The sequence below is a fragment of the Daucus carota genome, chromosome 5 (genome assembly GCF_001625215.2).
Source record: "Daucus carota subsp. sativus chromosome 5, DH1 v3.0, whole genome shotgun sequence".
Classification (NCBI taxonomy): Eukaryota; Viridiplantae; Streptophyta; class Magnoliopsida; order Apiales; family Apiaceae; genus Daucus; species Daucus carota.
This window is the reverse complement of record NC_030385.2, coordinates 31,018,459-31,089,111: the sequence shown is the minus strand read 5'-3', so window position 1 is coordinate 31,089,111 and position 70,653 is coordinate 31,018,459. Positions and strand designations below refer to the sequence as shown.

At 33.9% G+C, this 70,653-nt stretch overlaps 10 protein-coding genes and 1 long non-coding RNA gene across 11 annotated transcripts; 9 read left to right on the top strand and 2 right to left on the bottom strand.

The window, feature by feature from the left end:
• The first annotated feature begins 1,035 nt into the window (after nt 1-1,035).
• LOC108221567 (putative germin-like protein 2-1) lies at nt 1,036-2,008 on the top strand. Its single transcript, XM_017395435.2, has 2 exons — nt 1,036-1,252; nt 1,346-2,008. The coding sequence occupies exons 1-2, from the start codon at nt 1,141-1,143 to the stop codon at nt 1,879-1,881; spliced, it is 648 nt and encodes a 215-aa protein (XP_017250924.2). The 5' UTR covers nt 1,036-1,140; the 3' UTR covers nt 1,882-2,008.
• Nucleotides 2,009-4,577: 2,569 nt separating this feature from the next.
• LOC108222611 (putative F-box protein At1g12855) lies at nt 4,578-5,711 on the top strand. The gene has a single exon (XM_017396507.2). It carries the CDS (start codon nt 4,578-4,580, stop codon nt 5,709-5,711), a length of 1,134 nt encoding a protein of 377 aa, XP_017251996.1.
• Nucleotides 5,712-20,842: 15,131 nt separating this feature from the next.
• On the top strand, nt 20,843-30,171 carry LOC108223705 (RNA polymerase II transcriptional coactivator KELP). The gene is made up of 3 exons (XM_017398089.2): nt 20,843-21,293; nt 28,285-28,390; nt 29,824-30,171. The coding sequence occupies exons 1-3, from the start codon at nt 20,952-20,954 to the stop codon at nt 29,910-29,912; spliced, it is 537 nt and encodes a 178-aa protein (XP_017253578.1). The 5' UTR covers nt 20,843-20,951; the 3' UTR covers nt 29,913-30,171.
• Nucleotides 30,172-31,231: 1,060 nt separating this feature from the next.
• On the bottom strand, nt 31,232-33,763 carry LOC108222240 (uncharacterized). Its single transcript, XR_010292218.1, has 3 exons — nt 33,648-33,763; nt 32,997-33,360; nt 31,232-32,919 (listed from the first exon to the last, which is right to left on the bottom strand). It is a non-coding gene; the product is annotated as an uncharacterized LOC108222240 (long non-coding RNA).
• Nucleotides 33,764-36,795: 3,032 nt separating this feature from the next.
• Nucleotides 36,796-40,094, top strand: LOC108219723 (plant intracellular Ras-group-related LRR protein 6). The gene is made up of 3 exons (XM_017393225.2): nt 36,796-37,106; nt 37,524-37,693; nt 39,135-40,094. The coding sequence occupies exons 1-3, from the start codon at nt 36,894-36,896 to the stop codon at nt 39,838-39,840; spliced, it is 1,089 nt and encodes a 362-aa protein (XP_017248714.1). The 5' UTR covers nt 36,796-36,893; the 3' UTR covers nt 39,841-40,094.
• A 1,528-nt stretch (nt 40,095-41,622) lies between these two features.
• Nucleotides 41,623-42,363, bottom strand: LOC108219724 (uncharacterized). The gene has a single exon (XM_017393226.2). It carries the CDS (start codon nt 42,240-42,242, stop codon nt 41,784-41,786), a length of 459 nt encoding a protein of 152 aa, XP_017248715.1. The 5' UTR covers nt 42,243-42,363; the 3' UTR covers nt 41,623-41,783.
• A 3,527-nt stretch (nt 42,364-45,890) lies between these two features.
• Nucleotides 45,891-48,560, top strand: LOC135152859 (probable ubiquitin-like-specific protease 2A). The gene is made up of 8 exons (XM_064093989.1): nt 45,891-46,025; nt 46,098-46,298; nt 46,385-46,516; nt 46,603-46,792; nt 46,875-46,995; nt 47,077-47,271; nt 47,365-47,600; nt 48,150-48,560. Exons 1-8 carry the CDS (start codon nt 46,021-46,023, stop codon nt 48,558-48,560), a joined length of 1,491 nt encoding a protein of 496 aa, XP_063950059.1. The 5' UTR covers nt 45,891-46,020.
• Nucleotides 48,561-49,149: 589 nt separating this feature from the next.
• Nucleotides 49,150-51,148, top strand: LOC135152858 (uncharacterized). Its single transcript, XM_064093988.1, has 7 exons — nt 49,150-49,239; nt 49,390-49,545; nt 49,627-49,778; nt 49,875-50,228; nt 50,539-50,716; nt 50,843-50,974; nt 51,134-51,148. Exons 1-7 carry the CDS (start codon nt 49,150-49,152, stop codon nt 51,146-51,148), a joined length of 1,077 nt encoding a protein of 358 aa, XP_063950058.1.
• Nucleotides 51,058-51,799, top strand: LOC135152673 (uncharacterized). Its single transcript, XM_064093220.1, has 3 exons — nt 51,058-51,212; nt 51,307-51,504; nt 51,607-51,799. The coding sequence occupies exons 1-3, from the start codon at nt 51,186-51,188 to the stop codon at nt 51,730-51,732; spliced, it is 351 nt and encodes a 116-aa protein (XP_063949290.1). The 5' UTR covers nt 51,058-51,185; the 3' UTR covers nt 51,733-51,799.
• Nucleotides 51,800-63,805: 12,006 nt separating this feature from the next.
• LOC135152857 (uncharacterized) lies at nt 63,806-65,303 on the top strand. Its single transcript, XM_064093987.1, has 5 exons — nt 63,806-63,937; nt 64,207-64,383; nt 64,694-64,871; nt 64,998-65,129; nt 65,289-65,303. The coding sequence occupies exons 1-5, from the start codon at nt 63,822-63,824 to the stop codon at nt 65,301-65,303; spliced, it is 618 nt and encodes a 205-aa protein (XP_063950057.1). The 5' UTR covers nt 63,806-63,821.
• LOC135152666 (uncharacterized) lies at nt 65,213-65,954 on the top strand. The gene is made up of 3 exons (XM_064093210.1): nt 65,213-65,367; nt 65,462-65,659; nt 65,762-65,954. Exons 1-3 carry the CDS (start codon nt 65,341-65,343, stop codon nt 65,885-65,887), a joined length of 351 nt encoding a protein of 116 aa, XP_063949280.1. The 5' UTR covers nt 65,213-65,340; the 3' UTR covers nt 65,888-65,954.
• The last annotated feature ends 4,699 nt before the right edge of the window (nt 65,955-70,653 follow it).

The window sequence follows — 70,653 nt, the reverse complement described above, 5'->3', positions numbered from 1 at the left end:
TCAATAATTATATTCCTACAACCTTTATTTCCCACATTTTATCACGCTTTAAGATAAACCATATGGGGTAATCTAGTACTTCTTAATTAGATTCAGATAAACCCTATCTTATTTGTGATGTTTACATTGTGTGTGTCAGTATTGCAACTATTGAGCATCTATCATTACTTTTTTACTTTTTTTTATATTTGTATGCTACTATTTAACTTCTGTCAATAATATTGGCTATGTAATCAACTGAATTAATTAATATCTGATAAAGAAGCTATTCTTATTTCTTGTTTGTTTTTAAGCCTTACATGTATTCCAAATTAATTAATTTGGAAGAAGACCGTCGCAGTTAGCTGTAGATAATGACATTGTATTCCAATTTATATCCATTAATCTATGATCCTCCTCTTTTCTTACAGGCAGAGCATCGGAGGAGTTAATAGCTGCTTTATTTAGCATATATATCACCGTGTCAGCGGCAGTTCTTTGGTTGGACCTGCTGTTGTTCTTACATTTTTGTGGTTGATCTGTATAATTGACTGTGATCGGTTTCTCTTTACATTTTAACTTTTTGCCCTTACTAATTTTATCAGGTTCCGTTGCTTCTCAGAATATATTTCACTTGCTTGTAAAGCCTGGATTCAATTTTTTGATATTTCTCACATTTATTAACGATGTCTGTAGCTAGCTGGCTTCTCATCGCCATCCATATAGCCCTGTGTCCAACACAAGTATTTATGGTAGTTTATAATGTAAAGACTCAACGAGTAAATTAACTTAAAATTAAAGTAAACTAAATATATGCGTTCATCCGCCCTCCCATCATGCATGATTACCAAATGGGAAGATTAGTTTGATCAGAAATAAGCTATCTAATATTTAATTTGGATCGGCAGTATACTATATATGTGTAAAAAAACCGGATGACCCTTTCGTGACATAATCAAAGGACGGCAGTCGGCGTCCATGCAAGCATTAGCTGGAAGGAAATCTCCCTGCACTGCAGGCTGCAAAGCTGCGTGTATATATACTACATCACAACTCATTACTGGATATAGCTTCAAGCATTGCACATTCATTTTCTTAAACATTCATACTCATTTAAAAACTACTCAGGATTTCATTTGAAGGGAAATATATAATTAATTAATGGCAAGTTTACTCATCTTTGTAGGGCTTATAGCTCTTTCCTCCTCATTGGCCATGGCTGCTGACCATAGTCCTCTTCAAGATTTCTGCGTTGCTGAATCCAATAGCCAAGGTATCACAATACTAAATCACTAATATTTATGTCCACTATTCCGATTATATACTTCTGTCGACTTAACTTTAACACTATATTTGGAAACTGTAGTTCTTCTGAATGGTCTGGCGTGTAAGAAAGCAAGCACGGTTGAAGCCAGTGATTTCTCCTTCAGTGGACTTCACTTAGCAGGCAACACAAGCAATGCAGTTGGATCAAGGGTCACTCTGGTTTCCGCTACTCAAATTCCTGGACTCAACACACTTGGAATCTCTCTCGCCCGAATTGACTATGCACCATGGGGCATCAACCCACCTCACGCCCATCCTCGTGCCACTGAAATCCTGACCGTCATGGAAGGCAGCCTTGAAGTTGGATTCATCACCTCCAATCCCGACAATCGTTTGATCTCAAAGATTCTGAACAAGGGTGACGTTTTTGTGTTCCCCATCGGTCTCGTACATTACCAGAAAAATGTAGGAATTGGTAAAGCAATGGCTATTGCCGGACTTAGCAGCCAAAATCCAGGAGTGATTACTATCGCAAATGCAGTGTTCGGTTCTAAGCCGGACATATCAACAGATATACTCGTCAGGGCTTTGCAGGTGGACAAGAGCATCATCACCAGGACCCAGGCTATGTTTTAATGAATTTCATTTATTATTTCATGCACTGAAGAGACTGGTCGTAAAACTGATATTACACCTGCGCTGTTAATTTTATGTACTCCTGATGAATTCTTTGATAATGCATTACTATTGTTCTGTTCCTAAATTTAATTCTTAATGGAAGAAATCTTACCTGCAGTTCTTTTCTTCATCTTGTCCAAAAATACCAGAGATAACATTATGTCCTCCAGGAGCTTGGCTTCCTGATAATACTACACTGATCTTCAGCTTCTAGTCATCAGACGCTAGTTTACTTCCATCTTCCGGTATCAGAAATCGGTGTTGCTTATGATTACTTTTTTGTTCCATTTTTGTGTAACAGGACCGAATTATCAACTAATTAAGTACCTCCTCCAAAGCACCATATTCAGAGAAAAGGGGAATAGTCACCAGAGGAAAATTAGCAGCTATTTTTCCGGCCAAAAACAGATTTCAACTAGATTTGGTCGAAATATATTTTCAACTAGACTCTGTCGAAACAATATATTCGACTGGAAACGGTCGAAATTGTATTTTCGACCAGAAATCGTGAAAAATTCTATGATCCAAAGTGCGGGAAATTTCCCGCCACATGGATATTTTCGACGGGAAAAAACTGGAGGATTATATTCGACCGGTTCACTTGAAAAAAAGCGGAAATTTGCAGTACTTTCGAATTTGAAACCTTTAAAATGATTACAGTATTTGTCGACCGTTTTTGGTCGAATTTATATTTTTGACCATATTTGGTCGAATGTATTGATTCGACCGTTTTTTGTCAAATTATAAACAAAACTTATAATTTTAATAATAATATTCCATAAAATCATTATTCAGGTAAAAATCTTGAAGAATCGTATATGTTTTGCAAGCAGGACATTGAAAACATGGACTCTGCAAAATATGTCCAGCTTGCAAAACATCCCGTGTTTTTTTTAAGATTTAATGAAATAAAATAATCATATATCATGCTTTGTAAATAATAAATTTTGTAATGCTTTGGACTTTTGGTCGCAGAAAATGATAGTTTCTAAGAGAATAATTGATTATATAGTTAGACTTATAACTCGGTCCAAGTACCGACCGACAAAACTTTCAATGTTTCGGTTTTAATGATATAGTATAGATCAGTATCAACGTGAGATTAATATGAATTTACTTTATATGCAAATATTTCAAATCTATTTATTTATTATCGATTTTTAAGACAAAATGCGTGCTTATATCTCTTTATACATGGTTGTGTAAATCGGGAATCGGAAATCAGTCGACCTACTGATTCAAAATTTTATAGGAGATTTATCGGAGATTCTTTTATAAATTGGAGGGTTTTCATCAAATCGGTGAATTATAATCTATAAATTAGTGAATTTTTATAAAAATTAATCAGATTTTTTTAATAAATTGAAAACAATTTTAGAATACTGCTTTCAAATATTATTTTCTCAATTAATTGGAAGAAAAAAAGAAGGGAATTTGACAAAACTACCACCCTTTTAACATATTAAGAGCATCTCCAATAAACTCTTAGTTCACTCTTAAATATATTATAAAATATTGATTCTTAGTAGATTAATGTGTGTTCATCTCCAACAATACTCTTCATATTTACTCCTTAACCATTTTTCTATGATTAAACATAGTATGCAATCATAAGAATACAAGAATAAAATGGTAAGAGAAAGAGAATATATCATATAATATTAGTTAAGAATTTTTAAGAGCTCTTCATAAGAGAGGAGAGAGAAGAGACTCTTAATGATTTAAGAGCCACTAAGAGTCTCTTGGAGCAACATTTTCTCACTTGCTCTTCAAATTTCAAGTTAAGAGCTCATGTAAAGAGCCTATTGGAGATGCTCTAATTGCAGTTATACTATATGTTTGCCCCACTAACTCTTTGTCTCTTTGTCTTCATTTCTCCCTCATCTACCTCTATCTCTGTGCTTTCTTTATCTCTCTCTTTCTCTTTATCCTCGCTCTCTTCTCCTTCTCCCCATATCTTGTTGTCTCTCTTCACGCCCTCTCCCCCTTTCTCTCGGACTTTCAATTAATAAGATGAATTTTTGATTAATTAGGGTTTCAGATTTTGGGTAAATCAAAGATTAAATCAAAAAATTGATGAGATTGATTGTTGGTTGCACTGATTGTTGATTTTGATTTTGTAGTTGCTTAGGTGGAGGAGGCAGAACGAAAATCAAAAAAGAGAGATGGACCGTAAGTCTTGGCTGGTTGCTTTGAGTTGTTTTCTTGTTTGTTTTAAGTTGGTTGCTTTTGAGTTGATTCCTAATTTGTTGTTTTAGTTGATTTTTGGTTGCAATGCTTGTTGATTTTGATTATTTTTGTTGTTATTAGTATTGGCCTTAAAGGGGCACTCATTTTTCTGTCTTTGCCATCAGTTGCAACTTATTATTCAAATAAATATACTTTTCAATAGATTTTTTAAGTTACATTTGTGGTTGCTTATATGGTTGTCAGTAGTTACAGATATGGTTGCAAATGCAATCTTCGTATTTTTGCAAATATTTTTTGAAAGATAGTATTTTTACAATTTGCTTTAGTTAATGACAGTATTTTTACAAAAATTCATTTAGACTTGCGTATTTACAAAAAATAATAGTGATAAATCTTCGTCAACTCTCCCGTCATTCCCACAGGACAAAAATCATAAGAGGAGGAAAAGAAGTCCAGAAATAGCGATGAGCAATTTAACAGATGACCTCTGGTTTGAGATTTTCCTCCGCCTTCCGGTGAAGGATCTACTTTCATCCAAGTGTGTTTGCAAATCCTGGCGGTCCAACATTTCGAGCCGTCGTTTCGTCACAGATCATCTCCGTCGCTCAATCTCAAGTGGGGAGGATGATGAAACTCTCGTCGTTCATCATTCAGTAAATCTAGAACTACAAGGCTGGGGCCCTTTTTCACTCACCCACCTCACTTCTGGCGACGTTTTAGAACAACTCGACTGTCCTTACTCTGAAGGTTACTATTCTTCTGGACCAACATTATGTAGAATTTTGGGTTCTGATTGTGGCATTGTTTGTGCTCTTGTTAAGCGTGGAAGGAGATATGATATTTACCTTTGGAACCCGGCTACAAAACTCTCCAAACTCGTTCCCTCTCAAATCGAAGGTAGCCTCTTTGAGGGGCAGATTATAGGCTTTGGTTTTGATCAGAAAGATTTTGATTGTAAAGTTGTTGAAATTGTATCCTCCTCTACTTCGGTATATTCTTCAAACAGGAATGCTTGGCGAAAGATGTTTCCAATTAAGCAAATTCTGCCCATTGATGTTCCCTTTGCAGCGTTAGAAGTATGCTTGCACGGATTTTTGCTAACAACGGGACATAAAGGTATGATGGCTTTTGATCTGAACAAGGAGGTATTTATTTATAATATTAAGCTCCCTGTAGATCCTGAAGACACTTGCATTGCTGAATATTATGATTCGATTGCTGTTATGATGTGCGAACGATCTGAAAATAAGGTGAAATTGTGGACATTGGATGATGAAGCATGCCTTAGAGGTGGTGGAGTAGAGGCATCGTGGACTATGAAGCTCAGTTTTGATGTAGGTGATCAGCATTTTTATCGTCCTCGGGGACTTTTCAACAGCGTTGAGTTCTTACTGGTTGATTATAACTACAACCGGTTTCTTTATAACCCCTACAAGCAAGCGCCGACAAATCTTCGCCCTACTACCTCCTGGGGGATTTTCAACCATACAAAGAGTCTTTTTCCAATTGCAGGGTCCAAACCAGTCAAGTGGACTGCTTCACCTTGGAGGCAGCTACTTGAGTGGGACTACAATGTGGAAAACATCCAACTCACGTGACAAGAAGAGGGAAGTGATGTCGGAAATAATGTGGTCCTTGTGGTTTAATTAAGTTACATGTGCTGCTTAATATATTTCTGGTTAATTGTGACATTTAGTTTTATTATGTTTTAAAACTTTTGAATTTCTTTTGATGTAATAACTGATGAATCTTAGTTTCCTATTAATTTTATTAGAATTGAGTTTTTGTATCAAATTCCATGATTTATTGCTGTCTCATGTCTACTTGGGATAAATGCTGACTTTGGTGGTTAATTATGGAACTGATTTTGTCAATAGTTGTATTCCTCCAACAGTTATTTCCCTCATTTTATCAGACCTTAAGATAAACCATGTGGGGTAATCCAATGTTTCTTAGCATAAGTTAACGTAATTAATATGCGATTTCAGTCTGCCTATACTGTGTTTTTTACATTGTGAATGTCTATGATGTATGAAAACTATTGAGCTTCTATATATCTTTAACTTTTTCCGTTTACTGAAACTCGTATGCTACTGATGTCTACTGATCACTAGTCTCTGATAAAGAAGATATTCTTATGTCTTATTAGTTTTTCAGCCTTGCAATTATCATATTCCATAGTGACTCTGTGATTTTCATAATCTGAGTACGGCAGTTATGTTTTGATTAGACAAGTGTAGTATTATTTGTAAGATATATACTGTTATATTATGTTTGGGGATTATGAAGCAAAATACAGGTCCTGGTTCTATATATTGGACATTGCTTAATTAGCATGACTGTATAGTGAGTGTGGATTGTGCCTGGATTGCTCGAATACAATAACAAAAGCTAAAAACAAGGCTTACCAAAGATAACATTGACACGATTACTGCTCAGATAACACATTTATGTATTTCTCAGTCGCACACAAAGTTAGCAATCCTAAATGTGTTTCTCTCTTAAGGTCGCGCTCAAAAGAGAACCAGTCCTTAAAATAGAACCATAGAACCACTAAGGTTCTGCTGCAGAACCCTAAATTTTAAATAGATTTTTAGGATCTAAATCTAAAAACATGGTTTTTCCATGTTTTTTCATCGTTGTGTGTGTTCAAAAATAATTTTAAATTATAATACATATATATTGACATTTTTATATGTGAAGTTCTGCTGCAGAACCCCAACTCATACTTAAATTCTGGTGCAGAACCCTACCTAATACTAGAAATAAGGTAAGGGTTCTATGGTTCTCTCTTGAACATGACCCTCTCTCTTAATGCCAAGATGCCAAAATTTAAATGTATTTCACTTGGGTAGTTTTTTAAATGGAAAGACTAGCTAAGTGACTTGAGTGTTATAATATGTGTGTTTTGCCTTAATGCAAAGCTTATACATGCTTTTAGGGCTAACACAATCTAAATGCTTTCCACTTCGAGGGGATGATGTTTTTTAATAAATTAACAAGTATTGTGGCAATAATCGATGAGATACTACTGCTCACGCCTTCCATGCTTTAGATCACTACAAGAAAAGTGAGCATTTTCAACCGTCAAAACCGACCGATCGTTGTAGTCGAAAAGAAAGAGGTCATTTCTGACCGATGTACCGACCAAACGAAGTCGGTTAGAAAAGATTGGATTATTTATGACCGATGCAGCCGACTTGCAGGGGATCGATCAATTATAAGTGGGTGTGAGTCGGTTTTAAAAACAGGGCTCCCCGAATGAACCCTGAAATTTCTTTCCGACCGACTCATTTCTGGCCGCCTTTAGTCGCTTTTAGGTCTCTCCACGTGTATGTCAAGTCACGGACTCACAGGTGGGGCCAAGTTCTAAGAGAATGGCAAAACATTACTGACTAAAGGTAGGGATCAGTCGTCGGTTGGTTATAAGTTTCATTTCCAACCGATCACTTATTTACGACAGGTTTTAAAGGACCAACGCAATCGGTCGGTCGGTGGTCGATTATGAGATGAAAACCGACCAACTTTCTTTATTTTTGACCAATTTCGGCGGTCGGAAATGCCTACTTTTTTGTAGTGGAGTGACTTCAATTTAAGTGAATATCTGGTTTTCCATATTTTAAACCCTTTTATGCTAAATCTCACCACCATTGCTTTGTCATTGTCTCCACTGAGATCATTTTAATAGAGGGAAGAAGCCTCATTCTCAAAGAAAGGGAAGACGACGACCCTTTTTAACTCTTCCACATTGGTGCTTGTCAACTTGTGACCACTCTAATATTTTATATCTCAATTCTCAAGGTAATTATCTCTTAGTGCATCCCTCTCGTCTCATTGATTTTGATTGTGAAATGTTCTGTGTATCTGCTGTGTATCTGCTGTGATGTTTACGATATTTATGCCTGCCAGTGGCGGATCTAGAACAATTATAGAGAGGGGGCACCATGTATATAATGATATTACAAAAGAAAATTTAAATTTTTTATAGAGGCGAAAAATTATCTTAAATTGCAAATTATTTGTTTAAACCTTCTTTTTATTTATTTTAATGAGATATTTTTGACTTATAAATAATTTATCAGATGAATTAAATGGTCCATAATTTTTTAATATACATATTTGTGGGGCACTCAATATAATATAGGGAAATATCATATGATATACAATTAACTGAAAATAAAAAATATACAAAATATACTTATAAATATTTTTATAGCGGGGGCACGTGACCCCGGGGGCCTCACGTGCATCCGCCTCTATTGCCTGCTGCTAAAAATATAACCCTGCAACTAAGAAAGTAACTTTAGGCTTTGATTTTAATCACGTGGTTTTTGGTTTCAACTTTCAAGGCTGGGATTTTGTTGCACACTATTCCTGCCAAATTCTATTACTAATTAAAGGGAACACCTAGCGAATGATATTTCTTGTAGCTAGTTTCCATGTATGCCTTCATGTTTATTGGTTTATCACAGGTGTTTATATTTTATGTTGAACTCCCTGCCCATTCCTTTGAAGATGCTAGCAGTACTCCTTTCTGAAACCGGGATCACTAATTTAAGTATCTAATGTTTATTATAACGATCTTTCTAATGTGTGCCCAAGGGCACACATTAAACACTAAATTCTATAAAAATGGCTTGTTTTGATTGGTGGAGTTGATGTAAATGCAGGGGGGGCCATTATCATTTATGGTTCATCCACCAATCAAAATGAGTTATTTTTATTGGAGTTAGGGACTATTGTGTGCCCTTGGGCACACCATAGAAAATCCCTTATTCGATCTTTCTAAATTAATAACTAATATATTACATATACACGTCAAGGGCACCGTTTGAACGTCACAAGCATCATAATTTTGATGTGAAGGCCTTTAAGCGCCATTGACAAGCATTTACTTGGGATAAATAATGCTGATTTTGGTGGTTGATTGTGGAACTGATTTTCTCATTAATTATATTCCTACAACCTTTATTCCCGTCATTTTATCATGCTTTAAGATAAACCATATGGGGTAATCGAGTGCTTCTTAATTAGATTAAGATAAACCCTATCTTATTTGTTATTTGTGAATTGTGATGTTTACATTGTATGTGTCAGTATAGCAACTATTGAGCATCTATCATTACTTTTTTCCATTTTTTGATATTTGTATATATGCTGCTACTATTTACTTCTGTCAATAATATTGGCTATGTAATCAACTGAATTAATTAATCTCTGATAAAGAAGCTATTCTTATTTCTTGTTTGTTTTTAAGCCTTACATGTATCATATTCCAAAGTGACTTTACATGACAAAGCATGTCTCTCATGCCGGTGGATTTAACGCATCATAAACTATGAAGCTCAGTATTGATGCAGGCCAGCATCCCATTACCGTTTGTCAAGGGCGCGCCTTGTTGAAAGCGTTATATTCTAAGAGTTAAATATGGTGATAGGTTCTTGTATACCTCCTACAAGAATGTGGGACGATCCTCCTTTTTATAATGTAATAAATTTTTAAGTAAACGCAGAGTTTGCTTTCAGATGCAGGATCCAAACTAGTCAACTGGATAGCCTATTCGTAATCAATAGTCAAGATTTAAGGAGTCAACTAACACGGCAATTGTGCTCTTCTTTGTGGTTGCCAGATGAACTGAGTCTAATTAGGTTTGATGATCAGACAAGGATTTGGCTAAGGATTAAGAATGACTCCCAAGTCCCAATTGATGATGAAGAAGGTGAAGATGATTCGAAATTAAGCTTTTGCACTAGCTTTTTAGTAAGAGTAGTATTTTACACTTGTAAATGTCCTCCATCCCCAGATAGAGATGATTATACTAAAAGAACTAATGGTTGAATATGGACAAAGTATAGTACTACACTGCAGCATCTTTTAGCTGTTTATAAAGAGAAATTATATTTTGAGAGATAGTTATTGACGGTAATGACAGATCAACTGAAGAACTTAAAAAGGACGAAATAATCAAATTTGGAAGAAGATTGTCGCAGTTAGCTGTAGCTTATGTTTACTTTTTCACTTGACTCTTGTACATAGAAAATGAGACTGAATCCTTTTACTGCAAAGTAATTATAAGCTGCTTTATTTAGCATATCACGGTGTCAGCGGCAGTTCTTTGTTGGATCTGCTGTTGTTCTTACATTCAATTTTGTGGTTTTCAGTATTATATTGATAAACAAATTGATCTGTATAATTCACTGTCCTCAGTTTCTCTTGACATTTTAACTTTTTGCCCTTACTAATTTTATCAGGTTCCGTTGCTTCTCAGAATATATTTCACGTGCTTGTAAAACTCGGATTCAATTTTTTGATATTTCTCACATTTATTCACGATGTCTGTAGCTGGCTTCTCATCGCCATCCATAAAGCTCTGGCCATTCTTCGGGCTCCTCCAGCAAAGTTTCCCAAATTTTCAGCATTATCGGCTCTTGCAGTAGCATGTCTCTTTCTACTGGCCTTGCCAATGTTAGCTTACAGAGTCTAATTGGGGAATCATTGAAATTCTCCCATGTCTTTAATATACAGTACTAATAAAAGATAGCCACGTTTCCTCAAGACTTCTTAATTACTGTTAGATATGTTTCCTTTACTGTTTAGGGATTTTACCAGATGGCTAAGATATATTGCTGTGACACCAGTGGATTAATTCATTTCTTCTTAGGAGAAGAATTTTGCTCGTAAAGGTAACTAAGTGCTACTTGAATATATCTGTATCTTGAAGATGTTCCTAACGCTGCACGTACTAATTTGTAAACTGCATACTGAAACTTGCAATATGATAATTCACTCTAGCTTGTTAATCTTTATATCTTGATACTTAATGGCCATTGTTTTGCCAAAATCCAAAAATTTAAGAAGAGCTAACTGCCTGTCTTACATATTGGTTTTTAACAGAATCAGACATTGATTTCATTACAGCAGTTTAAGTACAGTTATCTTTATGTCCATTACAACATTTATTTAATTCTTTTTTGGTATCTCAACTATTTGTATGCTTATTCATTCTTACCTTATGTGATCTTAGATTTTTAAATGAGCTCGGTATGTGATAGCACCCCTGGTTGGATGACTTTGGTGGTACCTAGTGTCTACTTGCAAGAGATAAAACATAGATATTCGTGCTTTAGTTTTCATTACGAATCCTGTCATGATCATCTGCATGATTTATTATTAAGTTTAGTATTGGTTTTGTCTTTCATAATCCTAAAAGTTAACTGAAAGTCAAAATCTGTGAGTACTAAAATAGTAATTACTGTAAGCTTCGCTCATGAACATGTCAGATTTTGATAATAAAGAGCTGTTATTTCATCGTGACAGTGTGGACTCTAATCTTCATAATGGGACTTCTCCAGGTGCTTGCACTTACTCTGGTATCACTTGGTATTGCTGTTGCTACACTAGCCGCTTTGCAATATGGCTTCTTTGGTGCTTGTATACCAGTGGCATGGATCATACCGACTGCTGTCAACAGGATATTATTGTGCTCCAATCTTCTACACCAAGATAAATGGAAAGCTCTAGTATATCGTATCTTCTCCTAAACATTTGTTTTTATTTTACCTTTCTTTATGTAATATTTTCTATTAAACTTTTCTTAACAGTGTCAAGATTCATTTAATGCTGACCTTATGTTAATTTTCCCACTGCATCTCCATTTCTGATACTGAGCTAAAATATCTGATGAAGAAAAAGCTTTACCTATTTGTATCGAAATAAAATAAAGTTATTGGCCTTTCAATTTGTAATATATTTACACATGTTGGCAGCTCATATGGACACTATTTCATGTTATAACTTTTACAGTTTAATGTGGAAAATCTACAACTACTACATTCATGATTTTTCTTTCCTCCGGTGTCTCCTCCTTTGACTGGACTTTCAATAACTCCGTCATCTTCTTGCTTCTGCTATCCTTGGCTTTTTCCTTCAGTGCTCAGCTGGTGCTCTAGTATACTTCGGTAAGATTTATTACTCTCTTTTACTTTTCTTCTTGTTGCTTGTGTTCAGTTCTTTAGAGCTGCAGGTTAAAGATAAATTTCAGGTAGATGGGCAGACATATGAAACTCGTTTCGCTGCTGTATATGAGAATTTATGCAGAGGATGTAATTGATATATAATTTAGGCTGATAGCATCAACTGGTAGGTTTTCGCTCTTAAAATAACTTCCTTTTTTGACTTTTCAAGTAATAGTTACCATATTTATTAAGCTCATTGAGTATAGGTATACTAGCTCATTTATATATAGGTTACTAATTTACTAGGAGATAATATGAGATTCATAGTTAAAAGGGGTTGTCTTGGAAGGAAAGAGAATAATCATTATCCGGAACAAATAAAACTTATATTCTTACATGGTTTTGTGAAATTTGGTGAAACTTTAAATCAATTGTTTTGATTTTGGTGAAGTATTGTGCTAATCTAAGATAGGGTCCAGGTCCAGGTCCCTGGCAGCCGTATGCTATGGACCGGTTAAACAACTCACGGTCGTATTAAAACTTTAATATGTCCAGCGCTAAAAAAGCGCTCGACATATTAAAGTTTTAATACGATCCTGGCCGCTGGATATGCATCCAACGGCTCAGAAACCGTGAGTTGTTTAACTCGTCCACAACAATCGATTGCTGTGGACCGCTACCCTCTAAGATATTACATATGGCACAAGTAAGAAGAGCATAAAGTTTAATATGCTGGGGTTTGAGATTCTCCCACTCCTTCTGTTGGATTCTCTGCTTGTATCAACTCCGCTTCCGGAGATCATAGTTAATCCATCATTTCAAGTCATCATTTCGTCAACTCTCACCTCGATTGTGCATTCTCAAGTGGAGAAAATAATGAAACTCTCGTCGTTAACCATCAATTAGATGATGATGATGATGACGATCTAGAACTACGAGGCTCTGGCCCTTTTTCTCTCTCCCAACACAGTTCATGTCACATTTCAAAAGTTCTTGTTGAAGAATGTGGGTAGAAGCCCCCACATTCATTGTGAGCCAACAGCCAAGATTTTATGAGGTATTGCTTGTGCATTCGCAACAAGTTATGGTTGGAATGTGTTCCCTCATGTGAGAGTTTTTTCTACTCAAAACGACAAAAGGATATATGAGTTGATCATACAAAGTTGCTTCCTTTGTACCGGAAAACAGAAGTTCTCACATTGAAATGCTAAAGAGTTTTTCACTACTTTATTCAGAAAAACACTTTCCTAATATATAAATGTGTTACTAGTTTATTGCTCCGTCATCTGTGTAATTATATTTAAGGTTAATTGGAAATTACACCCCTATACTTGGGATCAAACTCTGTAATTATAATTTGAGTTGTAAATTGCACCCCTACACTTTGACCAAACTCATTTTAAATTTTCAGAAATTGCATTTCGCATCCCCTAATTATGTGATGCAGTATACATTCTTTTCACTTGAGTTCAATATCCACGTTAATGTTAATTAAGTTGGGGGTAAATTGGGGAAACCGTATATCAATGTCTTCTTCCCATCTATATGAGTATCTCTGCCCTTATTAACTCTAGTTAGTTATTAATTTCCTCTTAACTTAGTTTCTCTTCTTCACACTTTAGACTGCTATCCCGGGTACTTTTTTCGTTATTGATTGTATGTTCTGTATTTAGAGTTAACAGAGTTTTCAGTATAGTATTGTTTTCATTGTCAACATTAGTAAAGTTTGTTCCATTCATCTTAGACGAGCTTTAGTTTACCTTCGCTTTATATATAAATGACCTGGAAAGAGTTCTGTATGCACTCTGATTTACAGGCTAGAGGAGCATTTGTGAAGGGTGTCTCTGTTTTATAATTGCCCATGTGTAAGCTCTATGATTAGAATGCAGTAGGGAACTAATTGACTCGGTGCTTCAAAGATTAAAAGTTCGCTACTGTCAATTCACTGCGGTGGAATGAAAATTCATGATATTGGGATCTTGGGACAAAAAAGGAGTAGGTGACTACATCTATGAGAAATGGAGTTGCTATCAATTTCTGAAGAAGATTGGTTTTGTATCAAATACCAATTTCAGGATGGCATAACAGTTTACGTGCACTGACAACTATCTTCCCTTACCCATTTACAAGGTAAGATCACATGTTCTCCGTTGGCCATTTTTATCGGTGATCAGGTGCAAATATATCACACTCTAAATTGGAATTTTGATATGTATTATAAGATCATCTAATTACTTGCCATTTGCTTCTGATACAGAAATGTTTCTCATCTATTCTTACTGCAATTCCCCATTGCCTCGTGCAGAGTTAAAGTTCCAATCTTGTTTTATCATTTATACAGAAGTGCTGGAATCATACAGGGCAACTCAAATGATTTCAAGGTCATTTCCCAAATTTCAGATTTTATCCCTCGAGTAATAATTAAAGACACATTATATGGATAAGAAATTTGAATACAATTATCAGAGCATCTCCAACGGCATGCATCTGTTAGCTATAAAATCTAGCTAAGTGCTTATAACACGGAGAATGGCCCGTGTATTGGGACCTTATGCAGGTGCACATGTGCACTTTGCAACTGCCAAAGGCGAAGCTTAAGTTCATATCCTCTCATTGCCGATATGATATACAACTTTCAAATGTTTAGAAAAATCTGTTGGAGTAATTTGATGTGGAATAAGCCTTTTGTTTTGAATAACTGCTCTTATAACAGTTTACCTGCACACACAACTATCTTCCCCAACGCATTTACAAGGTAAGATCACATGTTCTTCGTTGGCCATTATTATTGGCCATCAGGTGCAAATATATCAGACTCTAAATTGGAATTTTGATATGTAATAATAGATCATCAAATTACTTGCCATTGAGTTTTAGGATTACATTTCCCATTTGCTTCTGATACATACAGAAAATGTTTCTCATCAATTCTTAGTGCAATTCCCCATTGCCCATTACAGAGTTGAAGTAACAATCTTGTTTTATTATTTATACAGAAGTGCTGAAATCATGCAGGGCAACTCAAAATGATTTCAAGGCCATTCCCTAAACTTCAGATTTTATCCCTCGAGTAATAATTAAAGACACATTCATATGGATAAGAAAGTTGAATACCATTATTATTCAATTGTTTAAGCTAAGTGCTCTCATATGACGGAGAAAGGCACGTATATTGGGACCTTATGCAGGTGCACATGTGCACTTTGCAACTGCTTAGGGCGAAACTTGGGTTCATATCCTCTCATTGCCGATATGATATACAACTTTCAAATGCTTAGAAAAATCTGTTGGAGTAAATTGATGTGGGATAAGCCTTTTGTTTTGAATAACTGCTCTAAGTAAGTTTTCTACTTTTTCTTTTTTTTTTGTTAAACCGGTGTCCGGCCTAATTTACGCGCACCTCGACTAATCCGGTTGGACATACTAGCACACTTGTACCTCCGGGCTAGCTTGCGCGCGCACCTCAACTAATCCAGTTGAGCATACTAGCACACTCATATCCCGAGCATAGTAGCCCACTTACTCTCGAAATAACAAGCCTTAAGCACTACTGTCTAACCATGTGAAACAGGCCGTGGGTTGTTTTCTACTTTTTCTACTCAACCACTGAACCAAGTTGTAACATCTTAAGATGGCAGTCGAACTATCATTCTCCGCCCTGCTTAGTAGCATGTGTTGTGTTGTAAAGTTCACTGTGTTCAATATACTCCTAGTCAAATGTATCTGCAAGTTAACTTTAGGCAGAAATTAATGTATTTTTATATGAATAAGTGTAATTTTAGACAGAAATTATTATATAATTTTTTCTATATTGAAATTAATAAAAACAGTTACATAGATCAACTAGTGAAAAAAGCCGCTCTTCGCGGCGGCGTTATAAATTTTGATACAAATTAATATTATAATAGCATAAAAAATTATTTTGAGTCATCTTCCAGTTAAACATATCACTTATAAAAAAATATTATAATTAGTATAAAAATTTGTTTAAGTGGCCGTCGTCTCAAACACAATACTAATTATAAAATTAGTTCGAACCCTCATCCTGTCAAATACAACATTAATCCATAATTATTATTTTTAATATAAAATTAAATATTATAATTTAGTTCAAAATTAGTTTGAACCGCTCTCTTTTCAAACACAATACTAATAACGAAATATTATAATTTAGATATTAGTTTGAGTCGCCTGTCAAACACAATACTAATAAAAATTATTCTAATTATGATAAAATTAAAGATTATAATTTGATAAAAATTATTTTGAACCGTGGGCCAGTTTTAAAAAATATATATATTATAACATAGATAAAAAATTATTTTAGCCGCTTTCCTGTCAAACATAATACTAATAAAAATTTATCATTATTTAGATAAAAATTAGTTTGGGCCGCCTCCCGTGCCCGTCAAACACAATACTAATAGAGAATCATTTACATTATCATAAAATCAATATATGATTCCTATTTTATATATCCTATTTTATTTGTTAATTATTTTTATTTTATGATTCCCATTTATTAGTTAAAAATTATTATTTTTTTATGGTTCTAATTTTTTTGCTGTTAGTTTTTTTGATGATTATTATCTTTACAATCCTTTATTTTCAATTTGAAATTTAAGAAAATTATAAGACTGAACACGCTGAACTTGTTTAGACAATTTGATATTCCGTAAGATGCTGATTTTTATTTTATAACTTTTGAAAATAAGAATTATATTTTTTAATTATATTTGTTCTATAATTGTTATTTGAATAAATAGAATCATACTCTTTTATGATTCCTAAATAAGTAAAAGAATTGTACTATCCTTGCAATCCTTTTATCTATACAATACTTTAATCTGATTTTTAGATTATAATTTTATTTTCTATATTCTTAATTTTATTTTCTACTTTAAATTTAAGAAAATTATTATATATATATATATATAATCTGAAAAGAATTAATAAAATAAGACTATATTTTTATAACTTTCGAAAATAAGAATTATGTTTTTTTATTATATTTTTTCAATGATTGTTATCTTCAATAGATAAAATCATACTCCTTTTACGATTCCTGAACTAAAAAAAAAAAAGAAGAGAAGAATTGTATTATCTTTGCAACCCTTGAACCTCATTTTTAGATTTTAATTTTATTTTCTATTCAAAATTTAAGAAAATTATTTGTTAGATATATGATTTGAAAATTTTTAATAAAATAAGACTATAAGTTTTTTAACTTTTAAAAATAAGAATTTTATTTTTTTTAACCTGGTTTTTAGGTTATAAATTTATTTTCAATTTGAGATTTAATTAAGAAAATTATAAGACTAAATTCAATAATTTTAGACACGCTGAGTTAATAAATTTCATGATTCGAACATATCATGTTCTCTAATTTATTATTTGTGTCTACTATTTAGACTCTTAAACACAGTTGTAATTACGGACCTAGTATTAGATTATTCTTCTATATATCTTATCGGAAATAAAAGTTTATAATATAAAATTCAACTACATCTTCTATATATCTTATCGAAAATAAGAATTGTACATATTACGTTACAAATCTTAAATATAAATTGTATTTTATCCATTATTGTTAGTTTGAATAAATATAATCCTATTTATTTTAGGATTACTAAATAAGAAAAGAATTATATCTTCTTTGAGATTCAATAAGAAATACTAAATAAGAAACGAATTGTATCATCTTTAGAATTCAATAAAAAAAGAATTGTATTACCTTCAGAATTCTTGAACCTGGTTTTTTGAATTAGAATTATATATTCTCTCCAAAATTTAAGAAAAATCAGAAGACTGAACTACATATTCAATATATCTTATTGAAAATAAGAATTATACATATTATCTTACAAATCTTAAATATAAATTATATTTTATTTATTATTGTTCGTTTGAATAAATATAATCCTATTCCTTTTACAATTACTAAATAAGAAAAGAATTGTAATATCTTTAGAATTCAATAAAAAATACTAAATAAGAAAAGAATTGTATCATCTTTAGAATTTAATACGAAATACTAAATAAGAAAAGAATTGTATCATCTTTAGAATTCAATATGAAAAGAATTGTATTATTTTTAGAATTCTTAAACCTGATTTTTTGAATTATAATCATAGTTTCTATCCGAAATTTAGGAAAAATCAGAAGACCGAATCGAGTAATTCTAGAGACGCCCGCATCCTCCTTTATATATATACTAGTGAAAAAAGCCGCGCTTCGCGGCGGCGTGATAAATTTTGATATGAATCAGAATTATAATAGGATAAAAATTATTTTGAGTCATCTTCCCATTAAACATATCACAAATAAAAAATATTATAATTGATATAAAAATTTGTTTAAGTGATCATCCTGTCAAACACAATACTAATAATAAAATTAGTTCGAACCCACCTCCCGTCAAAGACAATATTAATCCATAATTATTATTTTTATGATAAATTAAATATTATAATTTAGATCAAAATTAGTTTGACCGCTCTCTTGTCAAACACAATACTTATAACAAAACATTATAATTTAGATATTAGTTTGAGTCGTTTTAGTTTCAAACACAATACTAATAAAACTTATTCTAATTATGACAAAATTAAAGATTATTTTGAATTGTGTAACAAAAAAATATATTATAACATAGATAAAAAATTATTTTAGCGACTTTACCGTCAAACATAATACTAATAGAAAATTTATTATTATTTGGATAAAAATTGGTTTGGGCCGCCTCCCGTGCCCGTCAAACGATATACTAATCGAGAACCATTTACATTATCATAAAATCAATACATAATACCTATTTTTTATATATTATTTTATTTGTTAATTATTTTTATTTTTTGATTCCTATTTATTAGTTAAAAATTATTATTCTTTTATAAAAATTATGTTAGCGACTTTCTCGTCAAACATAATACTAATAGAAAATTTATTATTATTTAGATAAAAATTAGTTTGGGCCGCCTCCCGTGCCCGTCGAACACAAAACTAATCAAGACCCATTTACATTATCATAAAATTAATATATGATTCCTATTTTTATATTTTATTTTATTTGTTAATTTTTTTTAATTTTTTGATGCCTATTTATTAGTTAAAAATTATTATTCTTTTATGGTTCTAATTTTTGTTGCTATCAGTTTTTTTAATGATTATTATCTTTACAATCCTTTATTTTCTATTCGAAATTTAAGAAAATTATAAGACTAAATCGATAATAAAAATTGTACGTATTACCTTACAAATCTTAAATATAAATTGTATTTTATCTATGATTTTGTTAGTTTGAATAAATATAATCCTATTTCTATTAGGATTACTAAATAAGAAAAGAATTGTCCGATCTTTGGAATTCAATAAGAAATACTAAATAAGAAAAGAATTATATCATCTTTAGAATTCGATAAGAAAAGAGTTGTATTACTTTTAGAATTCTTGAACCTGATTTTTTGAATTATAACTATATTTTCTATCCGAAATTTAAGAAAAATCAGAAGACTGAATCGACCAATTCTAGAGACTCCCCGCATCCTCCTTTATATATATACTTAGCTTATAGCCCGTGCAAGGCACGGGAGCTTTTTAATTATTTATAAATTTTTTAAAAATATTTTAAATGGGTGAAGAAATTTTTTAAAATTCAAAATTATAATTTGTTTGTAAGTTAGAACTGTGGTAAATACATCATCACAGTCATTAATGACTTCAAATAAACTATTGTAATAAAGCCATTCCTTTTCTCGTATGCACCCTGCCAAAATATTAAATTCTTTCTATAAAATTTTAATATATTTTGAGTGGAATACGTTATTGCCAACTCTTATTAGATTATATTTATAAATGTATTTTATATTAGAATTATTATAGTGTGATTTAAATAGATGGTTTAGCTGGTTAAAGAGAGGACATGTATTCTCTTGGTCACAGGTTCGACCCCCAAAAGGTGGATTAGAGCCTAGCGCTATTGCGTGCCCAAAAGGTGGATTAGAGCCTAGCGTTATTGCGTGAGCTCGTGGGTTTACCCAGTGCGCACCCGAATGGTAGCGGCTGCGGGTTCCTAGGTTAAAAATAAAAATAAAAAATATATAATGTGATTTACATATTTTTCAAAAAATTTATATAGTTCTAAATTAAAATTGATAAATATAATTTGTTTTTAAATTAAGAAAATGAATCATAAACATGCAATAAGAAGGTAGAATCTATTTTGGATTAAGAAAAGGTTTTTGTATTTGCTAATCACATAAATCCGGCTTATTAATTTTAAAATATATTATAAAAAAATTGTGACGGTGAGATTTATATGATTCTACGAATAAAACTAGTAGGAAATATTTATTTGGGATTAAAAAAATCATATACACGTGAAAGACAAAATTTGTTTTGGATTCAGAAAAGGAATTATAAACATGCAAGATGATATCAGTTGCCTTGTAGAGCAGAAGTTAATTTTCCAATCTAACGGTGCTTATTTGTTCAATATAAGATCCAACGGATGATAAGTTTTTGGACCAGAGGACCATGCGACCAAATTATCTCCCTTACGCTTATTATATATAAGTATATAATATATTTATTGATGATTGATGATTGATGAGTAATTTATGTTTTAAATAATTTTATATTTAATGGTCTGCTTCATATAAAATTATACTATATTTTCAATAATCTCCAGAGATATCTGTTTTATTAATAATCTTTTGGTCAAAAATAATATCGAGGAAATATTAGGATTATTTTCAAAACAATTTAACCAAATTTTGTTTTTTTAATTCTCCCCAAAACACCTCTCCGCTTTCCCCCGCAGGCCCGCACACAATACTTTCTTGTTTCCTGTTTAAACCCTAGAATCCCGAAACACAGAAATCAATGGCGGAGAAAGAGGAACTTACAGCTGAACAGAAGATGATTGAAGAGAAAGTGATAGAGATTCTCAAAAGCTCCGACATGGACAAGACTACCGAAGCTAAGGTTCGTAAATTGGCTTCGGAGCAGCTAGATCTCGATCTCTCTCAACCTGATTACAAATCATTTGTGCGCGGAGTTGTTAATTCGTACATTGAGCATCTAGAGGACCAGGAAAATCAAAAGGAAGAGCAAGAAGAGAAAGGAGAGGAAGAAGAAGTGGTAGCAGAGGAGAATGAAGAGGAAGGAGAGCAAGGCCAAGGCGCGATGGAGTATGATGACAACGGCGATCTCATCATTTGTCGTGTTAGTTTCTATTCTCGTGGAATTTTGATAAATTGATATTTGATATGCTGGATAGATTTGAATTTTGAGTTATATGTTATCCATGTGTTATTTATTTTGTGAAATGTGAACTGGAACTGATTCTATTATTCTGTCACAGAGGGAGGGAGTGGTCTGTTGTTCCTCGTGTTAGCTTTTAGTTTCTGTTGAAATATGTTCACATCTCTGCTATGTTCACATCTATGCTAGACACTAACAGCTATAGTTGGACTATTGTGGCAATATAGTTGGGAGCTTAGCAGATCATCTGTACTAGTAAATAGCACACGCTTTATTTATGTAACTTAGACTTTCTGTGTATTATCTACTCTATAAAGCTGGCTCTTGAGCATGTAAAGTATTATCACAGTAATACAAGAGTTCTGCCTTCTTAAATTCTCTTACATTACTCTGCATCTCTATACTTTATTCACGCACAACACACACAATAGTTGAGTGTTTCTACATGGTATCAGAGCCTTAAGCTCCTTACCTCAATTGCTTCCGCTAATCCTCATCTTGGCCTCATTGTTCTTGTTACGCCAGTTCGTTGAGACATTACACAAACAGGTTGTCAGCCAACTTCCTTGAGTTACACAACCACCACTGTTGGGTACCACAAACACCAGTCACATATAGCTGTACTCAAAACCCAGATTCCACACAGAGACTCGATCCCAGTCAACTCGGTGAGCCGTCCAAATCCACAAATTTTGACAAACTCAGTCTTGTATAAAATTGAGTCATCAAGTTCCTTCGTCCCTAGTTCCGCTGCACCCCAGTCAACAAACTCCAAGTAAACCCAGTAACGAGTCGACTCACTGACTCACTCAATTCAATCCTTCACAATTTCAAGTTGCTCCGAGTTGACTCAGTACTTGTATCTCCCAGTAAAATAGCCGTCTCTTGAATCGTGTTAAAATAGCCGCCTCTTGAATCGTGTGTAATAGCAGCGATTTAAAAATATCAAAGTGATCAGTTGTCTCTGGTGTGCTTTTGAATCGCGTTGTCCTCGTCTCTGGTGCGGTGTCCTCGTCTCTGGTGAAGTGAAGTGGGTACCCTGATTTAAACCACATACATTTACATATCTTATACATCTCGTACTGTTTGGTTTTTAATTTGGTTAATATATCTTTCAGTGTTGTTAAAAGCGCGCATATGCGCGCGCATAAGCGAGAAGCGCATCGAAGCGCAGCTGATGCGCATCGCTTTGTATATGCGATGCGAGTTCAATGATGCGAGCGCATTTCTGCGCTTCTTGGGATTAAGCGAGATGCGAAAAGCGCAAAAAGAAGCGCGCTTTTGTGTAATAATTGACTAGGACGTTGAGTGGCTTGACTGGGCCATTGACTAAGCTCTTTAAATAGACATGGGTCATAAAAAAACCCTAAAAACACTACCTAGCAACCGAGAAACAAACATAACTGGGCGAATCTACTTATTTTTACCTCTGGACTCTCTCTTATAATTATACTTTTTTTCTTGATCTGAACTCTCTCTCTCTCTTAATTACATAGGATAAACATACATATACCTCATCTTCTTATTCTTGTATATACACACATATATGACACACACACACATAGATATGTAGCAGTTACATAAGATATATACATATATATACATGCATATACATAGGATATATATCATTGAGAATGACGAAGAATAAATTGAATTTGTTGAAGATCCAAATCAAAATAGTGAAGAAGATGATTTTGTGAATATTGATGAAGACGAAGAAGATGATTAGTGATTTAGTGGATAACTTCGCATTTCTTTGCCACCGTGCCTGTAAACTATTCTAGGCTTTGAATTTTTAGGTACTCTAGTTGCATTATCATTTTTGATGACTGACTTTTGCATATTAATGTTTTATTATCTATAACTATATAATGTTTTACAATATATATCGTCTATATATATATTTTTTACATGTTTTCAATGAATCCGCGCTTTGCGCATTGCGCGTTGCGCTTATGCCCTGTAAGGCCTTTGCGCTTCGGTGCGCATATCGCGTTTAATAACACTGATATCTTTATTAGCTAATTACCTCTCGGGACCCTCACATTTACCACCAGCTCTTGTATTTTTATACTTCACGTGTTTTAGTCTCTGCACTTATCTTATCTTACATGGAGAAAGAAAATAGTTCACCGATTCAAACGATTTTGAATGGCTCGAATTATATAATTTGGTCTCAAGCTATGCGCAGTTTTCTCAAAGGAAAAAGACTATGGCGGTATGTGAATGGGGATTTTACTATTCCGACAAAAGAAAAAGATGAAGCCGACTCTAAATTCAAGGACCGCATTGAAGAATGGGATGTCAAAAATCACCAAGCTATCACATTTTTTAGAAACTCTTCAGTTTCTAAAATTAATTTACAGTTTGGAAATTATGACACCGCAAAAGAAATTTGGGACTTACTGGCATCAAGATACACTACATCTGATCTTTCTCACCAATATCAGATCATGAGTTCGCTAAGCAAGCAAAAACAAGAGCCTGGTCAACCAGTTGCAGATTTTCTCTCTCAGATACAATCACTTTGGGATCAACTAACATTATCCGAACCAAAGTGGTTACATACAGAAGATGCTACACTTTATCACACATATCGTGACCAGCAACGACTCATCCAGTTTCTTATGGCTCTCACTCAAGATTTCGAACCAGTTAAAGCTGCTCTTCTTCATCGAGTTCCACTGCCCTCATTAGAAAGTTCTGTTGCTGAACTTATCTCTGAGGAAACTCGACTTGGCCTTGGAAAATTCAAATCTGTGGTTGATAATGTACTTGCCGTACCTTCGGTATCTATTTCTGACAAACCATTTTGCAGGTTCTGTCTTCAAAGTGGACATGTGACAAAGGATTGCATAACACTGCGTAATCATATATGTCAACATTGTCATCAGAAAGGTCATTACTCAATACAATTCTGCAAGAAAAAGCCATCATTCCATTCAAACAAGTTTACTCTGTCTTCTGCTGCTGCAACCTCTGAATCTCCAACCACATCTACTAGTGAGTTGGAATCTTTGCTCAAACAGGTTTTACTTAAAGCCAACTCTCCTTCCACTGCATTCTCTGCCACTTCAGGTACTTCTTGGTATTTTGACTCTGCATGTTGTAATCATATGACAAATGATTCATCCATATTCACCATGAAAACACAGAGTCCATCCCTTCCAAATATTCAAACTGCCGATGGTTCTACCATGAAAGTGACACATATTGGAACTGTATCTACAAAAGATCTTAATCTTCCTGACACATACTTCGTTCCTAATCTATCACTTAATCTTATTTCCATCGGTCAATTATGTGATCTTGGTTTTAATATAATCTTTACCTCTTCTGGTTGTCATGTACAGGATCCTCAGACAGGACAGACCTTTGGGACAGGCCGTAGATGCGGAAGGTTGTTTGAGCTCATTTCCCTTCATCTTCCTACACCAAAATCATCATCCAATCATCTAGTTGGTTCTTTTTCCACTACAACCAACATCTGGCATTCCCGGTTAGGTCATCCATCACAATCTCGTTTACATAGTCTTATTTCTAGTGGTCATCTAGGTATTGTTAATCTAGACACAATTGATTGTGTTTCATGTAGACTGGCAAAACATCATGTACTTCCCTTTCCTATTCATTATGAAAAATCTTCAGCTACTTTTGACCTAATACATTCTAATATTTGGGGTCCCTCTCCAACTCCAACTATGGGAGGGTCAAGATACTATGTCATATTTGTTGATGATTTTTCTCGATACACTTGGATATATATTTTGAAAAATCGTTCAGAATTAGGAGAAACTTATAAAAATTTTGCCACTATGATTAACACTCAATTCAAAAAGAAAATCAAGCTTTTTCGTGCCGATAATGCCAAAGAATACAAAGAATCAGATCTTAACAAATTTTTGGCATCTTATGGCACTCTTGCACAAAGCTCTTGTCCTTACACATCACAACAAAATGGTCGTGCTGAACGTAAACATAGGCACATTCTTGATACAGTTCGAGCTCTTCTCATTTCCTCTTCTTGTCCAGAATTATTTTGGGGGGAAGCTGCATTAACTGCTGTTTACACAATCAATATGATTCCTTCTCCTGTTACAAATAACTTGTCTCCTTATGAAAAATTATATGAAGAACCTCCGTCATATGATTCTCTTAAGGTTTTTGGTTCTGCATGTTTTGTTCTTCTTCCTCCACATGAAAGAACAAAACTAGAGCCACGTGCTCGTCTTTGTTGCTTTATTGGCTATGGTAGTGGTCAAAAGGGATATCGTTGTTGGGATCCTATCTCCCAACGTCTACGAGTTTCTCGTAATGTGACATTTTGGGAACACAAAATGTTTTCATCTATGTCAGAATTTAAAATTGACACTACTACTAGCATTTCCCACTTTACAGATCCTTTTGTTGATCTACACCCCACTGATGAAAATATAGAATGTCCATCATCTTCTACTAACATATTTTCAGCAGATTCTCCACTTGAGCTCACTCAGCCATCTCCAACTACCAATGTTCCTTCAATAGAAGTTCAGTTTGAGGATTCTAATGTTGAGCCTATCACTCTACCAAATGAGTCTGTTCATCGCGCTACTCGGGTAAGAAAACCTTCGGTTCGACTTACTGATTATCATGTTTATTCTGCTATACAAGCATTACATGAGCCTCAAACATATAGAGAGGCGAGTGTTAACCCTCTTTGGCAGAAAGCAATGGCAGAAGAGCTTCAGGCATTAGACCGGAAACATACTTGGGATCTTGTTACTTTACCTCCTGATAAAACAGCAGTGGGTTGTCGATGGATCTACAAAATTAAAACAAAATCTGATGGTTCTATTGAAAGATATAAAGCTCGTCTAGTTGCTAGAGGCTTTACTCAAGAGTATGGCATTGATTACGAGGAAACTTTCGCACCAATTGCTCGTCTCACATCTGTTCGAAGTCTACTAGCTGTTGGAGCATCAAAACACTGGGATATGTGGCAAATGGATGTCAAGAATGCCTTTCTCAATGGAGACCTTCACGAGGAAGTTTATCTCAAACCTCCTCCAGGTTTCTCGCACTCTCCAAATCAAGTATTCAAGCTTAACAAGGCTCTTTATGGTCTTAAACAAGCACCTCGAGCTTGGTTTGAAAAATTCAGCAAAATAGTTCAGCAATTGGGGTTTTCTTCAAGCCCATATGATCATGCCCTTTTCATACGACGGTCTGAACGAGGAAGTGTTTTACTTCTTCTATACGTCGATGACATGATCATTACTGGAGATGACACCAAAGGCATTTCTGAACTTAAACTATTTCTCAGCCAACAATTTGAAATGAAGGATCTTGGTTCATTGAGCTACTTCTTGGGTCTTGAGGTTTCTTCTGTCCCTACTGGCTACACTCTTTCACAAGTAAAGTATGCATCTGACCTATTATTAAAATCTGGAATCAGTGACACCAAGATTGCCTCTACTCCTTTGGAATACGAGGTTAAACTTAACGGAGAAGATGGTGAATTACTTTCCAATCCTACATTGTATCGCCAATTGGTTGGGAGTTTAATTTATCTCACTGTAACTCGCCCAGATATTGCTCATGCCGTGCACATTGTAAGTCAGTTCATGGCAGCACCTCGCACTCCTCACTTCTCAGCTGTTCTTCACATACTTCGTTATGTCAAAGGCAGTATATTTCAGGGATTACATTATTCATTTGACTCTTCTCTTGAGTTACATGCCTACTCAGATGCTGATTGGGGTGGTGATCCCACTACAAGATGCTCTACTACGGGATTTTGTTTCTTTCTTGGAAATTCTCTTATCTCCTGGCGTAGTAAGAAACATTCTCTTGCTTCTCGATCAAGTGCTGAGTCAGAATATCGGGCTCTTGCCGACACCACACAAGAACTAATTTGGCTACGATGGTTACTTGAAGATATGAGTGTCACCCATTCTCCAGCCACTTCTATCTACTGCGACAGTAAAAGTGCTATAGACATTGCTCACAATGATGTTTTTCACGAGCGCACTAAACATATAGAAATTGATTGTCACTTCACACGTCAACAAGTTGCAAAAGGCATAGTTCGTCTATGTGGTGTCCCTAGTGCTGATAATTCTGCAGATTTATTCACGAAAAGTCATCCTCCTGGAAGTTTTCGTAATTTTGTTTCCAAACTCAAGCTGATTTTACAACCATCTTCAGTTTGAGGGGGGGGGGGGGGGGGGGGGGGGGTGTTGAAATATGTTCACATCTCTGCTATGTTCACATCTATGCTAGACACTAACAGCTATAGTTGGACTATTGTGGCAATATAGTTGGGAGCTTAGCAGATCATCTGTACTAGTAAATAGCAAACGCTTTATTTATGTAAATTAGACTTTCTGTGTATTATCTACTCTATAAAGCTGGCTCTTGAGCATGTAAAGTATTATCACAGTAATACAAGAGTTCTGCCTTCTTAAATTCTCTTACATTACTCTGCATCTCTATACTTTATTCACGCACAACACACACAATAGTTGAGTGTTTCTACAGTTTCTGTTCTTCGTATTTCGAATCTCGATAAACTAAAGTTTGATGAGCTCGATAGCATTTGGTTATATATGTGTTAATGTATTGTGTGTAACTAATGTTGTTATTATGTTGCAGAGGGAGTGATTATGTTGCAAGGTGTTTGTATATATATATAGGATTGTGCTTAGTGGTGAATAGTTCTAGTGTGAAAAAAACATGTGAGAATAATTGTTGACACTTTTAAAAATGTGCAGAGACATCTATTTGAGAACTTCTGAACTTCTGCGGAACTAGTCTTCTCACTTGTTGTCATGCTAAAACAGTTGCTCTAACCTGAACATGAGTCTATTTGTATTGGTTATTTGGTTATGTGAATTGTATGAACCGTTACTAATTTGTTATATTTATATATGGCGGTTAGGTGAGTTGTTTGTTCTGTGATTATGTGTAGTTATCGAGTAAGAGGAGGGTAACCTGGGGAGAGTTTAAAGGGAGAAACTTTCTGTCCATAAGGGAGTACTACGACAAAGAGGGAAAAGAGTTACCTTCCGCTAAAGGTAAATCCATCATCATTGTTGTTGTTGTTGTGTTTGATTTTTGCAGTGTTCTGTTTGTTTGTTTTTGCGCAATGGTGAACTAATTGTTTATTTTTAAATGTGTCACAAGAATATATAATTCTGGACGCTTCTGGTTTTGTTTGGAATTTGTGGTCTATTTTACAAGGGTTTATATCAAAGTGGCCACTCATTGCACTCAAATGTCTCACTTGACTCTCGTTCTGAACAGGGACTCGTTAAACCACTTCAATCACCAGATATCTCACTTCATTCAATTTCTTAAAAAGAATAATGGAAAAAGTGACAAAATTGATAAACTGGGCTTTGAATTATCCGTTGCTTTCATATTTTTCGGTCAAATAGGTACCCTACAACTGCTACATTAGCAGGTGACCTTCATTCTATCATAATTTATATTAATTTTTGTGAGAAATTGAATAGAATAATATATATAATGATTTAAGTGGTTTATACGAGTTCCTGTTCAGAATGATGAGTCAAGTGATACATTTGACTGCAATGAGTGGCCACTTTGACATAAACTCCTTGATTTACAATAGATAGTAGACTCTTTTGTTTAGATTGCATCTGTACAATTACATTATTCTTTTTCCTGATTTATAAGTAAAGAAGCTTCATCACATTAACTTTTTATCATATATCTATTCCAATCCACTTGTTTCCCGAATGCAGTTATGTAATGAAAATACTTCTTCGTTAGACACCCTTAGTCAATTAATTCTTTCTTCACTCTATGTATCTGTTCTCCCAGTTGCTGCATGGTTTTGTTATGTATATATCATATTTCATAAGCTTAAAAATATCTGATACTGCCTATGAGTCTGACTGTATTACGATGATCATATGATGTAATAGTCATGTCCGCAGCTACGTGTATTTTCTTACAAAAATTTAAGGCTTTGGGTTTCCTACTCGATGTCACATTGCAGTAGTAATTATAATTACTAAATTTAAGACAACATCGTCATGTCAATATATGTTCATTGTTTGATCTAATAACTCTGACGTTCTGTCTTTCAAAAAAAAAAAACACTCTGATGTTCTGTCATTTGCTGGCACCCCTGTTCCAAAATGAGCAGATAGAAACTGAATTTCTGTAAAGTACATAATTTTGTAAAGGCCTTTTATTTTCTTATAATTATATTTTCGAGGAAACTAAATTCCTCGATCAACTGACTTTGAAAAGAGTTTCTTTCCGCTGATTATATATTCGAGGGAACTACTCCCTTGGAATATTTCAACTGGTGAAATTTTGACTCTTAAATTTTGATTGTGGATGCAGTATACTAGTCTCTGTTGCAATTATACTGATTAAAGGGATACCTCTATTATTAGTATAATGTTTTCAAGGGTACCTTTACCCTTTAAACTGATACAAGATGACAAGATCCTTGAATTTGCTACTTCCACAGGAATAGCCTTGACTGCTGAGCAGTGGGCATGCTTGAAGGAGAACGTTCCTGCTATTGAAGAGGCCATCAAGAAAATCAGTTCAAGTTGAGCTGATAGTTATGCACACCTGGATATATGGTGTAGATGTGGTCATTGATGGGTATTAGGTGATTGGTATGTCATAATTTTGTTTCGATGCCCTAGGATTATGTGGTGTTTTGAAAATTTCAGATAATCAGATGTAGCAATCAAAAGACTTTGTATCGCATTACATGACCAATGTACCCAATCAGTCTAGAAATAGTGACGACTAACATCACTTGCCTAGTTGCATGACATTTCTGTTAATATATTAATCTTCTTTGGCATCTTGATCTTGATATTTTTGCATTATTGTATATCAGAAACAAAGTATGTGAAGGTAAGATCATTTTTCCATTGTTGGATGCAATTGCCATGTTCAGATTGGAACTAGATCACAGATTGAAAGATCGTTGAATTACTTGTCCTAAACTTCTATTATTCTCTTGTTAAAAAGTTCTATTCCTCTGGATATCTATGTCCAGATTGAAAGTTGGTTGAATTACCACAAAAAAATTGGCTTAATGTCTTCTAATGTTAGTAGTGTGCTGCAGGATCGGACTGTTACTCCAAACTTCTAGTATCTAGTGGTGGAACTAGTAGGACTGTAGGAGTGGTTTCCCTCTATTTTTATTGGGGGTAAATTATTCCATAAAGCAGTGGTTTCCCTCTATATTTATTGGGGGTAAATATTCCATAAAACAGTTAAGCTGTGTCAACATGAAGATTAATTAAATGGTGAAATAAGGTTGTGTTTTCTTTCATTTATGTTTTATTTATAGCAATAATTTAACGAGCACTTTTAAGTCTTAATTTTATTATGGTATGGGAAGGGAAGGAAATGAAAGAATACACATTACCTACTCACTATATTCACAGGAGGAATGTTACAACATTTCAAATTATACAAATTCGTCATCTAAAAGTAAGTAATATATAAAAGATATTATAAATAAGAATTATTCAAGTTAATAAAGAATTCTTAATGTAATATTATTCTTGACTATAGAATCAAATATGATTTTGTCGAACCTCTAAAGATTTATATGAAAATTTTGCATCATCTCTTATCATATCAAATAATATTTTTTATTTATAAAAGAGCTATAAACCAAAAAACCCAACCAACTTGTAGTTTTTTTGCCAAAAAACCTTTAAACCTTTTTTTCATTAACAACCCCAACAAACTTTACTCGATCTTTGAATTTTTTTTAACTAGAGTTACTTATCGCTTAGGTGGACTAACCATGATCATTACATGTCTTACGTGGCAATATGATTATAATTAATTTAAAAAACAATAAAAAGATATATATAATAATTTTGGTTTTAACTCTTTTAGAATGATCAATTACCCCTAATGTTATTATCAAAAAAAATAAAGTGCCCCTAATGTTCAATTGTTTCACATTGGTGTCTTTTGTTCAAAACCCCAGTATTTTGCCACACTACCGAAGTATGGCACTGCTAGTTCTATGAACCTACCTGCATCTCTCCCTGAAGCAATGCATAAACTTCTTTAAAGTGTTGATACCAGAAGCTTTCTCAAGAATCTTAAGCTTGAAAGCATTCCACTTCACATAATTGTTCCTCATATCTTTCCCGTCCTCATCGAGAAACTTGCAGTGCACCACATTTAGATCCCTGATGCATTTCAGCCTTCCATCCACTACTACACACACAACAGCAGCAGGTAGAGTGGAGTCTGACAAATCCAACACCTTGAGTCTCGGAAAGCCTTCAACTATGCAGGAAACGTCCTTCTCAGAAAACTGACCATGTAAGCCAAGCTCCTCAATCTTCTCACAATAATCCACCAACTGAACCACAAACTGACTCCGCCGGAAAGGACCCTGAAAAGCCCTCAGATTCCTCCGGTACATGACAGCAACAAAAATAGATTCAAATAACTCAAAGTGGCCACCAAAATATCACTAAGGTTTTTTGCCTTAGGAGTTTTATCTGGTTGATCTGCTTGAGGCGTTAAAAAGCAGAAAATGATTGAAGATGAGCCCATATACATTGACCACCAACAGTAGCAATACAGTACCATAGTATCTTGACACCAAAAAACCACCCAATCAATAACTACAACTCTGACACCTTCAATGAGATCGCAAATTATTTTCATTTGTTTCCATGTTATTTTTAAAATCAAAACTAACAAGTATCATTATATAAAATCACAATCCGCCAATTGTTCTTAACAAGGATATATATATACATATGACTGGTAGAAGTTAGAGACTTAAGCAGAATCATCAATGCAAAAGTTTTAATAAATTATAAAAATGGCCAAAACAAATTTTATTCAAGAACATATGTGCCAATGCTTATAGTCTAGTACTTTCAGTTGCAGGAAAACATCCCTTTTTATTACTAATACATATTGGAATCATTTTGAATTGACTTGCATAAGTTTGATGTTTGAACTCTTTTCCAGCAGAGATGTTGAATGCTATCTCATTGAGATGCAGAAACACAAAAGAAAATTGCATAATAAGGAAGTATACCAGCAATCTGTTCACTTCAATCAAAACCACTAACTTCTTAGAGATTAGAACATGGACAAATAAATAATATATATGACTTAATAATAATGAAGCGGGTTAAAAAAAACAACTCAAATCTCTTACTTCTTGACGTTGATGTGGAATTTATATCCACCGTCTTGATTTTTCGTGGAGTTTCAATTGTTCTATACAAGTCCACAAGCTGTTATAGGTAACAAATTATAACAAATTAGTACTAAAGCAATGTAGTTTTACTGCTCCAGGCATTAACGATCGTAATTACATTATGAAAAAATGTTGATAAGAGATCAGTACATACTTGAAGTCAGGAAACATGAAATTTATAATATGAGATACCTCGGATATAAAAGAACTATCAGGTGAGGTCTGAACTAAATCTGTAGGCTCAGATGTTTGGATTGGAATTACAGCATTATTTAAAACATTCCTTGGTGCATTTGGACCTGTCATTCCTGCACTTGAACTTTCTTCAGCTCCGCCTCCACTAGGTAGTAAATAACCCTGGTGTAACTTTAAATTTAATTAGTATCAATGTAATTGCTCATAATTAATAGTGAAATAAAATATAAATTACATACATTTAAATACATCTTCCCTGTTTTAGGATCAGTAAACAATCCAGCTCCAACATTTTCATTTTTCTTTCTCTTTTTTGGCTTTAGGATAGAACTTGATACTGCTTTTTGAACCTTTGGCCTCCCACCTTTGTTTTTTGGTTTCTCAACTTCTGGAGTTTTTTTCTTTGGCGAATTCTTGCAAGTTTTCTTATTATGTCCGGTTTCTCCACAATTACTACATGTCATCTGCACTCCTTTCTTGCTAACTTGCACTGCTCCATTAGCTTTTAAGCAAGTACCTTTAGCATTATCTTCGTGCATTTCCTTTCTTCTTGCTTTCTTAGATCTACCTGGCATTCTCCTTTCCAAGTCTATTTTGTCCATCCTGCACACACAAATTACAGATAATCAATAACTTAGGTATGTCTATTTAGTAGACTAGGATCAAGAAATAAAAATTTATAATCTACTAATCAATTGACTTATTCAGGCTACTTTAAACGATACACATGTTGCTTAAGCATGAAAGATGCATATAAGTAATTAATACTTACAATACATAGTTCAATCCACATATTTTATTCACTCAAGAACAATGAATAATCAATAAGATAATTAAAATCAGCATATTATAATGATCAAATCAATTGAACAAAATCAAAGCATACTTACCCAAGAGAATAAAATTTGTGATTAAATAGTAGTCATATGAAAGGCACCCACCGAGAGATTATAATAAGTAGCTATGGATATATATTTGCTTGCATGAACGTAACTTTGATAGAGATAGAAAACCCTCTAATCTTCTTTGGGTTTATGAAATTGAAATATTATATATTATTAAAAGATAAATTATTACTCTTAATGAATAGATATTATGTGGCATACACGTGTGATGAATAGGCATGATGTGGCATACACGTGTACAAAAAGATACAAATCATGGGGAGATATTTGACAAGTCAAATTAGAAAATTTAACCATGGTTTGTTTTGTATTTTTTTTATATAATTTTAATAAAGTTTATTGGAGTTGTTAGTGAAAAGATAAGTTTAAAGGTTTTTTGGCAAAAAAATGACAAGTTAGTTGGGTTTTTTGGTTAATAACTCTTTATAAAAATGAAAGATATATATATTATTTTCTAAAATATGATTAACCGTTAGAAACAGTCCTATTGAAACACAGCATGGTTGATGTTAACAACTCCAGCATTTTCTTCACAGAACGAAGGTTTTGTTGCTTAAAGTTTAGAGGAAATCATGTATTGGGTGCTCACAACCCCTGCTACGGACTATATCAAGAGGCGCGACAAATGATGAGCTATATTCAATGATCTTACAATAATCTATTTAAGGTACCATAATAACATCTGCAGCGAGTACCAGTGGTGATTATAAATCTTGTCACCGCTATATTTATTTCTATTCTTAAAAAAGTATGAACTTCATGAATCTTAAACAGACTAGCACTACTAAATACTCCATTTAAGAAAATGAAATGACAAAAATTAACCTATACTTAATGATAAAAATAAGTGGTGGGATGGATAAAATAAAAGTCTGACAAGTGATTGTTGCAGCAAACTATTCGCTGTTTTTATAGCGAAAAGATATTAAGAGCATGTTAACACTATAACTTTTTGTGCTTACAATGAGTATATGAGTCTATTTGCGGTTTTGACACTCACTCATCAATTATTTCGAACAATCGCTTGTCCAGAATTATTATTTTAATAAATAATACTGTAGTTAGTTTCTGTGGACTCTTTGTATAATACTTCTAACAAGTTTTGAGAAGAGAAATATAGAAGTGAAGAGGCTAACTTTTATCTTACAATTTCAAATTTATTTTCGGTTTTCCTTTTCAGATAATACTCTATTATCTTAAATTACCAAATATAGGGTCGCACTCGAAAGTAAAACTGTCCTTAAAATAGAACCATAGAACCACTAGAGTTCTGCCGAACCCTAAATTTTAAATAAATTTTTAGGATCTAAATCTGAATACATGTTTTTTCATCGTTGTGTTTGTTCAAAAATAATATTAAAATATAATACATGGATATTAACATTTTTTTCTCTCTCTCCTGAACATGACCCATCAAATATAAGCGACAAGAACTTATTTTAAATTTAAGCAAACAGCAGTATTTTGATTCTTCTCTTGTTTGCAAGCTTCAGCGTACATTTTGTAACTTATGATCTACTTCCTTGCTGTCTTTTGTGTGCTAAAAATATCTTCTGTACATATTGATTCAACTTTGTCCTCATCTTTCTTCGACTCTATCCACAAAAATAAATACTCCTTATATTCATATAAAACTTTCAAATGATATTTATATATGTCAATTTAGTCTAGGAATTTTTAAGTAATGGACCGACCCGTGATCTAAGAAACGTGACAAAACTAGGCCGGTTGCTTGAACAATGCACCAACTCCGCAAGTCAAAATCATATAAAGCCAACTATGTTTATTTTATGAGTCGGTTTAGTTGGAATAAGGTACAGATTGTACAATTATCACTGTTGCATAATGATTATATAATAATTTATAACACAATGACAAATTGAATTATTGATTTAGCTGACATGGGAAGAATATATAAGTAGGAGAATATTCGAGACTTAATCACATTGTTTTTGTATAGGCGCAGTCGCAAATCACGGTATGATAAAGGGATGTATCTCAAATTTATTAGTGCAACTTGAATAGATGATACGTATCGAAACTATTTTGAATGCTATTTATATTTATAAAATAAGTAAATAAGACTCACCTGCAACCAGCGACTACTTGGAGATAAACTCTAGTTCGTAAATAAAAAACTCAAATGCTTCCGTACTGGTTTTGTTTTGTTGTTGCTGATGTTTCCGTACTAATTATATTAGAAATTGCAAGTAATCCGAGAAATCCTGTGAAATGATTACAAGAGCACCTTCATTTTGATCTTATATCCGTCCGCAGCCATCAAGAATATTATGGGGCCGTTTGGTTAGCTTAAAATGAGTGACTTCTGTCTTATAGTAAAGAAGTGAAGTAAAAGTGAGAAGTAAATAAGTTAATAAAGTGTTTGGAAAAAAAGCAGAAGCTGTGAGATATCTAAGCTTATTAAAAATGCTTTTACTTCTTTACACAAACGGGTTAAGTAAAGCGGAAGCCAGAAATAAACACCCCCATATATGACTAATACTTTGCTGGTGTTTAGCTGCTGCTTTTACGTCAGATTTATAAATTTATAAATTAAAAACACTTATTTGTAATATTTATATGAAAAATGTACATATAAAAAGCTGACAATCCTATTCGTTGTTTTATGACTCCCTGCTAAATTACCGCATTACTCCTGTGGCATATGAATTAACCATATAAATTAGCTAGAGTTGGCAAAATTTTGGACGTATTTTGCGACATTATCTTTTTTTGACAAAAGACCGTATAGTGTTTATCCACATTTTCGGACTCCGGTTATGAGCGGTTGCAGCAAGTCCTAATAAAAGTTGAAAATCTTTCGGTCCTGCTCGAAACTCGTCAATCATCCTTTATTCTCGAAAGCTATACTAGATGGCAAAATCTCGAATCGTTATAATCACGAAGATTTTGAGGCGTACTCGCACAATACTTTACATTAAAAATCGTTGAAATACGGACGCAGTACAAGTTAACACACTTAAATATGACAAGCGATTACAGTTGACTTTAGAGAACTGAGTAACGTGGTTACGCTATCGAAACCGCTCTGCGTACCTGTCTTGTACGATTGTACCTCGATACTTATCTGTACTCTTTCCCCACATTTTTTATTTGTTTATTTCCTATGCAATCCGTCATACTATCGTATATATAAACGACCACTGGAGTAAAGTGTTATAATTACACCTAGCTGTTGTGTTATTGTGTATAAGTGTGTGTGTTAAGAAGATGATGCTTAAACAGCAGCAGCAAAAGCTAGCAGGGATGGAGGTGAAAAAGAAGAGAACTAGTAGTTTTCAGAAGGAAGAAAAGGTGGCTGGAGTTGATGGTCAACTACTGGATCTAAGTGGCATGTCTTTGGAGACTCTTCCGGTTGTTATTGATCCTTCTCTTAACATGACCTTAGTCACCACCTTGGATCTCTCCTCTAACTTTCTCCAGGTATGCTCCGGCCTCCGTGTGATCTCGTTATGTTGAAATATAGCATAAGATTCATTTATAATTTTATTTTGATACCATATAGTTTTAGATAGATTGATTATTAACATGGTATCATGCTTTAACTTGACGAAAAGTTTCAAATTTGACTTTTTGTATTCTCAAAATATAATATGAACACGACGAGCGTGCTGTCAAACTTTGCATTAACATCCGTGCAATGATGGTGGCGGAGCCAGAAATCGATAGTTGTCGGAATTAAAAAGAACAACAGTTTATAAGCTAATAAAATCCTTACAAAGTTGTCTGCACAACTTTGTGTAGTGATTTACGTATATGGACTTTTTGAATACTCATTTAAACAGTGATATCAATATGCATGGAAAATATCTTTCTAATCTTTTTTATTTTTTGCAACAGAGCATACCAGAGTCGTTAACTGCGAGACTCCTGAATGTTGTGGTGCTGGACGTGCACTCGAATGAGCTAAAGTCTCTTCCGAATTCAATAGGGTGTTTGTCAAAGCTCAAGGTTTTGAATGTCTCCGGGAACCATCTTCAGTCTCTCCCTCGGACCATTGAAAATTGCAGGTGCTTCATTCTTCACTTCTTCTATTTACCAACTTTGCTGTCGATCCTTTATCTTTGTGTTATGTCGTCAGCTTTTTCCGGGCATATACGTGGAAGCTTTCTTCTCATTTGTTGTTTTATTTGTTAAAGATTTTCTTTTCCCACTGTTGATATTTCATCTTTCTTATAGGCTAGAATTTTTCACTTTCTAAGATTCTTTTTCATATTTACAATTTATCACATATACAAATTATTGATATAATATTAAAATATTATAAATTATTTTTTACAATAATTTTTTCATTTTTGTAAAATCAAATTTCAAAAATAAATAAGTCACTAAAAAATGTTATTACTTTTAACTTCTATTTATATGGTGTTTGGCTGAGCTTAAAAGAAGTGATTTATTACTTAAAGTATAGAAGTGGATTAGAAGTGAAAAGTTGGTGTGAACTTATAAGCTACCAGAAGTGTTTGGATACCGTGACTTATAAGTTACCAGAAGTTTTATAAGTGTCTGGATAACTTAACTTATAAGTTGGTATAGTTTCGTAATTTTGTAATATAATAATTTGTTTCTTTTAAAACATTAATTATAATAATATAAGACCTTTTATTATTAATACATGAAATATTTTATAAATACAAAATTTTATTATTAAAATAAATTTAAGGTTTATTATGCATCCCGAGTCATGAATTAATTAGATTTTTTTTTTCGAGATTATCTCTAGTATATATGATCTCATGTGTAGATATATATATTTCAAATTTTACGATGTTTCTTTAGTATCAGACTAAACAATTGTCTGAGATCCGGAACTTTAAACAATACTGAAAAAAATCAGAAAGAAGCTGAGTTCCGGAAAAAAGCTAGGTTACCTAGCTTTTTCCTTGGGCTTTTATTACAATTTTTAAGCACTTCATATAATTTGCCAAACGGCAGCAAAAAAAATTGGAAGTGTGCTTTAAGTCCAGAACCACTGCATCCAATACCCACTTATTCATAAATTATCTGCACAATAAACTGTTTCTACCTTATAAGTCATGAAACTGGATTTTAAACACTCTCACCCACTTAAAAGAATAGTTTCGGCATTTTTGGGATAATAGATCTTAAACATTCTTATTATTACTTCTATGAAAATAAAATATTTAGTGATTGAAATTCAGTCCATGAAAATAGGCATATATACCCTCAAATGATATGAAAGCTTTCCCTGGTCCTGAGAAAAAAAAAAAAAAAAAAAAAAAAAGAAAAGACAGAAAGAAAAAATCTTCCCCTGATCTATTTATGTGCAGAACTCAATCTTAGCCCTCCATACTGGCATATAAGTACTTGGAAGGACTGCTTCATGTTCTAAATTTTCATGTAACGTTTCCTGCAAGTGAGATAATTATTGCAATTTTGCTTCTGTTGCAAATTATAGTTGACATGGCTCAATTCATTTGATGCATGCAGATCACTGGAAGAACTAAATGCAAACTTTAACATGTTAACAAGACTTCCAGACACAATAGGGTTTGAACTCATCAACTTAAAGAAACTCATGGTCAATTCCAACAAGCTTGTTTTCCTTCCATCTTCCACCTCTCACTTGACCAACCTCCGTATCTTAGATGCCCGTTTAAACTGCCTTCGCTCCCTACCCGACGACCTTGAAAACCTGATCAACCTTGAAATCCTCAACGTGAGCCAGAACTTCCAGTACCTGACAACCATACCATACTCCGTAGGTCTCCTCCTGTCCCTCGTTGAACTGGACGTGAGTTACAACAAGATCACAACCTTACCCAACTCCATTGGCTGCCTTGGTAAGTTACAAAAACTCTGTGTTGAAGGTAATCCTCTTGTTTCACCACCAACTGAAGTTGTGGAACAGGGACTAGAAAAGGTGCAAGTGTACTTGACACAGATGATTAACGGTCAACACAAGAACTCTGTAAGGAAATCGTGGGGAGCAAAGTTTAAGAGATATAGTACCTTCAGCAGAGCAAATGTGCATGGTAATATTAATTATCAGAAACAGGAGGGGTACATCATTCCTAGTTATAATCGAATTGAGGTCCTTGCTTCACCCAATTACACACCAAAAGGATCACAAAAGTTCATGGGAATGTTCTCACCAATGCGACTCTTCTCACCCAAAAGTTACTTTACCAGATAGACAGGAAAACCAGATTTCGAGGTATTTTGAGGTTTCCTGTTTGGTGTTTCTCTAAGAATAGATTGATAAGTGCAAGTGAATCTATGTTGGTAGTATATATATAGTGCATCAGCATATAAAGATGTAGCATATAGTGTCTAGATTTAGAAGTTCTTCCATAATTTTGTACTGTAAACACATTTTTATCTTCTTTGTGTTATCTGTAGAAATAAAACTGCATATATATGTCAATATAAATATTGTTTGCGCAAAAATCAATTGTATCTTAGATATCTTATCTCATAATATAGTATATCTTATCACTAGATATCAAATTCATACTACTACATAAGACTATCTGTCAATTAAGAGAAAGCAGCCACAACCAGTGCTCAACTACCCCCATATACCAGCAGGAGTGCAGGACTATACTACAGGTTATACCTCTGTGCGGGATGAGACACAAACGCAATCAGCAATATTCTGACCCCAAAGTATCGATTTAGTCGATAACTAGAACATTAGTGCTTGTGAGTTGTGAATCATGATGATCAGGGAAGATCATATGAATCACAGGGGACTCGCTTTTGATGGGAATGAGAGAATAAAAGAGCGGAGCAGCAAATTCAAAATGGAAATATATAATAGCAACTTCCTTGTGCTGCCACTTTATAGTTATAGAACTCATATATCAACTGAAGACAGACTGAATAATAAATGATCTTATAGCTCCTAAAGAATCATAGAGCCACTTTAGTAATAGATACAATCTTTTAACAAATCAAAAAACAAATATAGATCAAACTATCATGACTGAAATACCTCTAAGACCCCAGCCTTTAATGTATTGCATCTTTATTCTCTAACAGTGAAATGTTTAGTTTTGCATCTCTATCAATAATACCTGAAGCACATTCTTGTATAATTTCACTGAAATTCCAACACATGCATTGTATTCATCGTTGGAGACTCGGAGGGAAGAGTACTACTATTAACTGTATTATTCTATGGTCAGCAGGAACGTGCTAAGGGTCAAATACAACAAACATGTGAAAATTCTGATGTATCTAGGCAGATGAAATGTGAAAATTTTGATGCATTTGTACAGAGAAAAGTTATAGTTCTAGAGATATAACCATATGAATAGGGAGCTAAAGGTAATTTAGCCAATGATCAAACGTAGTATTACATAGATCAAATCAAATTGTATATACAGATTATATGAGATGTCAAACAAATTACTAAAGATGAACGACTTCCATTTGCATGGCATAGTGAAACTAAACATCACTCCAAATAGTAATGGTATAAACAATGCGTTACAACTTACAAGTAGCTTAGCAGATATTTAGTAACCTAAAAAATTGGGTGAAGGTTAATAGGAAAGAACATATATTACATTTTTGAGGTAAATAATTCAGCATTGCCACTAGCTAACAATATTATATCAAATGAATTAACAAAAAGCCATTCGAGAAATAGCCAAAGACCAATGCATACTACACTATCATAGATTTAAACATGGAAATCTCCATGACAGAAAATTACAAAGCATTAGGTGACTAAACAAATCTTTATCAATGCACCAGGCAAATCTGTTTACAATTTCTATTTTAAAAAGAAATCTTATCAATTCCAAATACTTCTTATCAACAACTAATATACATGGAAACATAATATTACAACTACATTAATGAACTTGCAAGCTCAAATTAACTAATGCAATTGCAAACCCAAATTACCTATACTTGTTATCAACTTACTTATGCAACTAAACACACGACTAAAACATTCAACGCAAACTGAAAGAAACCATAACCTTAAGTTTGTTATTAAAATTTCCATTCCCGGGAACTACATTTCACCTCAAATTAACTAAACATATAAATAAATCTTCCAACATTCAGCATTACGAAACAATTTCTCGAATCAACAAACAGGAAATAGAAAACATCTGGAAAACTCTAACGTAGATAACCGGGGATCTTAATACGAATAAAAAGCATACTCATCACATACCCAATCACAACAAAACAAATCCCAGCACTCGCAAACGAAACCTTCACACTCTTGGCTCTATTCTTATCAAGCGCTAAATCCATCAACACAATCCCAATTCCACCAAGCACGAACATAAACCCGGACGAGAGCCCCTCAATAATGTACTGCCCGTTGACCCGACCCGACATGAAAACCACCGGCTTGACCGCTCCAGTAGCCCGGTCCTGGGTCGACCCGATGCCCGGGGGCTCAACGATGACGTCGTAGACGATGCCCGAGACGACCATGAAGTAGGTGAGGAGGATGAGAGAGTAGACGGTCATGGCGGAGGGGAGGGAGAAGGAGGGGAGCTTCAGGCGGAGACGCGGCGGCCGGAGAATGCTGTAAGGGACGACCTCGAGGACGCGGACGATCGGATCCATGTTGGGATTCTAGGGTTTTGCAATTGGGGATCTGTAAAATATATGATCCGATTGGGGTATGGTTGATTGGAAACCAGTGTTGACTAATTAACTAGTGAGTCCGCGTTCTCTGAAATGGCGTAATTCTTTGCGTAAAAATTATTTCAACCCATTTCGAAAATGATACTCCTTCCGTTTCAAATTAGATGTCCACTTTAAAATAATGGGATAAATATTAATCATGTCACTCGTTTCGTTCGAATGTATCAATTGAGTCACTGATTCTCAAATCGACTCATTTGAGACACTCATTAGAAAAATTTGTATCAAAAATATCACTCTATCGTTAGTCGAAATTTTGAAAGTATTATATATTGAGTTTCGCACATTTTTTATGAATGGTATTACATCCAAATGAAAGATTCTGAGTTCTAATATTTTAGATGATATTTTTAGATTTTTAAAAATTTATCTCCTATTTATTTTTTATTTAAATCAAATAAAACAATCAAAAAATTAAAAATAAGTAGTTGATAAAATTTTAAAAATCTGAAAATATTAGCGAAAATAGTAGAATTTGGAATCTTTCATTTGGATGTAATACCATTCATAAAAAATGTGTGAAACTCAATATATAATACTTTCAAAATTTTGACTAACGATAGAGTGATATTTTTGATACAAATTTTTCTAATGAGTGTCTTATTTGAGTCAATTTGGGAATCAGCGACTCAATTGATACATTTGGACGAAACCAATGAACTAATTGATATTTATCCCTTAAAATAATCACACAGTTTAAGAAAGGTGTATGTTCACAAATCAATTCCATTACATGATCAAAATATGTGGAGTGAGATTGATCCAGGAAATATAAATAAATAATATGTGGAGTAAAATTGACTTTGAAAATATGATTTTGCATTAAAAATTGAAGTGGACAGGTAATTTGAAACAAAATTTTATTTTAAAAGTGAACATGTAAATTGAAACGGAGAGAGTAAAATTTATATCAAGTAAACGCTGCTGAGTATTTTAGTTTTTACGGAAAAACAAGTATACCCCTATATTTAATGAAAACAAATCTAATCTATACATTCAATATATATATATATATATATATATATATATATATATATATATATATATATATATATATATATATATATATATATATAGAGTCCCACTCTATGGAGAATCAGTTTATGTGGAGAACCATGGAGACCCCTTATCCAGCCCTTAAAATTTTAATATTAATCCAACGGCTGATATTAATTTTGATATAACATATAAAAACAGAAATCAACTAGCCAAAAACAAACACGGCGTGACCGTTATACACACAGCTATACACACGACTGAAGAGAGAGAGAGAGAGAGAGCAAGAGAAAGAGAACAAAGGAAATTCGACCGAGCGCGTGATTTCTGGCAAGCAAGAGAAGGCGAATTTCAATCAGAGATTACGAATCACAAACACGATACAGAATGCTGGGAAAAGGTAACCGAAATTGACGATTTCAGCTTGTTTTTACACTCGATTGTAATGTTTTTACTGATTCTGTAATAGAACCTCAGCATAATAATTTTGCGAATGTTTTGTTATAATTTGAGCTTGATTTGACTTTGATTTGATGTTGCATGTGTGTTTATGCTTCTAAAATCGAGTCGATTAAGGAATTTATAAGTTTAGGTTTAAGAAACTATGATTCTATTATAGAAACACAGATATATTAAGTGTTTAATCATTAATACCTAATTAACATAATGATTCTATAATTTATTAAGCTATAGAGTCAATTTGAATATGCTTCACTTTTGTCAAAAGCATCAGGAATGTAGAACTGGTTCTACAGTAGAGTCATTAGATTAGAAATCCTCAGAGCTAGGTATTATGTGAAAAACAAATGATTCTGTGATAGAGTCAATGTAATATATTGTAATTTGTTTTTGTGAAAGCATCAGGACTTTAGATCTGGTTCTATAGTGGAGTCATTTCATCAGTAATCCTGACAGCTATGTGTTATGTGTAAAACAATGTTTCTGTGATAGAGTCAATTTGATTTGTTGTAATTTGGTTATTTGAAAGCATCAGGAATGTAGAACAGGTTCTACAGTAGAGTCATTAGATTAGAAATCCTCAGAGCTAGGTATAATGTGAAAAACAAATGATTCTGTGATAGAGTCAATGTAATATGTTGTAATTTGTTTTTTTGAAAGCATCAGGACTCTAGATCTGGTTCTACAGTGGAGTCATTTCATCAGTAATCCTGACAGCTATGTGTTATGTGAAAAAAAAGGATTCTGTGGTAGAGTCAATTTGATTTGTTGTAATTTGGTTATTTGAAAGCATCAGGAATGTAGAACTGGTTCTAAAGTAGAGTCATTAGATTGGAAATCCTCAGAGCTAGGTATTATGTGAAAAATAAATGATTCTGTGATAGAGTCTATGTAATATGTTGTAATTTGTTTTTTTGAAAGCATCAGGACTTTAGATCTGGTTCTATAGTGGAGTCATTTCATCAGTAATCCTGACAGCTATGTGTTATGTGTAAAACAATGTTTCTGTGATAGAGTCAATTTGATTTGTTGTAATTTGGTTATTTGAAAGCATCAGGAATGTAGAACAGGTTCTACAGTAGAGTCATTAGATTAGAAATCCTCAGAGCTAGGTATAATGTGAAAAACAAATGATTCTGTGATAGAGTCAATGTAATATGTTGTAATTTGTTTTTTTGAAAGCATCAGGACTCTAGATCTGGTTCTACAGTGGAGTCATTTCATCAGTAATCCTGACAGCTATGTGTTATGTGAAAAAAAAGGATTCTGTGGTAGAGTCAATTTGATTTGTTGTAATTTGGTTATTTGAAAGCATCAGGAATGTAGAACTGGTTCTAAAGTAGAGTCATTAGATTGGAAATCCTCAGAGCTAGGTATTATGTGAAAAACAAATGATTCTGTGATAGAGTCTATGTAATATGTTGTAATTTGTTTTTTTGAAAGCATCAGGACTTTAGATCTGGTTCTATAGTGGAGTCATTTCATCAGTAATCCTGACAGCTATGTGTTATGTGAAAAAAAAGGATTCTGTGGTAGAGTCAATTTGATTTGTTGTAATTTGGTTATTTGAAAGCATCAGGAATGTAGAACTGGTTCTAAAGTAGAGTCATTAGATTGGAAATCCGCAGAGCTAGGTATTATGTGAAAAACAAATGATTCTGTGATAGAGTCTATGTAATATGTTGTAATTTGTTTTTTTGAAAGCATCAGGACTTTAGATCTGGTTCAACACTGGAGTCAATTTGATTTGTTGTTTTTTTGTTTTGTAAGATTATCAGAAATGTTTAACTGGTTCTACAATAGAGTAATTGTATTAGTAATCCTCAGAGCTATGTTTTTTGTGAAAGACAATGATTCAGTAACAGAGTCAATTAGAATTGCTGTAATTTGCTTTTATAATGAAACAGAATTGTAGATATGGTTCTACAGTGGAGTCATTATATTAGTAATGATTAAAGATATGTTTTATATGGAAAACAATGATTTTGTGATAGTGTAAATTGCATATCACTGTAATTCATCAGGATTGTAATGCATCAGGATTATAATGTATCTGTAGTTGTTTCTATTAAATATTTTCAACACACTGACTGTATAATACATCGCAGGACTTAAAATAAAATCTGGAAAGAAGAGTGGAAGCAAAGCATCAGGACAGAATAAAAATAAAGGAAAACGACTACGAATCATCTGTAGAACGCGTCATGAAGGACAACTGGACACAAAAAATTTTGATGAGTATATGAGGTAAATTATTTGGCACATTATAACTATTAGGCGGTTTGGTAATTTTGGTAACCTATAACATGTTTGTTATAGGTTGATTTTGAAGATTATACCAGAAGAAAGGAAGACAGGATGTTCGTTTTTCGACCCTATGTTCTTCATATCATATATGGATGCAGTTAAAAAGGCAAAGAAAAAAGATTCTACAGCAATTGAGAAAAGCAATGTGTGGAAGTGGATAAAGAAGCAAAAGATATTTGCTTGCAGATATGTTTTTGTTCCCATCTGCCAAAGGTATATAACAAAAACGTAAGACCTATAAATTATTTTACTGCTCCTAATGCACTAACTATAAGAATGTGGGTTTAATCATTTGACAGTAATCATTGGAATCTTCTCATACTCTGTAACTTGGGAGAAGATTTGGAGATGAATGAAAAAAGTCCATGTATGCTGTTATTGGACTCACTTCAAGAAGCAGAACCAAAGAACCTAGAACCGTGCATCAAACAGTACAATCTCTATTTGATTAGTATTTTAGAATTTAATGATTTATTTATGACGACTGTGTTGTTTTAGTAGGAACTTTTTCATGCAGATTTGTGTACCAAATGTATAAGAATGAGTCAGTACAAGGAACTGATGATGTTTTCCAGTTCGATTTGAGTATTCCAATGGTTCCTCAACAGGATGACGGTGAAAAATGTGGATACTATGTTCTTTACTATATGTTCAAGTTTTTGATGTCTTGTCCAGAAAACTTCAACATTAATGAACATGGTGGCTTTGTAAGTATATATTATTATTTAATTCTACTATTTATAATATATTTTTGTTAACAAATAACAACCAAATTAAAATGTTTAACAGATGAATAGCAGTTGGTTCACAGAGGAAGAGATGAACAACTTTTTCAACAATCTATCATCAGAGAAATTGCATACTGACCAAATGCAAGCTTCAGAAGACATAATTGTGGTCAAGGAAAAGAGTATGCAAAATTCAATCTCATTAATTTAGAATAATATAATCACTTTGTTGGATTACAATTGTGGTCTTTGTTGATGCATAGATCTTTCAAGTAATATGGAAGTTGATGGCCAAAATGTCGATAATGAAATTGCTGCTGAAGAAATTGAAAAACTTTCTAAAGATGAACAAGAGGCTGAGATGGTGGTACAATGTGAACCTATTCGTTCACTAGTTGTGTACACTCCAGAGAGCTCACAGGAGCAGCAAGAACCCAACCAACCAACACCACCTGCATGTAAACTTCAATTAGAATAATATTTTTTATATTGTATAATAAATAGTGCTATCCAGATTTCTTATGTCTAACACTGTTTGTTTTTGTAAACAGCTGAAACAATTGCCACTCATGAAAAAGATGGCAAGGAAAAGCTGGCTGCTGCTGCACCTTCTGTGAGAAAATCTCCAAGGCTACAACCTATAAAAGAAGATGAAGAAGATTTCTCTATTCATATTGTCGACCCTGAGGGAGGAGAAAATGCAGACAAGGGACCAGCAGAAAAAGCACAAAGAATAGTAAGGGCGACAAAGAATGAAGGTGTCAATAAAAGGAAAGCCGTAGAAGAGGTAAATAGTTACACTATAACAGTACTTGTTCATTGTTCATCCCATTTTACAACAGTAGACATATAAAATATACATGGTTTCTATTGTATAGTACAGTTACACATTTGTAAAAACATTTAAATGGTCTGATTCTGTAACATAAGTAAAATAGTGCCAATTTTTTAATAATTATAGTTGGTTCCACTTTAGAAGCAAAATTAATGATTACCGATGAATACATCAGGATTACTGATGAGTGCATCAGGATTACTGATGACTGCATCAGGATTACTGATAGTCATCATCTCAGGTAGTAGCACTGTTAAGCTATTATTCTAAGATGAGCTTTAAAAATATTTGATTCATACGGATCATAATGATTACTAATGAGTACATCAGTATTGCTGATGAGTGCATCAGGATTACTGATGAGTGCATCAGGATTACTGATAGTAATCATCTCAGGTTTACATTCCACAGTAGAACTGTTGAGCTATGTTCTAACATGAACTTTAATTTTTACAACATAATATTTAATATTTAATGAGCTATGTTTAATATTTGATACAGGTACAACATAATAAGGAAAAGAAATTGAAGAAAAAGGTGGAAGCAGAGAATGAAGATGAAGAAGTGGAAGAAGAAGAAGAAAAAGATGATGATGAGAAACCAAAAAAGATTTTAATCCGTGCTTATCCATCAACATTTTCAAAAACAATCTCAAGGCTGTCTGAAGCTCAAAGGCAGTGGGTCAAATCTGCTGGGTTTGGTGCACTCCTTCATTTTACTCTTGGTGAGGAACTGCCACACAAGACAATAGTTAATTGCTTATGGTGGTTCGAGCACAATAAATGTGAGTTTGGTCTATTCCCAAATCGGAATCTTAAAATAACAGAGGATGATGTTTTTGACATAATTGGTCTACCCCAAGGGAAATTGGATGTTAAACTTGAAGATTCTAAAGATAAAATCCAAAGCTGAGGCAAACAATTTAAAGAAAGGCAGCCAAGCAGGATCACTGAAAAGATGTTGCGTGAAAAGATTGCAGAGTCTCGTGATGCCGATGAACATTTCAAGCAGAACTTCATGATTCTGATGGCTAACCTTTTCATCAGAACAGATAAAACGTCCTTTGTTTGCCCCAAAATCCTGAGGTTCAGTGGTAATTTTGACAATGCAAGAGACTACAATTGGTGCAAACTTGTGATACAAAATTTGAAAGAGGCTCATGAACAATGGTGGAATGATCCAAAAACACAATACTACACTGGTTGTTTTGTTTTTCTTCTTGTAAGACACCTTGAAACATTTGATACTCTTTTTTACTATATATGTATAACTTCTGCCATCGTCTCTTATGACTTTCTATTTTGTCTGTAGTACTTTTATCTAGCTAGGACAAGCCATCCTGATGTTAGAGTGAAGAAAACATGGCCTGCCTTTGTTGGCTGGAAGAATTCATGCATTGATGACAGAGCAAAGAGGGAGGGTCTTGATAATAATTTTGGTTATGGAGATATTGTAAGTAGATAGTCTATATTCTTTCTACATATAGTCATGAATATAAAAAATGCCAATTATTTATATGATTATGCAGGTTCCAGAATTTGAAACTCCTGATGAAAGCAAACAAAATGATGTGAACTCTGAACAGTACAAGGTATAAAAATAATAAAAAATGAAGATGATTCTATAGTAGAACCACCATATTAAATATAACTGTTTTTGATTATGTATCCTTTTTAACTTGAGTTTTTGTTTATTTCCATAAATAAATGAATATAAATGATGTTTTTATTCTATAATACAGGGTGGGAACAGCAACTTCACCACACCTAAAGAAACATTGAAGGGCGTAGGACCCAGTCGGCTGTTTTCTCCACAAGACAATGTTGATGCATCAATATTGTCAATTGCAAGAGATGTTGAACAGAATCACAATAGCACTGAGGTGCTCACAGAGGATGTAAGAAAATTTATTAGAATCAAGTAATTTACTATAGATTCATAACTATGTGCAAGTACTAACATACATTAATGAAACTAGGAGATATCGTCAAGATTACAGCATCATTTATCACAAATGGAAAAGCTGAAGAAAGAATTTGGTGAAACACTTGACAAGGGGAAACAGCTGTTCCCAGAAAGTGATAAAATGAAAGAATATGAACAGAGGTTTGAAGAGATGACAACAGGAAGGTGAAAGATTTAAATAATACTTTTACTACATAACTTTCTGAACATAACTTGTTTAGATAGATTCTTAGAATTCTTTTTTACTCTTTGGCAAAACAGTATTGATAAAGGCTGGGATTTTTTCACATACAAAGACTGGAAAACATTTGACATTTTAATGCTCCCGGAAAATGAAAGGGCTTTTAATAAGATGCACGACATAGATGACTTTTTAGATGATTTAAAATTAGGGGGTCAGGTGGTTGATAGTAATATTTACACAAAACATATTACTAGGAATGAGCCAAGCTATGCTGCATATGGACTCAACAATCATCTGAAAAGGGTACTCAAACCAACTGATCATCAGAAGTCTCCATTCAAAATCCAAGGGATTGATCTCAACACACAAAGGTTCAGCAAAGATGAAGAAGAAGTATGGAGCTGGATTAATGGAAGAAAGAACCGAGCAATGTGAGTATATATTTAGTATACATTTTAGTTTCAAATAGCAGATGGTTATTGACTATAATGACTCAATCGTGATTTATAAAATATTATGATTCAGTGTTAGAGTCATTTGGAAACCATTCCATTCCTTTAAGTAATGATACATGACAGTATTTGGATACTGACTGTATTTCACAGCTGTCAAATAAAAAATCATCAGTATTTTGATCCTGACAGTATTTCATATATATATAATCCTAACAGTATTTAATATGGTTGACACTATACTTTGCAAAAGCAAAAGCTAATAATTGACTCTGTTTTAAACATGCAGGATTGAGATATTCCTCTGGAACAACGTTACTTGCTTGAAGCATCACATTCAAAGCCTACAAATTGGAAAAGAAGTGTTGTTCCATGTTGTTGATGCTTATACAAGCATACTAAACGAAGATGAAAAATTCAGAGCAGCAGAGTCTCCTTATAGGTTTTTCTGCAGTACAATGGTGACAGTAAGTTAATCACAAATAATCTACAGTCTGTTATTTCATACTCCATGTTATATATTATATCTGCAGAACTCATATTATATGTTTAGAATTTTTATTAATAACTGTTATATGTGTCTTTAATGGTAGATGGGAAATGTGGTTAAAGGAAGCCAATTGGTAGCAAACAGTACTGATCCAAATATAACATACATGAAGTTCAAATCCAACATGGATGCAATTTTGTTCAAGCACAGAGTTGATATTAATCATGTTGATCTGGTATATACTCTATCCATATTTATCATTTATAACAATGTGAGATTATTTCCTATTTTCATATTTAGATTGTGAGTAAATATATTTGTTTTTTTTTCAACCAAAGATCTTCTTCCCAATCTTCTCTGGAAACCACTTCTACCTGATATGCTTCAATTTAAGGAAGATTTGTGTTGACATAATTGACAACCGAAGTGGAGACCGTGTAGATATCATGTATGATGGAATACCTGAAGCCCTGGTATGCAACTTTTTCCAGTTTTAAATAGATATAGTAATTTATGTTTTATTTGATTATATTAACCAACTATTATATTTTTAACTATACGTTTCAGCAAGAGAACTTTGGGTTATACATGGCACAGAAAAGCCCAAGAAAAATCAAGTTGTTAAATAATGCTCCAGTGCAACGTCTAGAAATGAAATGGAGAACTTCAAATAAGAATGTAGACTCTGGAGTGTTTGTGATGCATCATATGGAAACATATATGGGATATACTCTGCGCAACTGGGATTGCAAATTTGCTGCGGAGGTTGGATGCAAAACTAACTTTTGTTTCTAAAATAATTTCAAGTTTGGATTAGATATGTGTTTTTTTCTCTTTTATGACCATTTGTGACAATCATATTTACAGGGTATTGAACAGAAAAGGCAATTGGAGAAGGCAAGAAAAATATATGCTGCAAAGATTGTCTACTCAGAAATAAACATCTTGAAAGACCACATGAAAACAGAGATAAAGTTTGTTAATCAGAACTAGACTAGACTGAACTTGTAAAAATATATTGATTAATCTTGGATAATTGTGTTGCATCAGTATTTCTGTTCCTGAAGTATTTGAATACTGACTGTGTTTCACATCTGTCATATTAAGATCATCAGTATTTTGATCCTGACAGTTTCATACATGTAAATAACTCTTAACACATAATTCTCTTGTAGAATTAAATTTGTGAATCAGAAGTGGACTGAGCTTGTAAAAATATTTTGTTTAAGCTTGGTTAATTGTGTTGCATCAATATGTCCATTCCAAACAGTACTTGGATACTCACTGTGTTTCACATCTGTCAAATTATAAATCATCAGTATTTTGATCCTAACAGTATTTCATTTATGTATTTTAACTCTTAACACATGGTTCTCTTGTAGAACCAAATTGTCATCATCAGTATTTTACTTTTAATACATGATTCCCTTGTAGAATGAAATTCATGTCATCAGTATTTCCAATCCTGACAGTATTTAATCCTTAAGACATGATTCTCTTATAGAATCAAACTAACATCATCAGTAATTGATTTTTAACATATTCTGTATGTTCAAAAAACATGATTCTCTTGTAGAATCAAATTTAAATCATCAGTATTTTTGGATCCTGACAGTATTTAAATCTTAACACATGATTCTATTGTAGAATCAAATAAACGTCATCAGTATTTAATCCTTAAAGACATGATTCTCTTATAGAATAATATTTGACATCATCAGTATTTTGGATCCTGGTAGTTTTTCACAGCTGTCAGTAATTCACTTTTAGCATCATAAGTAAATTGAATTTAAACACATTAACTTTACTCATCAAAACATGATTCTTTTGTATTTCACTGAAAACGAAGTCAGAATTCAGAGAGTCTCTTGTTTTCTATAAATAGAGTTTCATCTCAGTTTACTTTTTCTCACTTCTTCATCACCATCTCACCATGTCTGCTAAAGATCTTCTCGCCGAGTTTGATAGGGCAGTGGAGTCTGATCCTCCGCCACTTATGCCAGATCCGAACGCGGTTCCTCCGCCTCCTCCTCGCCCAACCTTAGGCGAACTTCAGGTCCTCATCACCGAGCTTCAGGCGAGGATAAGGATGCTTGAAAGGCGAAACGACCGCCTTGAAGACAAAATAGATGAGCTGCAGGAAGAAGTGAAGGAGTTGAAGATGGAGAACTCCTTCTTAAGGGATAAAACTGATAACGACTACTAAGTCGTTTGCTTGTAATCCTCGCCCCATCACGGGCTTCTATTAATGAAAATATTTCCATTGTGTAACTTTTACTTCTTTCGTCTTCGACTTTTATTTTCATAGCAATCGATGATTATACCATTGGCTTTTATACTTAATCAACCACAATAGATTAAAATAAATTATTCAAAAACACAACATACCAAAAAAGATTAGATGCAATCAAACATTCATTTTTCATTAATAATAATATATTTAAAAAAGAAGACAGTACATAAAGGAAGACCTATCTAGCCCTATCAACTAGAAGACTCTTCCTCTGCCTTCTTCTCCTCCTCCTCCTGCTTGTGGAGGATACTGGACATCATCCCCGCGAATCGAATGATCCATTCGCGGCGTCTGATGGCAGCAAGCCTCCTTGCCTCGGCTTCTTCACGGAGGCGCTCCTCATGAAGGTAACAGTTCATTGTCAGAAACTGGACCTCGAGATGTGTCTCGAAGTCCATTTCTTCAACAACCTCATCAGGGAGGCTGAGAACATGGTAGCGAACACCCCAAACAGTGACGCTGAAGCAGCGCTGGCAGATGCGGACGGAACCGTCAGAGAGAGACATTTTCAAAAAACAAAAGGGTTGGAGAAGAAGATGAAAGGTTTTAGATAAGAAAGGGTTTCTGATATGAGTGTTACAGTAGGCTTACATGCATGCCTTTTTATAGAATAGTGTATTAAAGAACTGAAGAGACATTTATTTAAAAGGAGGAGGAACATTTAATCAATACGTGTTGGGAAGAAGCATGAATACTGGTGCAAGTAATTATGATTCCGTAACAGAAGCAAAATTTTGATTTTCATTTTCATCCAAACGACCGTTTATATTATCTATGATTTAAATTAGTAATTATGAATAAACAAATAATTTAATAAAAACCATGTATGATTTTATTTAGTTTTAAAACTTATCTTTCTTAAAACCAAAAAAAACACAAAAAATTATTAACAATTGTAATAATGTGTTTATTAAATAATAAAATATACAGTAGGAATTGATTATTCTAAAACCCAAACCATAAACCCCAAATTTTAACGATTTTAAATTAATTTATTCCGCCTACGTCTCGGCTTCAGGGCCTTCGGCCCTTCAGCCTCGCCTTAATTAGGGTTTAGGCTCGAGGGAGTAGGGCCTACCGGCCCTACACCCTCAATCCTAAACCCTAACCGTCGGGCAATTTAATATACAGTAGGAATTAATTATTCTAAAACCCAAACCATAAACCCCAAATGTTAACGATTTTAAATTTATTTATTCCGCCTACGTCTCGGCTTCAGGGCCTTCGGCCCTTCAGCCTCGCCTTAATTAGGGTTAGGCTCGAGGGAGTAGGGCCTACCGGCCCTACACCCTCAATCCTAAACCCTAACCGTCGGGCAATTTAATATACAGTAGGAATTGATTATTCTAAAACCCAAACCATAAACCCCAAATGTTAACGATTTTAAATTTATTTATTCCGCCTACGTCTCGGCTTCAGGGCCTTCGGCCCTTCAGCCTCGCCTTAATTAGGGTTTAGGCTCGAGGGAGTAGGGCCTACCGGCCCTACACCCTCAATCCTAAACCCTAACCGTCGGGCAATTTAATATACAGTAGAATTAATTATTCTAAAACCCAAACCATAAACCCCAAATGTTAACGATTTTAAATTAATTTTATTAACTGGTTTCTTGCCTGTAAGACTAAACTTATTTACCAAATGCTAAAAATAATTATTACAAAAAATTCATTAAATAATATTTATTTAAAATTTAAATTTAAGTAATAAATTAAGAATTTCTTCCCTAAACAAATAATTCAAAACAAACAAAAGTGCGCTAATTTTAAAAAAAACAAAGAAGCGGGAAAACAATCAGCATTTATCAGAACTACAGAACCAACTTAACACACTCTTTCATAACTTCCACTCCACTACACAATCGGCGGTTTTCAAATTCAATTCTCCAACTAAGCTTTCTCATCTCTTTCAGATTAACATCTTCAATCTTCAAATTCTAGTAAATCTAAATCACATTTCACTAACTTCATCAAAATGCAGACCTCTCCTTTCATGAACACCAAGTGTTCGATAAAAGGGTACGAGTTTGCCCCAAACAATTTCTGTGCTCCTTTAGAGAAATCTGTGTTTCCTGATGATTTTCATATCATTATAGACTTTTTGACTTGTAGTCCAATTTATTACGCATTGACTCAACCTACTAAGGTTACTTTCAAAAGTGTAATGCAAATTTGGAGCACTTTAAAGTTTATAAATGGAGGCCAAACAGAGAAATCAAAATTGACGTTCAATTACAATGGCAAGGAGTATGTCATCACACCGGAGGTGGTGGAGGAAGCACTGCATCTTCCAAAATTAGAAGAAAAAACTCCAGCATATATTACAGCTGATGTGCTTATTGCGTTTTTGAAATTACTGGGATATAATGGTGATCCTGACAGGATTAGAGTACTGCAGAGATCTCGCCTGAAGAAGCAATGGAACTTGTACTTTGATTGTATCACTAGATGCTTCTTGAACAAGGTTTCAAACTTTGATGCTATTCCATCAGGATCACTTGAAATTGGGTATTCTCTTATCTACAACACTGTGTTTGATTATGGAAATTTCATCCTTAACTTGATAGGTACTAGAAAAGAGGATAAGCTTAAGTATATCTGTTATGTTAGGTTTTTACAGTTGATTTTCAATCATATGTGCCCCTCTGCTGATTTTCCTGATGACGAATTAGTACCTATTAGTAAGATTTCAGAAACAGGGATTAAAGCCATAATAAATGGTGATAAGAAAAATAATTTAGAAGGTGAATGTTTCGTTCCTAAAGAAGTGTGGCAATTTCTTAGCACAAACATGGCAGAAAAATATAATTTGGTTACTACTAGTGTTCCATCATCAACTACTGATATGGCACTAGACAGTTCACCAATTCGTCAAAGCCCAAAGAGAAAAATCAAGGACATCTCCAAACAGAAATCAAAAGTAAAAAAAAAGAAGGTTGTGGCATCAGGAATGGCATCAGATAATAAAAAAAAAGAGATGGACTCAAGAGGTACACAAATGCAGAAATCTCCTAGAAAAAGGAAGCTTAGAATTCTGGATGTTGATTCAGATCGTGATGAAAGCACACCTCCTTCAGTGAATATCAGCAATACAGAAACAATTGATCCTGCAAATTCTGGGAAAAAGGCAGAGACCAATGTGTATAAGAGGAAAGACTTGTGAAGTGCTCAAACTACGTTCCTACATTACAATTCAATGAACTTGTTGAGGAAAAAGTCAATCCCCTTCCTGAACTTGATGAAATGATGATTCAAGACATGAACAAGACAACTGAAATTGCTGACACTGAAGAACGATTATGACGCAAGAGGTTTCAACTCAATTACAGCAAGCCAGCTGGAAATTTGGATATGGTCATTTACAACCTCTAATCAGTGTGAACCCTATTCATGAAGTTCCTGTAGAGAAAAATCTTCAAAGTAAGAATTTAAATATCAAGCATGATTTTCATTAAATGGTTTATTATATAGAATGGATAATTTTATGATTCAATGCATACTCTTTTTGCCAACCGTTATTAGTATCAATTTTATATGTATTTATAGTTTTTTCATATGATTCTATAGTATAATCATCTCATTAAGATAATTTCATTCTATATGTCAGTTCCTGATGAGAATATTCATCAGGAACTGGTAACAGCTCATCACTTTTGGAGAATAAAATTTATATACAATTTATAGATTCTGTAATAGAAGCATTCATATAAAGAATTTTGATTCTATCATATGATCATATAATATAATCACCTAATTAAGATAATTTCAATTCTATGTCAGCTCCTGATGAGAATAATCATCAGCACGCGTGCAAATTACAGCATCATTTATCCACAAATGGAAAGCTGAAGAAAGAATTTGGGTTGAAACACTTGACAAGGGGAACAGCTGTTCCCCAGAAAGTGATAAAAGGAAAGAATATGAACAGGAGGTTTGAAGAGATGACAACGGAAGGTGAAAGAATTGTCTTTTACTACATAACTTTCTGAACTAAACTTGTTTAGATAGAGTCTTAGAAATTCGGTTTACTTTTGGCAAAACAGTATTGATAAAGGCTGGAGTTTTTCACATCAAAGACGGGAAACATTTGACATTTTAATGCTCCCGGAAAATGAAAAGGGCTTTTAATAAGATGCACGACAGAGAGGACGTTTTAGATGATTTAAAATTAGGGGGTCAGGTGGTTGCTAGTATCTTTACCCCAAACAATAATTACTCGGAAGGAGCCCCCATGCTGCATATGGACTCCCCATCATCTGAAAAGGGTAACCCCACCAACTGATCATCAGAAGTCTCCATTCAAAAGCCAAGGGATTGATCTCAACACACAAAGGTTCCAAAAGGAAGAAGAATAGAGCTGGATGAAGGGAAGAAGCACAGAGCAATGTGAAGTATAGATTAGTATACTTTTAGTTTCAAATAGCAGATGGGTAGTGACTATAAGGACTCAATCGTATGTATAAAATATTGGATTCCAGTGTTAGAGCATATTTGGACCATCCATTCCTTTAAGTAAGGAGTACAGGACAGGTATGGTGGATACTGACGTATTTCACAGCTTCAATAAAAAATCATCAGTATTTTGATCATGACAGTATTGTATATATTAATATCCTAACATATTTAATATGGTTGACCCTATACGTTGCAAAGCAAAAGCTAATAAGTGACTCGGTGTAAACATGCAGGATTGAGATAGTCCGCTGGAACAACGTACTTGCTTGAACATCAAATTCAAGCCTACATTGGAAAAGAAGTGGTTTTGTTCCATGTTTTATGCGTATACAAGCATACTAAACAAGATGAAAATTCAGAGCAGCAGAGTCTCCTTAGGGTTTTTCTGCAGTACAATGGTACAGTAAGTTAATCACAAATAAGCTACAGTCTGGTATTCAGATCCATGTGATAGATTATAGCTGGCAGAACTCAGATTATATGTTAGATTTTTATTAATAACTGTTATATGTGTCTTTAAGGGTAGATGGGAAATGGGTTAAAGGAAGCCAATTGTAAGCAACCAGTACTGATCCATAACATACATGAGTTCAAATCCAACAGGGATGCAATGGTTTGTTCAAGCACAGAGTGAGTATAAGCATGTTGAGCTGGTAATATACTCTATCCATATTTATCATTTATAACAATTGAGATTATTTCCTATTTTCATATTTAGATTGTGAGGAATATATTTGTTTTTTGGTCAACCAAAGATCTTCTTCCCAATCTTCTCTGGAAACCACTTCTACCTATATGCTGCAATTTAAGGAAGAGTTGTGGTTTACATAATTGACAACCGAATTGGAGACCGGGTAGATCTCATGTATGAGGGAATACTGAAGCCACTGTATGCAACTTTTTCCAGTTATTAAAATAGATATAGTAATTTATTTTTATTTGATTTAGTACCACAGTATATTTTAACTATACGTTTCAGGCAAGAGAACTTTGGTTATACATGGCCAGAAAGCCCAAGAAAAATCAAGTTGTTAAATAATGCTCCAGTGCAACGTCGAGAAATGAAATGGAGAACTTCAAATAAGAATGTAGACGCTGGAGTTGTTTGTGATGCATCATAATGGAAACATATATGGGATATACTCTCGCAACTGGGATTGCAATTTGCTGGCGAGGTTGATGCAAAACTAACTTTGTTTTCGAAAATAATTTCAAGTTTGAGATTTAGATATGTGTTTTTTCTCTTTTATGACCATGTGTGACAATCATATGTAAAGGGTAGTGAACAAAAAGGCAATGGGAGAAGGGCAAGAAAAATAGATGCTGCAAAGATTGGTCTACTCAGAAATAAACATCGTGAAGACCACAGGAAAACAGAGATAAAGTTTGGTTAATCAACGAAGACTAGGACTGAACGTGTAAAAAGAATGAGTAAGCGTGATAATTTGTGGGCTCTATTATCTGTTTCCTGAAGTATGGGAATACGGACTGGTTCACTCTGTCATATTATACATCAGTATTTGATCCTGACAGTTTTCATACCATGGAAATAACGCTTAACAACGAATTATCGTTGTAGAATTAAATTTGTGAACAGAAGTGGACTGAGCTTGTAAAATATTTTGTTTAAGCTTGGTTAATTGTTGTTGCATCAATATGTCCATTCCAAACATACTTGTATACTCACTGTGTGTCACATCTTGTCAAAATTATAAATCATCAGTAGTTGATCCGACGTAGTTCAGTTATGTAGTAACTCTTAACACATGGGGGTTCTCTTGTAGAACCAAAGGTCATCATCAGTAATTTAACTTTAATACATGATCCTTGTAGAATGAAGTCCAGGTCATCAGTAGTTCCAATCCTGACAGTTTTAATCATTAAGACATGATTCTCTATGAATCAAACTAACATCATCAAGAATTGATTTTTAACAGATTTTTGTGTCCCCACTTGATGGTTCAAAAAAACATATTCTCTTGTAGATATCAAATTTAAATCATCAGGTATTTTTGGAATCCTGACAGTAATTTAAATCTTACACAATGATTCTATTGAGAATCAAATAAAAGTCATCAGTATTTAATCCTTAAAGACATGAGCTCTTATAGAATAATATTTGACATCAGCAGTATTTTGGATCTGGGAGTGTGTGCACAGCTGTCAGTATTCCACTTTTAGCATCATAAGTAAATTGAAGTTAAACACATTAAATTTTACTGCATCAAAACATGATTATTTTGTATTTCACTGAAAACGAGTCAGATTCAGAGAGTCTCTTGTTTTCGATAAAGTAGAGTTTACTCAGTTTACTTTTTCGCAATTCTTCATCACCAGGCTCACCAGGTCTGCGAAAGATCGTCTCGCCGAGTTTTGATAGGGCAATGGAGTCTGATCCTCCGCCAACCTCATGCCAGATCCGAACGCGGTCCTCCGCCTTCCTCCTCGCCCAACCTTAGGCGAACTTCAGGTCCCTCATCCCGAGCTTCAGGCGAGGAGAAGGAGGCTTGGAAAGCGAAACGACCGCCTTGAAGCAAAATAGATGAGGCGGCAGGAAGAAGTGAAGGAGTTGAAGATGGAGAACCTTCTTAGGATAAAACTGATAACACTACTAAGTCGTTTGCTTGTAATCCTCGCCCATCACGGGCTGCGATTTAATGAAAAGAGTTCCTTGTGTACTTTTACTTCTTTCGTCTTCGACGGTTAGTTTCATAGCAATCGTGATTATACCATTGGCTTTTATACTGAATCACCATAGAGTAAAATAAATTATTCCAAAAACACACATACCCAAAAGATTAGATGCAATCAAACTTCATTTTTCATGAATAATAATATATTTAAAAAGAAGACAGTACATAAAGGGAAGACTATCAGCCCAAAAAAAAAAAAAAAAAAAAAAAAAAAAAAAAAAAAAAAAAAAAAAAAAAAAAAAAAAAAAAAAAAAAAAAAAAGAAAAAAAAAAAAAAAAAAAAAAAAAAAAAAAAAAAAAAAAAAAAAAAAAAAAAAGAAAAAAAAAAAAAAAAAAAAAAAAAAAAAAAAAAAAAAAAAAAAAAAAAAAAAAAAAAAAAAAAAAAAAAAAAAAAAAAAAAAAAAAAAAAAAAAAAAAATCAACTAGAAGACTCTTCGCTGCCTTCTTCTCCTCCTCCTCCGCTTGGGGAGGATCTGGACACACCCGCGAATCTAATGAGCCAGTCGCGGCGTCTGATGCAGGCAAGCCTCCGTTGCCTCGGCTTTTCACGGAGGGCGCTCCGCATGAAGGTAACAGTTCATGTCAGAAACTGGACTCGAGAATGTGTCCTCGAGTCCTTTCTTCAACAACCTCATCAGGGAGGCTGAGAACATGGTAGCGAACACCCAAAACAGTGACGCTGAAGCATCGCTGCAGATGCGGACGGAACAGTCAGAGAGAGACATTTTCAAAAACAAAAGGGTTTGTAGAAGAAGATGAAAGGTTTTAGATAAGAAGGTTTCCTGATATGAGGGGTACAGTAGGACTTTACATGCAGGCCTTTTTATAGAATAGTGTATTAAAGAACTGAGAGACATTTATTAAAAGGAGGAGGAACATTTAATCAATACTTGTTGGACGAAGCAGAAAAGGGGGCAAGTAGTATATTCCGTAACAGAAGCAAAATTATGATTTTCATTTTTCCACAAACGACCGTTTATAGACATAGATTTAAATAGTAATTATGAATAAACAAATAAATTAATAAAACCATGGATGAGTTTATTTAGTTTTAAAACTTATCTTTCTTAAAACAAAAAAAACACAAAAAATTATTAACAATGGTAATATGTGTTAGTTAAATATAAAATATAAATTGAAAAACTTTCTAAAGATGACAAGAGGCGTAGATGGTGGTACAATGTGAACCTATTCGTTCACTAGTTGTGTACACTCCAGAGAGCTCCACAGGAGCAGCAAGAACCCAACCAACCAACACCACCTGCATGTAAACTTCAATTAGAATATATTTTTATATTGTATAATAAATAGTGCTATCCAGATTTCTTATGTCTAACACTGTTTGTTTTTGTAAACAGCTGAAACAATTGCCACTCATGAAAAAGATGGCAAGGAAAAGCTGGCTGCTGCTGCACCTTCTGTGAGAAAATCTCCAAGGCTACAACCTATAAAAGAAGATGAAGAAGATTTCTCTATTCATATTGTCGACCCTGAGGGAGGAGAAAATGCAGACAAGGGACCAGCAGAAAAAGCACAAAGAAAAGTAAGGGCGACAAAGAATGAAGGTGTCAATAAAAGGAAAGCCGTAGAAGAGGTAAATAGTTACACTATAACAGTACTTGTTCATTGTTCATCCCATTTTACAACAGTAGACATATAAAATATACATGGTTTCTATTGTATAGTACAGTTACACATTTGTAAAAACATTTAAATGGTCTGATTCTGTAACATAAGTAAAATAGTGCCAATTTTTTAATAATTATAGTTGGTTCCACTTTAGAAGCAAAATTAATGATTACTGATGAATACATCAGGATTACTGATGAGTGCATCAGGATTACTGATGACTGCATCAGGATTACTGATAGTCATCATCTCAGGTAGTAGCACTGTTAAGCTATTATTCTAAGATGAGCTTTAAAAATATTGATTCATACGGATCATAATGATTACTAATGAGTACATCAGTATTGCTGATGAGTGCATCAGGATTACTGATGAGTGCATCAGGATTACTGATAGTAATCATCTCAGGTTTACATTCCACAGTAGAACTGTTGAGCTATGTTCTAACATGAACTTTAATTTTTTACAACATAATATTAATATTTAATGAGCTATGTTTAATATTTGATACAGGTACAACATAATAAGGAAAAGAAATTGAAGAAAAGGTGGAAGCAGAGAATGAAGATGAAGAAGTGGAAGAAGAAGAAGAAAAAGATGATGATGAGAACCAAAAAAGATTTTAATCCGTGCTTATCCATCAACATTTTCAAAAACAATCTCAAGGCTGTCTGAAGCTCAAAGGCAGTGGGTGAAATCTGCTGGGTTTGGTGCACTCCTTCATTTACTCTTGGTGAGGAACTGCCACACAAGACAATAGTTAATTGCTTATGGTGGTTCGAGCACAATAAATGTGAGTTTGGTCTATTCCCAAATCGGAATCTTAAAATAACAGAGGATGATGTTTTTGACATAATTGGTCTACCCAAGGGAAATTGGATGTTAAACTTGAAGATTCTAAAGATAAATCCAAAGCTGGGGCAAACAATTTAAGAAAGGCAGCCAAGCAGGATCACTGAAAAGATGTTGCGTGAAAAGATTGCAGAGTCTCGTGATGCCGATGAACATTTCAAGCAGAACTTCATGATTCTGATGGCTAACCTTTTCATCAGAACAGATAAAACGTCCTTTGTTTGCCCCAAAATCCTGAGGTTCAGTGGTAATTTTGACAATGCAAGAGACTACAATTGGTGCAAACTTGTGATACAAAATTTGAAAGAGGCTCATGAACAATGGTGGAATGATCCAAAAACACAATACTACACTGGTTGTTTTTGTTTTTCTTCTTGTAAGACACCTTGAAACATTTGATACTCTTTTTTACTATATATGTATAACTTCTGCCATCGTCTCTTATGACTTTCTATTTTGTCTGTAGTACTTTTATCTAGCTAGGACAAGCCATCCTGATGTTAGAGTGAAGAAAACATGGCCTGCCTTTGTTGGCTGGAAGAATTCATGCATTGATGACAGAGCAAAGAGGGAGGGTCTGATAATAATTTTGGTTATGGAGATATTGTAAGTAGATAGTCTATATTCTTTCTACATATAGTCATGAATATAAAAAATGCCAATTATTTATATGATTATGCAGGTTCCAGAATTTGAAACTCCTGATGAAAGCAACAAAATGATGTGAACTCTGAACAGTACAAGGTATAAAAATAATAAAAAATTGAAGATGATTCTATAGTAGAACCACCATATTAAATATAACTGTTTTTGATTATTATCCTTTTTAACTTGAGTTTTGTTTATTTCCATAAATAAATGAATATAAATGAGGTTTTTTATTCTATAATACAGGGTGGGAACAGCACTTCACCACACCTAAAGAAACATTGAAGGGCGTAGGACCCAGTCCGCGGTTTTCTCACAAGACAATGTTGATGCATCAATATTGTCAATTGCAAGAGATGTTGAACAGAATCACAATAGCACTGAGGTGCTCACAGAGGATGTAAGAAAATTTATTAGAATCAAGTAATTTACTATAGATTCATAACTATGTGCAAGTACTAACATACATTAATGAAACTAGGAGATATCGTCAAGATTACAGCATCATTTATCACAAATGGAAAAGCTGAAGAAAGAATTTGGTGAAACACTTGACAAGGGGAAACAGCTGTTCCCAGAAAGTGATAAAATGAAAGAATATGAACAGAGGTTTGAAGAGATGACAACAGGAAGGTGAAAGATTTAAATAATACTTTTACTACATAACTTCTGAACATAACTTGTTTAGATAGATTCTTAGAATTCTTTTTTACTCTTTGGCAAAACAGTATTGAGAAAGCTGGGATTTTTTCACATACAAAGACTGGAAAACATTTGACATTTTAATGCTCCCGGAAAATGAAAGGGCTTTTATAAGATGCACGACATAGATGACTTTTAGATGATTTAAAATTAGGGGGTCAGGTGGTTGATAGTAATATTTACACAAAACATATTACTAGGAATGAGCCAAGCTATGCTGCATATGGACTCAACAATCATCTGAAAAGGGTACTCAAACCAACTGATCATCAGAAGTCTCCATTCAAAATCCAAGGGATTGATCTCAACACACAAAGGTTCAGCAAAGATGAAGAAGAAGTATGGAGCTGGATTAATGGAAGAAAGAACCGAGCAATGTGAGTATATATTTAGTATACATTTTAGTTTCAAATAGCAGATGGTTATTGACTATAATGACTCAATCGTGATTTATAAAATATTATGATTCAGTGTTAGAGTCATTTGGAAACCATTCCATTCCTTTAAGTAATGATACATGACAGTATTTGGATACTGACTGTATTTCACAGCTGTCAAATAAAAAATCATCAGTATTTTGATCCTGACAGTATTTCATATATATATAATCCTAACAGTATTTAATATGGTTGACACTATACTTTGCAAAAGCAAAAGCTAATAATTGACTCTGTTTTAAACATGCAGGATTGAGATATTCCTCTGGAACAACGTTACTTGCTTGAAGCATCACATTCAAAGCCTACAAATTGGAAAAGAAGTGTTGTTCCATGTTGTTGATGCTTATACAAGCATACTAAACGAAGATGAAAAATTCAGAGCAGCAGAGTCTCCTTATAGGTTTTTCTGCAGTACAATGGTGACAGTAAGTTAATCACAAATAATCTACAGTCTGTTATTTCATACTCCATGTTATATATTATATCTGCAGAACTCATATTATATGTTTAGAATTTTTATTAATAACTGTTATATGTGTCTTTAATGGTAGATGGGAAATGTGGTTAAAGGAAGCCAATTGGTAGCAAACAGTACTGATCCAAATATAACATACATGAAGTTCAAATCCAACATGGATGCAATTTTGTTCAAGCACAGAGTTGATATTAATCATGTTGATCTGGTATATACTCTATCCATATTTATCATTTATAACAATGTGAGATTATTTCCTATTTTCATATTTAGATTGTGAGTAAATATATTTGTTTTTTTTTCAACCAAAGATCTTCTTCCCAATCTTCTCTGGAAACCACTTCTACCTGATATGCTTCAATTTAAGGAAGATTTGTGTTGACATAATTGACAACCGAAGTGGAGACCGTGTAGATATCATGTATGATGGAATACCTGAAGCCCTGGTATGCAACTTTTTCCAGTTTTAAATAGATATAGTAATTTATGTTTTATTTGATTATATTAACCAACTATTATATTTTTAACTATACGTTTCAGCAAGAGAACTTTGGGTTATACATGGCACAGAAAAGCCCAAGAAAAATCAAGTTGTTAAATAATGCTCCAGTGCAACGTCTAGAAATGAAATGGAGAACTTCAAATAAGAATGTAGACTCTGGAGTGTTTGTGATGCATCATATGGAAACATATATGGGATATACTCTGCGCAACTGGGATTGCAAATTTGCTGCGGAGGTTGGATGCAAAACTAACTTTTGTTTCTAAAATAATTTCAAGTTTGGATTAGATATGTGTTTTTTTCTCTTTTATGACCATTTGTGACAATCATATTTACAGGGTATTGAACAGAAAAGGCAATTGGAGAAGGCAAGAAAAATATATGCTGCAAAGATTGTCTACTCAGAAATAAACATCTTGAAAGACCACATGAAAACAGAGATAAAGTTTGTTAATCAGAACTAGACTAGACTGAACTTGTAAAAATATATTGATTAATCTTGGATAATTGTGTTGCATCAGTATTTCTGTTCCTGAAGTATTTGAATACTGACTGTGTTTCACATCTGTCATATTAAGATCATCAGTATTTTGATCCTGACAGTTTCATACATGTAAATAACTCTTAACACATAATTCTCTTGTAGAATTAAATTTGTGAATCAGAAGTGGACTGAGCTTGTAAAAATATTTTGTTTAAGCTTGGTTAATTGTGTTGCATCAATATGTCCATTCCAAACAGTACTTGGATACTCACTGTGTTTCACATCTGTCAAATTATAAATCATCAGTATTTTGATCCTAACAGTATTTCATTTATGTATTTTAACTCTTAACACATGGTTCTCTTGTAGAACCAAATTGTCATCATCAGTATTTTACTTTTAATACATGATTCCCTTGTAGAATGAAATTCATGTCATCAGTATTTCCAATCCTGACAGTATTTAATCCTTAAGACATGATTCTCTTATAGAATCAAACTAACATCATCAGTAATTGATTTTTAACATATTCTGTATGTTCAAAAAACATGATTCTCTTGTAGAATCAAATTTAAATCATCAGTATTTTTGGATCCTGACAGTATTTAAATCTTAACACATGATTCTATTGTAGAATCAAATAAACGTCATCAGTATTTAATCCTTAAAGACATGATTCTCTTATAGAATAATATTTGACATCATCAGTATTTTGGATCCTGGTAGTTTTTCACAGCTGTCAGTAATTCACTTTTAGCATCATAAGTAAATTGAATTTAAACACATTAACTTTACTCATCAAAACATGATTCTTTTGTATTTCACTGAAAACGAAGTCAGAATTCAGAGAGTCTCTTGTTTTCTATAAATAGAGTTTCATCTCAGTTTACTTTTTCTCACTTCTTCATCACCATCTCACCATGTCTGCTAAAGATCTTCTCGCCGAGTTTGATAGGGCAGTGGAGTCTGATCCTCCGCCACTTATGCCAGATCCGAACGCGGTTCCTCCGCCTCCTCCTCGCCCAACCTTAGGCGAACTTCAGGTCCTCATCACCGAGCTTCAGGCGAGGATAAGGATGCTTGAAAGGCGAAACGACCGCCTTGAAGACAAAATAGATGAGCTGCAGGAAGAAGTGAAGGAGTTGAAGATGGAGAACTCCTTCTTAAGGGATAAAACTGATAACGACTACTAAGTCGTTTGCTTGTAATCCTCGCCCCATCACGGGCTTCTATTAATGAAAATATTTCCATTGTGTAACTTTTACTTCTTTCGTCTTCGACTTTTATTTTCATAGCAATCGATGATTATACCATTGGCTTTTATACTTAATCAACCACAATAGATTAAAATAAATTATTCAAAAACACAACATACCAAAAAAGATTAGATGCAATCAAACATTCATTTTTCATTAATAATAATATATTTAAAAAAGAAGACAGTACATAAAGGAAGACCTATCTAGCCCTATCAACTAGAAGACTCTTCCTCTGCCTTCTTCTCCTCCTCCTCCTGCTTGTGGAGGATACTGGACATCATCCCCGCGAATCGAATGATCCATTCGCGGCGTCTGATGGCAGCAAGCCTCCTTGCCTCGGCTTCTTCACGGAGGCGCTCCTCATGAAGGTAACAGTTCATTGTCAGAAACTGGACCTCGAGATGTGTCTCGAAGTCCATTTCTTCAACAACCTCATCAGGGAGGCTGAGAACATGGTAGCGAACACCCCAAACAGTGACGCTGAAGCAGCGCTGGCAGATGCGGACGGAACCGTCAGAGAGAGACATTTTCAAAAAACAAAAGGGTTGGAGAAGAAGATGAAAGGTTTTAGATAAGAAAGGGTTTCTGATATGAGTGTTACAGTAGGCTTACATGCATGCCTTTTTATAGAATAGTGTATTAAAGAACTGAAGAGACATTTATTTAAAAGGAGGAGGAACATTTAATCAATACGTGTTGGGAAGAAGCATGAATACTGGTGCAAGTAATTATGATTCCGTAACAGAAGCAAAATTATGATTTTCATTTTCATCCAAACGACCGTTTATATTATCTATGATTTAAATTAGTAATTATGAATAAACAAATAATTTAATAAAAACCATGTATGATTTTATTTAGTTTTAAAACTTATCTTTCTTAAAACCAAAAAAAACACAAAAAATTATTAACAATTGTAATAATGTTTTTATTTAAATAATAAAATATACAGTAGGAATTGATTATTCTAAAACCCAAACCATAAACCCCAAATGTTAACGATTTCAAATTTATTTATTCCGCCTACGTCTCGGCTTCAGGGCCTTCGGCCCTTCAGCCTCGCCTTAATTAGGGTTTAGGCTCGAGGGAGTAGGGCCTACCGGCCCTACACCCTCAATCCTAAACCCTAACCGTCGGGCAATTTAATATACAGTAGGAATTAATTATTCTAAAACCCAAACCATAAACCCCAAATGTTAACGATTTCAAATTTATTTATTCCGCCTACGTCTCGGCTTCAGGGCCTTCGGCCCTTCAGCCTCGCCTTAATTAGGGTTTAGGCTCGAGGGAGTAGGGCCTACCGGCCCTACACCCTCAATCCTAAACCCTAACCGTCGGGCAATTTAATATACAGTAGGAATTAATTATTCTAAAACCCAAACCATAAACCCCAAATGTTAACGATTTCAAATTTATTTATTCCGCCTACGTCTCGGCTTCAGGGCCTTCGGCCCTTCAGCCTCGCCTTAATTAGGGTTTAGGCTCGAGGGAGTAGGGCCTACCGGCCCTACACCCTCAATCCTAAACCCTAACCGTCGGGCAATTTAATATACAGTAGGAATTAATTATTCTAAAACCCAAACCATAAACCCCAAATGTTAACGATTTTAAATTAATTTTATTAGACTGGTTTCTTGCCTGTAAGACTAAACTTATTTACCAAATGCTAAAAATAATTATTACAAAAAATTCATTAAATAATATTTATTTAAAATTTAAATTTAAGTAATAAATTAAGAATTTCTTTCCCCTAAACAAATAATTCAAAACAAACCAAAGTGTGCTAATTTTAAAAAAAACAAAGAAGCGGGAAAACAAAACAGCATTTATCAGAAAGTACAGAACAAACTTAACACACTCTTTCATAACTTCCACTCCACTACACAATCGGCGGTTTTCAAATTCAATTCTCCAACTAAGCTTTCTCATCTCTTTCAGATTAACATCTTCAATCTTCAAATTCTAGTAAAATCTAAATCACATTTCACTAACTTCATCAAAATGCAGACCTCTCCTTTCATGAACACCAAGTGTTCGATAAAAGGGTACGAGTTTGCCCCAAACAATTTCTGTGCTCCTTTAGAGAAATCTGTGTTTCCTGATGATTTTCATATCATTATAGACTTTTTAACTTGTAGTCCAATTTATTACGCATTGACTCAACCTACTAAGGTTACTTTCAAAAGTGTAATGCAAATTTGGAGCACTTTAAAGTTTATAAATGGAGGCCAAACAGAGAAATCAAAATTGACGTTCAATTACAATGGCAAGGAGTATGTCATCACACCGGAGGTGGTGGAGGAAGCACTGCATCTTCCAAAATTAGAAGAAAAAACTCCAGCATATATTACAGCTGATGTGCTTATTGCGTTTTTGAAATTACTGGGATATAATGGTGATCCTGACAGGATTAGAGTACTGCAGAGATCTCGCCTGAAGAAGCAATGGAACTTGTACTTTGATTGTATCACTAGATGCTTCTTGAACAAGGTTTCAAACTTTGATGCTATTCCATCAGGATCACTTGAAATTGGGTATTCTCTTATCTACAACACTGTGTTTGATTATGGAAATTTCATCCTTAACTTGATAGGTACTAGAAAAGAGGATAAGCTTAAGTATATCTGTTATGTTAGGTTTTTACAGTTGATTTTCAATCATATGTGCCCCTCTGCTGATTTTCCTGATGACGAATTAGTACCTATTAGTAAGATTTCAGAAACAGGGATTAAAGCCATAATAAATGGCGATAAGAAAAATAATTTAGAAGGTGAATGTTTCGTTCCTAAAGAAGTGTGGCAATTTCTTAGCACAAACATGGCAGAAAAATATAATTTGGTTACTACTAGTGTTCCATCATCAACTACTGATATGGCACTAGACAGTTCACCAATTCGTCAAAGCCCAAAGAGAAAAATCAAGGACATCTCCAAACAGAAATCAAAAGTAAAAAAAAAGAAGGTTGTGGCATCAGGAATGGCATCAGATAATAAAAAAAAAAGAGATGGACTCAAGAGGTACACAAATGCAGAAATCTCCTAGAAAAAGGAAGCTTAGAATTCTGGATGTTGATTCAGATCGTGATGAAAGCACACCTCCTTCAGTGAATATCAGCAATACAGAAACAATTGATCCTGCAAATTCTGGGAAAAAGGCAGAGACCAATGTGTATAAGAGGAAAAGACTTGTGAAGTGCTCAAACTACGTTCCTACATTACAATTCAATGAACTTGTTGAGGAAAAAGTCAATCCCCTTCCTGAACTTGATGAAATGATGATTCAAGACATGAACAAGACAACTGAAATTGCTGACACTGAAGAACGAATTATGACGCAAGAGGTTTCAACTCAATTACAGCAAGCAGCTGGAAATTTGGATATGGTCATTTATCAACCTCTAATCAGTGTGAACCCTATTCATGAAGTTCCTGTAGAGAAAAATCTTCAAAGTAAGAATTTAAATATCAAGCATGATTTTCATTAAATG

Excerpts from the sequence above, each read along its gene's own strand:
- LOC135152666 (XM_064093210.1), top strand. The coding sequence starts at position 65,341 with ATGTATGATGGAATACCTGAAGCCCTG. Across the intron at positions 65,368-65,461 it reads ATGGAATACCTGAAGCCCTG|CAAGAGAACTTTGGGTTATA; the intron begins GTATGCAACTTT and ends TATACGTTTCAG. Across the intron at positions 65,660-65,761 it reads ATTGCAAATTTGCTGCGGAG|GGTATTGAACAGAAAAGGCA; the intron begins GTTGGATGCAAA and ends TCATATTTACAG.
- LOC108219724 (XM_017393226.2), bottom strand. The coding sequence starts at position 42,242 with ATGGATCCGATCGTCCGCGTCCTCGAGGTCGTCCCTTACAGCATTCTC.
- LOC135152857 (XM_064093987.1), top strand. The coding sequence starts at position 63,822 with ATGGAAAAGCTGAAGAAAGAATTTGGTGAAACACTTGACAAGGGGAAA. Across the intron at positions 63,938-64,206 it reads GAAGAGATGACAACAGGAAG|GAATGAGCCAAGCTATGCTG; the intron begins GTGAAAGATTTA and ends ACATATTACTAG. Across the intron at positions 64,384-64,693 it reads GGAAGAAAGAACCGAGCAAT|GATTGAGATATTCCTCTGGA; the intron begins GTGAGTATATAT and ends TTAAACATGCAG.
- LOC108223705 (XM_017398089.2), top strand. The coding sequence starts at position 20,952 with ATGGCGGAGAAAGAGGAACTTACAGCTGAACAGAAGATGATTGAAGAG. Across the intron at positions 21,294-28,284 it reads GCGATCTCATCATTTGTCGT|TTATCGAGTAAGAGGAGGGT; the intron begins GTTAGTTTCTAT and ends GATTATGTGTAG. Across the intron at positions 28,391-29,823 it reads AGAGTTACCTTCCGCTAAAG|GAATAGCCTTGACTGCTGAG; the intron begins GTAAATCCATCA and ends CTACTTCCACAG.
- LOC108219723 (XM_017393225.2), top strand. The coding sequence starts at position 36,894 with ATGATGCTTAAACAGCAGCAGCAAAAGCTAGCAGGGATGGAGGTGAAA. Across the intron at positions 37,107-37,523 it reads TCTCCTCTAACTTTCTCCAG|AGCATACCAGAGTCGTTAAC; the intron begins GTATGCTCCGGC and ends TTTTTGCAACAG. Across the intron at positions 37,694-39,134 it reads CGGACCATTGAAAATTGCAG|ATCACTGGAAGAACTAAATG; the intron begins GTGCTTCATTCT and ends TGATGCATGCAG.
- LOC108222611 (XM_017396507.2), top strand. The coding sequence starts at position 4,578 with ATGAGCAATTTAACAGATGACCTCTGGTTTGAGATTTTCCTCCGCCTT.
- LOC108221567 (XM_017395435.2), top strand. The coding sequence starts at position 1,141 with ATGGCAAGTTTACTCATCTTTGTAGGGCTTATAGCTCTTTCCTCCTCA. Across the intron at positions 1,253-1,345 it reads TGCTGAATCCAATAGCCAAG|TTCTTCTGAATGGTCTGGCG; the intron begins GTATCACAATAC and ends TGGAAACTGTAG.
- LOC135152858 (XM_064093988.1), top strand. The coding sequence starts at position 49,150 with ATGCCAATTATTTATATGATTATGCAGGTTCCAGAATTTGAAACTCCT. Across the intron at positions 49,546-49,626 it reads CTGAGGTGCTCACAGAGGAT|GAGATATCGTCAAGATTACA; the intron begins GTAAGAAAATTT and ends TAATGAAACTAG. Across the intron at positions 49,779-49,874 it reads GAAGAGATGACAACAGGAAG|TATTGATAAAGGCTGGGATT; the intron begins GTGAAAGATTTA and ends TTGGCAAAACAG.
- LOC135152859 (XM_064093989.1), top strand. Across the intron at positions 46,517-46,602 it reads CTAGAACCGTGCATCAAACA|ATTTGTGTACCAAATGTATA; the intron begins GTACAATCTCTA and ends TTTTTCATGCAG. Across the intron at positions 47,601-48,149 it reads AAAGGAAAGCCGTAGAAGAG|GTACAACATAATAAGGAAAA; the intron begins GTAAATAGTTAC and ends TATTTGATACAG.
- LOC135152673 (XM_064093220.1), top strand. The coding sequence starts at position 51,186 with ATGTATGATGGAATACCTGAAGCCCTG. Across the intron at positions 51,213-51,306 it reads ATGGAATACCTGAAGCCCTG|CAAGAGAACTTTGGGTTATA; the intron begins GTATGCAACTTT and ends TATACGTTTCAG. Across the intron at positions 51,505-51,606 it reads ATTGCAAATTTGCTGCGGAG|GGTATTGAACAGAAAAGGCA; the intron begins GTTGGATGCAAA and ends TCATATTTACAG.